The sequence below is a fragment of the Lynx rufus genome, unplaced genomic scaffold (genome assembly GCF_022079265.1).
Source record: "Lynx rufus isolate CCGP_SWC_20201006 ecotype Redwood Valley unplaced genomic scaffold, mLynRuf1.p SCAF_2, whole genome shotgun sequence".
NCBI lineage: Eukaryota > Metazoa > Chordata > Mammalia > Carnivora > Felidae > Lynx > Lynx rufus.
The window spans coordinates 147,750,898-147,822,986 of record NW_025814834.1 but is presented as its reverse complement, the minus strand read 5'-3'; positions in this window follow the sequence as shown (position 1 = coordinate 147,822,986).

The following is a 72,089-nucleotide window of genomic DNA, read 5'->3' as shown; positions in this document are numbered from 1 at the left end:
CTCTTGCCATTTGAGCTCTATTGGACTTTATGGGTAGGCCTGGAAAAGAAGGTCAAAGGCCTTCTTTTCTTTGTAGTACTATTCTGTAGTACTATGGGGTGAACTTCAATGTAGCAAGGCCACAGCTTGACCCTTGAGAAATCCATTAAGTTGAAATGCGTACATTCAAGATAGCACACAGCTAAAATTACCATACTCATAGCAAATAAAAAGTCAATCTGAACCATCAACCTTGTCTCATGTTTCCTTGAAACAAGATTAATAATAACAAACCAGAGACTTTCTACTAGGCTTTCATTACTCTCTGTAAAAGAATGACAATAACCAGTCAAGGTGCCGGATGTCTGCCTGTCACATGCACTAGTGCGCACATGCACTCATACACACACACACACACACACACACACACACACACACATTGTGGTTTTCTCTGGATGATAAGGACTCTAATATTATTAGGCATACAGAATTGACTCAACAGTTGGTTTTATTATTCTACTGCAAATACTCCTTCAACAGAAATGATTCCACAAAACTTCCAAAGAGTTTGAATTTTCATACTTAGGTTTATACTAAAGATCATAGCCTGCTATAAATCTGATTCTCCACATTGAAACTGTTCACTCCAGCACACACACACACATACTCAACATAGATTTTTGCTTACAAGAGACTTACAAAATACCTGAGTTGATGGTTATATCACTAGGGTGACCACAAGGCTCACTCAGGGCTACAGTTTGCCTGAAATGAGGTGAGACAGGCAAAGCTAGAGCTCTGAGACTTGTGGTCACTTTAGTGATATACTAGGGTGCACTACCCTTGGTATTGAGAGAAAAAATCTAGTGCTGCACTTGGTATTGAGAGAAAAAAAATCACAGTTACTCAGAATTCTGATCGGTGAGAATACAGGATAAAAGGTTTATTCTGGTTACCAGTCAGGATGCAGCAACTCAATGACTGTACAGAGTGAGCAAGGCCATTGTCTAGTATATCAGATCCATCAAGAAAAATAATTACATCCATATCAATTATTGGTCTATTAGAAATAAAGACCTGGTAGAAGGACACTGTCCAAAGGTGATTGTCTAGTGCTTTAAAAATAAATGTCTTATCTCTGCCTTGGTATTTTCTGTACCATCAAAAGGCCATTATCCCATGACAGTTCCATTCCACAGACATTAACATTAGATACCTATTCTTTCTAAAGGCTCTTCACAATGCTTTGTCTCATTTGGTGGGTTTGCCAAATGTTCTTCACATTTCATTAATAAATTGACCCACACAAATCCCTTAGGACTCTAGGGGAAATTAAGCTTAATTCTTTTTTCTTCTTCTATTCTAATTAATACTGTTAAGAATGAAAAGATGCTATCAATAGATCAATCAAGTCTAGTAAATTAGGCAGCACACTTTAAATGAAATAACAGTGAGTGGAAAAACTCTATTAATAAATATAACATATATAACAACTATCTACCAATAGTTATGCTAAGAGCGTTGTATTTATTTTACACACTAATCCCACAAGACAGGCACTATTTTTCCAGGTTATAGCTGAGGAAACTAAGGCATAGGGGGTTACTAGGTGCTAACATCACAATCTGGCTCTGACTTTAAAGCCTAGGCTTGAAAACATTCTGCTCTATTGCCTTTAGGTAGTATGTTCTAGGAGTGTCTTAAACCCCTGACCTCAAGCAAATTATGTAAGTACCCCATGCCTCAGTTTCCTACTAGTACAAGTGAAAAATAGATCATCTGAACTTCCTAGGTAGTTGGCAAGACTAGAAGTTATATCTTCAGGCTATGATTAACCGTAGTGGGAAAAAGTACAATTATGTCATAAGGAGGAGTAATAGCCCTAAAATTGTACTAGATCATGTTATTTTCTAGCTTTGAGCCTTTCAATTGCTCCAGGTGAATGTCAACTTTACCATTTATAAAAACACAATACAACTCTCATCCTCTGCAGAGTCCTAGGCAGGTCTGTCCCAACAAAGCACCAAAGCCCTGTGGGGAAAGGTCGCTGTGAGCCCTGGCTCCCAAGTTCATTAAACATTCTGCTTCCTCCTAACTTGATCCTTCACTTACTTTCACTTTTTTTCTTAGGAAAATGCAGCTTCATTTTCTGAAGTATATGGGCCTGCAATAACTGGCCCATTGTCTGTGACAACCTCTGCACTGTTCAAACGAGAGAATGGTGTAATTATATACCCCAGAGGGCCTCCACAAATGAGTGTTTGTCAGTAGACCCCAACCAAGAAGAAAGGCAGCTGCTGGTTCATCTCCTCCTTGATTCCGCAAGCACACTCAACAGTCTGAGGGTAAAGGAAAGATTGCCAGACGGTTTACCTTGGGTGGAGGAAGATCCTTTCCTTAAGGCTTTACAAACCAATACAAATCAGTTTTTCCCAGTTTACAGGTAACAAGGACAGACCAAGGAAGATTAGGAATCAACAGCACACAGGGGCACCTGGGTGGCTCAGTCGGTTAAGCGTTCAGCTCAGGTCATGATCTCATGGTTTGTGAGATGGAACCCTGCCTCACGGAGCTCTGTACTGATGGCCAGAAGCCTGCTTGGGATTCTCTCTCTCTCCTTTTCTCTCTGCTTCTCTCTCTCTCTCAATCTCTCTCTCTCTCTCTCTCTCTCTCTCTCTCTGCTTCTCTCTCTCTCTCCCTCCCTCCCTCCCTCCCTCTCTCTCTGAAAATAAACAAACTAACTTAGGAGCTGGAAGGAACCATGAGAACCTATTTGGCCTAATACTGCCTTCTGGAAAGTGAGCGCCAAAACCTTTCAAGACAAGCTAGGGAATATAATCTTTTCAAAATGTAGTATTTTATAGAGTTGTTGTCCAACCATGGGGAAAGGGAAGCAAGAGATTAGACTTTATTGAGAAGCTCAGAGGCAGACCAACCTTCCCTTCTCCATTCCCTGCTCCTCTCCAGATAACAGCCTGTGACAGCAAAATGGTCCTTCCCAGGCTGAGGTAGATAGCCATCATGCCAACCTCCCCATGTCCCAGCCACACGTCCTTGAGTGTTGGGTTCAGGTATTTTTTGCAATTCTGTTTAAATGTGGTGCAAATACTATTCCCTTTCTCTTTTAAAATGTATAATATGAAGATATTTGGTCCACTTTTCAGTATGATTGTATTAAATCTTTTGGACCCAAAAATCTGTTTGTAGAAATACTTAAAATACATACTTTCGGTTATGATGTCAGCAGGAAATTATGTCTTGATTCTGAGGGATGGATTTGCAGGTAGCTCCCGAACTCGCTTGTTGCTCAGCTTGAGGAATCGTACATGATCTGGGTGTGCGTAGAGTGTTGTGAGTATAACGCAATGATGGCAAGAAGGAAACAGGGAATCATTTTTAAATAAGATCCATAAAACGCGAGGGTAAATTCCCTCCGTGTGAAGAGTTAATCCCAAATAAAGGGGAGTGAGAAAAGCCTTAGGTTGAGTACTTCCCATGGATGGGAAGAAAAGACAATGAAAAGAGGGAGGAAATCAGGTGGGGAGTGAGGAAGAAACTATTTACTTGTTCATACTTTAACTCCAAGTCCCTTATCCCTGGCTACTTTGCAGGTGAAGTTTTATACAAATTATTTTTGGCATGTGCCCATAAAACTTAAGTGGAAGAAAACTAAACCGTCAAATTGCATTAAAACTCTGATCTGACAATTTAAGACAAAGATATTCAGAGTGAAGGTTGCTTCTCAATCCTTTAATCATCTGTTGTGTCCTGACATTCTAGGGGTCTCAGAAGAGTGCATGACAAATAGTGTTCCATATGTGCAGTTAAAGCTATCCGCGGCAAGGCTGAGTGACAACTGACGCACGCTGGCTCTGAGTGATTAGTATCAACACACCGGAGCCACCTCTTCCATGACCGACATGATGGATAAAGTCATACACAAAAAATGCATCAGCTGGTTTGCCTGTGTGACCCTAAGGTGTCGCGCTGATCACCCTCCTGAGGAAAATGCTCACAGTTCACTCATGGTACAAGTTTATCTGGAGATTTGTGCTCACAATCATTGATTATCTGCCTATAAGTTCTCCAAGCCAGAAGCCAGAGCATTTCCCTTTCCTCCCAACCCCGTCTGTACTGGGGCACAATTACTGAACTAATACAAATTAACTATCATTTTTTTTAATTGAAGAGAAAAATGAGCTTCTCAAGGCACCTTACAGGGTCACCCAAAACCAGACACAAATGAGTTTTCTGTGCTTCTGGATTATCTGTGCCCTTCCAAATGCAGAGATATTTGGGAAAGGATACTCCTCAGACAGCTATTGGCACACGTATTATATTGTGCTTGGCTTCCCATAAGACACAAGCAAGTACTCAAATAGACATTATTTTTATCTAGCCTATACCTGTGCATACCATATACAGCTGAATGATTATGCAGAATACACCATAGATGCTCTGAGAACATTTTGATATTAACAATAAAAGAACGTTGTAAATTGCCCGTCACTCTACGTGAAAATAAGTGCATTTTGGTGCTTGTGAATGGATTCCTATCCTCACAATCTGAGTAATTTATGGATATCTTTTGGTTAAAAGCACTACCACTTTGCTACTGCCGGAGATCTATAAGCACAATGTGTGTATAGTATGCTTGCTCTCTTGAGTTTTGTTTTGAACATTGTGTCATGAAAGGGTAAATTCTTTCCTAGATCAGTACTGGAAATTTATGTGTGTGTGTGTGTGTGTGTGTGTGTGTGCGCGCGCGCGCGCGCACGCGTACACCCTACTGGAGTTTCTACAATATTCTCAAGTGACATGATAAAAATTTTTAAGATATAAATGCATCCACAATCAGTATAAAAAATTATTCCAAACAAGTTAAAATAGATTCAAGTCCTTACGGGAAAATGTTTTAAAAGAAAGTTGTGCTTTAGTTAATGAGAGCAATGTTTTGCTACAAAAGGAATCATTTTTATGCTTCAACAACCAAATATTTTCTGTTATATGCACATGTGACATGAATGTACAATTTGGGGCGGTTTTTCAGAGTCAAGTTCCTAATATTCAGCATTGTTCTGTATCCTACCACACCGCACCCTTTCTTAATCATACTATATGTAGTTGCTCATATAAATTCTGTAACTGAAAAAGGGAAGGAGGAAATCTAACAGAAAATTTCTTGCCAGATGGAGAAAACTGAAACATTACCCTGTTTCTTTGCCAGCACAGATCCATTTTGACAAGCTGGAAATGATTTATGGGGAAAAAAACGTATTTACACTGGCAGAGATGTTATTAATTGCCATACAATGTTCACATTTTTGCATTGTTTTGTATATGATTACTTACAAGGCTTAAATATACAGTCCAAATATGTGGCTTTTTTTGCATGCTGATTATTATATGACAGACAAACTTACAATACATGGTGCATGCTATAAATTTCGTTTAAACCTCACAGACAACATCACAGCAAAGACATGACAAAACAGCAAACCCACAAGCAGCAATCAGAGAAAACAGGTCATTGTGTGTGTGCGTACACAAACACCATACACACATGGAGGCAAAAGATCTAAAGGGTTTGATGCACAGTACATAGGAGCTGATGAATAATATAACACTCTCAACACACAAAAATATTACTTTTATTACTTTTCAGAGTAACTGTTGCTACATGAAACTACTGCTAAAGGAAGGCTCCAAAATGTTTGAAAATGAAAATATTAAAGCAATATATAATTCCCAAGTTAGAGAATTTTGCATCATAAAGGGCTACTAGGTGTGCTAACTTCCATAACAGAAGTTTAGAAGGTTTTTTTTTAGCTATTTTATTTCAGATGGTTTAAAAATAATAATATCATTAAAGGGGTATTTTTTCTTCATATACATATGCGGTAATAGGAAAAAGAAAAATTAGGCTATTTAGTGAGAATCAAAGTGACTACAATAAAGACAAGGCAATTTATCATAGGCACTGACCATTAGCTGTCTACCTGCTCATTGCTCTTAAAATACTGTCACTTTTTTGCGCTAATATAGATGGATATATTTATTACCACTTGCAATTCCAGATTTTAATCTCATATTAGAAAGATGTTCTCATATAACAGCTACTTTGTCTGGAATCGTTTACAATATATCTGTGTCCACTGAGGACATTTTAAGATACCCTTATTTCCAGTCGTGGAAATGAATTCCGAAGGTCTCAATTTCAAGGAGTCATATCAGCATTCTTACATAGCTGTCTCCTAGGTTTAATGTTTTAGTAGCACAGCTTCTCCGCAATTAGTTTTATGCTCTTTAAATGTAAATCAGATGTAAGTCTCTATAAACGCTCATTCTCTATAGCGTTTTGCAGAGTGTTCCCATTGTATTAGGTTCCTCTAGTAGGCAAATAATTCCAAATATGAAAAAAAATAATGGTGTGCATGTGCCAAAACTATAATTTAGCTGTTTGTGATTTATCCAACTTCATTTTTGCCTGGGAAAATGGATTCAATGTGTCTACTTGAAATTAGTTCATAAATAAGAGCTTATTGTGAATGATTAATGAGTGTGGTCCTACTTACATAAGATTAATTCCATCCAAGGTCACTCTATCTCACTGAGAATTTGGGCACTTGCCCAGTGACCCTTTGTGGGTGGTCCTCACTTCTCCAAAATGGGACACCCAACGGGAAGCAGGATCATCCAGCTGCCAAGCATCACGTTCAAACTACTTTCACTTCATCCTTCTCACAACTTCTGTAAGTTTCAATCCCAGAGGAGCTGAGGAGAGACCTGGCTTCAGAGAATTTATTAGCTGCATATCCCTGCATATATAATCACTGGCTCAAAAAGCTTTTATTCAGCATCTACTTCATATCCAGCACTTTGCTAAGCATGATGGGGAGGCAGGAATCATACTACAGATCATTGTTGTTGTTCTAATGAGGCCAATTGCTGATTGCACAGCAGACCCTCATCCTTTTCCTTAGAGACTTTTTGGCATAGGTCAATTCAAATGAATAGATCTACAAAGTAATTTTTAAATATGTAGCAAATTTTTAAATATGCGTGCTGGTTAATAGAAGATTTAGAAAATGAGGGAATGAGGCTGAAGGGGTGAGAAAGAACAACTAGAGTATTGGGGGTTTTTTTCCTACCAATAGAAAGAACACAGTTTTCAGATGGATGACATTAGAGGGATAGATAATGTAGCATAAAATTAGGAATGACGATGTTGGAGCTTAAAACCTAGCTATACCACTACCAGGAGTGAATTATTTAACACATTCCTTAATCTCTCTAGGCTTTAGCTTCCTCATCTGCAAGATGGGGATGATGATATCTCAAAAAGTTGTCGCAGTGGTTGTCAGTTAAATGAAAAGCATTTAGAACACTGGCTGACGTAGAATAGGCACTCATTAATATGTGCCACTACAATTATCCAGAACACATTTGCTTTCTGGGGAGAAGCTTTTAACCAAGAGAGACTTCAGAGGTAACAAGCTTGCTTAGTAAAGATATCTATATCAAAAGTCTATATGTGTTTGTTTTCATAACTCAACTCCTAAGTCCCTGACATTAGGAACTGTATCTCTTCCTCTCTATATCCCCAGTTACTGACAAAGTGCTGGAACTTACAAGGTGCTTTATCAATTATTTATTGAACTGAATTGAATTGGTTAAACTTTTAAATACTTTCAAAGTTGAGAGTGATCCCTCAAATGTTCTCTTTCCGATACCTGAGCCAAAGGAGATGTAAAGCCTAACCATCTAAGATTGAGCAAACATAATTCCCAGGAAGGAAAAACTTTCTCTCACCATGAGATGCCTCTTGCAACAGGAGCGGGATCAGTGGAACTCCTGCAGGTGCCCAGTGTCAGAGCAAGGGCACAGGCAAGGTTCTGTGAACACCGATGCAGAAGATGGAAACCAGCAACAGTCACCGCGAAGCAGGAAATATCAGCGTCAGGGGCTGTGGACGGGGATGGGTGTGGGCATTCCAGTAGCATACAGTCACACGATGGGGAGACCTGAAGTGGGCATGGGTCAGGCATGTGTCCACTGGCCTGCCCAGCACGGGAACATTTGAGGGCAACTCCAAAGGAGGGGAAATTGAGGTGAAGAGTAATAGGTAATTCCTTTCTCTCCTCCCAGATGCTGCTATAGGCATGTGACCCAGGCTTGACCTGGAGACAAAGAGGCCAAGGTGGCTGTTGCCAGTAGTTGTGGGTGGATTGTCCACAGATCCAGGAGCAAGTGGCCACTGGCAGCAGCTTCAATAGTAGCTTCCCAAATTGATGATTGTGTGGCATTTTCTATAGAATTTGCTGCCAAGTATCCTTTGGCTTCTGCCTAGTTTTTGAGCCTCATTCTCAAGACTCCCTGGCTATTCTATGAAATCCCTGATATCCTTTCCAATGCTTTCCTTTTTCTGCTTCAGTTAACTGGAGTCAGTTTTCCTTGTTTGCAACCAACAACTCTGATTAGCACAAGAACAGGGCCAGATGCCTATGTGACTGTCACCCAAACTCTTGATTATCCCAGGTCTGGCGCCCTGTCAGACTTCCTGGCTGTGTGACCTTGAGCATTCTACTTGATCCCAGGTCCTGGGAATAGTGACAGCAACCATCTCAGAGGGTTTTAATGGGATTAAATTAGATAATGAACATGAAGTACTTAGAAGAATGCACAGCACATAGTACTCAACACAGGTTGCCTATTATCATCACCTGTCAGTAATGAAGCAAGGGTACCAAACGAGACTCAGAAACCTCGTGGCAGTAATTTCATCCTGCTTGTTAACATGTCTCTCTACTATACTTCTCATTAATGGAAATCATATTCGATCATATTTTAATAGCGTCTCTGTAATTTTCTCATGTACCACATGTAAAGGAAAGATTTTTGAAGCATACTTTTATAAACACAAGCATCATGTTCACCCATGTTACACAGCTTCATGGAAATGGAAATAGAAGTTGACTTTTGTTTTCTTTCTGCTCTCTCTCTCTTCTATCTCATAATTAGACCGCAGACTCAAATGATACAAGAAACTGGTCTTATGTGTCCTATGTATTCTCACAATGTTAAGCACATAATAGGTGCTAAATATACACTCACTGATTGATAGCCCAGCAATTAATTTGATTGCAAGAGCCATATGGGCCACTACATGGTATAGTTTGTACCCAACCATCTGAAATTCCTTCTGACCTCAGTCTGGTCCCTGTTAGCTAGGACCAGTGACACAAACCACGAAGTCACCCAGAGATAGAAAGATATGGCTCCTAATGATTGCCTGACTCAGGAGGAGAGATCTAATTCAGCTTTCTCCCATGAGTCCCTCGTGCTACCTTACCCTGTTAAATAAACCAGAACTAAACTGGCTTTTCCAAGACAGAAGTAGCCAGGGATCATAAGAGTTTTCCTAGGCAGGTTCCCATCCAGTGCTCCACTCATCCATGTTGTGGGCAGCTGTGAGATTTGCTCTTCTGAGCCCCTCAAGAAACACCGGAATGATGAGCTTCAGTATCATTTTTTCTCCTTCGGGAGAACACTGTCACTGATTCCTCTCAGCATACACTTTATTATCGTCCAAGTTCCCAAAGGCACTTGAGAATATGTGATTAAAGGAATTCCCTAATGTCATATATACAATAAATCTAACTCGCTTTATTATCTAGCAAGGTTTTTTTTTTCCCTCCCTCAATCTAATGCTTCCTGGCTAGAGATGAAGTCACTCAGCAAATATCCCTAACTTGACCTTAGTTTTGATGTTGAATTGAGTGTTTGCAGGTCAAATGCCAAATTGCACACTGGCTACTCCTAGATAACAGTTTGGATAAAAAATCTCTTGTATCTTTTGACTATTCTAGTGTCATCCACGTAAACCGAATTCAGAATTCCCAAGCCTTTAAAGCAGAGCTAGAGTTGAAGGTACTGGTAGTTAAAAAAAGACCTCCCCCTCATTGCTATTCAATGCTTCAATTTCCTGTACCCACTTGTAAGTGGGTAAAGAGCATTTAAAGACCCTCCCTCTCTCCTCCACTGGCCTCCATCTTGCATTCTTCATCAGTTTGGACTGCTATAACAAACTACCATAGGCTGGGGGGCTTATAAACAACAGACACTTATTTGTCACATTGTGAAGGCTCGAAGTCTGAGATCAGAATGCCAGCACGATCAGAGTCTGCTGGGGCCCTCTTCCAAATTGCTGACTGCCAACTTGTTGTATCCTCTCCTTGTGGAGAGCATGGAAAGGAAGCAAGCTCTCTCCTGACTATTGTGAGAGCACTAATCCCATTCATAAGAGCTCTACCCTCCTCACCTCATCTCATCTAATCCTTACTACTTCCCAAAGGCTGAAGCTGCTACTAGCTTCTCATTGACAGGCTGGATAGGGTTTCCACATGTGAATGTTGAGGGGTGGGGGGAGACATAAATATTTATCCCATAATACCTTCTCATTCTCTGACCAATTCACCCTCAAAGCTCTAAGTGGTGGAGGGAGGAAATGATCAGGACAAAAAAACCATTCCCAGGGCCTGCACATCTCACCCCTGAGCTTTGCATAAGATGATAAACATGATGAAAAAAAGCTCTCAGGCTCAGAGGACCACTTCTCTGGTAGTAATTTGACATTTTGAGTTAGTTAATTCTATTCCCATGCTTCCACAAGGCCATATGCACCTTTGTGTCAAAGGTGTACCTTCCATTATAATTGTTGTCTCCTTGCTTACCTCTCCCATGCAAATGAGTGCTCATTATCAATTGTCATGTCTTCACTGCCTAGGATAGGATTTGAGGAATAATGATTAAGACAGATTGCAAAAACCAATAATAAATTCCCTCAATCTGTATATGCACCACTCACCTCTTTGCAAGGGTATTTTGTTGCTCCTACAATCAAGAGGTGGAATTGCTTTCCCTACTCCTTTGATCGAGGTTGACCTTATAATTTGTCCTGACCAATAGAATGAGGCTAGAATGAGGCTCGAATGTGCTAGTTCAGAGCCAAGGACTCCTGAGGCCATGGAGTGGCTGCTTTTGTTCTCATGAAGTGATGCTGCCACCTTGTGAAGAATCCTGGGCTAGCGTCTTTGAGGTTAAGAAGCCACATGCAGCAATGATGATGAACCATTATTCCAGCTGTGGCTCCTTTCACCAACCACTTGACAGTGAGAACCAGTTGCTAGATAAGTGAGAGAGGCTCTCTGAGGCTATCCAGCCCCTCCTGGGCCGCCATTTATGAAAGCAGCCATATGGGTGGGCCCAAGTGAGACCAATAGACAAACCACCCAGCTGAGCCCAGTCAAACTGCATACCCACAGAACCATGAGTAAGTAAAACCTTTGTTGTTTTAAGACATTGATTTTTGGCACCTTTTATTACACAGCAATAGATAAATTATTCTGTGAGTATTCAATATAGGTCTGTTAGACAAATGAATAAATGAATCACTTAATTAGGAAAAGAGTGGGAAGTCTCATCTTACTATTGCAATCCCTTGTCCTCATGGCTGGCCCAGCACATTAGCAGAGTGGTTTAGCACCTGCTTGATGTACCAGCTTTATCTGTACTTGTTCATGGTGACGATCACACAGACCTGAAGGAGCTAATTTCCTACATCACGCCATTCCTGAGAAATTCTAGTAGAGTCTTACGTAGAGGAGTCATTAGAACACTTGCCTTCCAAAATCTGTCACTTTTCAAGCTAGGTGGCTTTGGAGCAATTGTAAATTCCCTGATTAAGGTGAACAAGCATCCTGGTTTGCCTGGGACATTACCAGTTTAGTGCCTATCACTCCCAAAGCAACCCAGTTTAAACAAGGAAGTATATGATCACTCTCTTTGAGCCTCAGCTCATTGTAAATGACAAATAATGTTAAACAGGAATACTCACAGGATTGTTTTCAGAACTAAAGAAAATAACACATGTGTAAGTAAAAAGCTCTGTGCTGACAGCATGGAGCCTGCTTGGGATTCTCTCTCTCCCTCTCTCTCTGCCCCTCTCTCATTCATTCTCTCTCTCTCTCAAAATAAATAAATAAACATTTTAAAATGTTACTTTTTGTGGTAGATGACAAATATTGGGTCAGTACAAAAAGTTATTTTTCTAGTGTTTTATTTACTTTTGAGAGAGAGGTGGGGGAGCAGGAGAGAGAGAGAGAGGGAGAGAGAGAATCCCAAGCAGGCTTCACACTTAGTGTGAAGCCCAGCATAGGGCTCAATCCCACAAACTGCAAGATCATAACCTGAGCTAAAATCAAGAGTTGGATGTTTAACCAACTGAGCCACCCAGGAGCCCAAAATAATTATTTTTAAAAATTGTTTTAAAAATGTTATTAGAAATAAGAGAATCATGTTGAAGTGTAGCACATTACAGCCCTGAGGTTTTAAGGTATAAAAAAGTAAATTTTAGGGGAATGTTGCATGAGGGGCAAGGAGACCATTGGCGTGTTCACGAAAGAAGTGAAGGTGGCACGAAAGAAGTAGCTAAAAGGAGGGGGTGTGCAGAGGCAGGACAGAGGCAGGAAAAGAGTGGTCTCTAAATTATATGCAAGATGATCTCTAAATTATATGCAAGTCCTTACTTAAGGAAGTCATGTAGGCACTGGGTCAATGAAGGGAGGCCCACAGCAATGAGACCTCTCAAGTAGCTGTTAGTTTAGAACAAGGCCTGAAAACAAAAGGGAAAAGAGCCTCAAAAATTGACTTTTTTCTTATGCTGACAGGGCTAGCCCAGCCTTCTCCATTTTCATCTGGAAGAAGCTATGTTTTAGGTCTAATTCATGAGCAAAAACACTAATGTCCTCCCATTATCCATTGATGGGTACTTTATACTTGTTTTACTGTTGCTTAATAAATAAATTAGAACATAGCTAAACTTGTTCAACAGCCAGTCATTAGTGCAGTTAGATCTACTGTTCAGAAAACTGAAGGGCTATTGACTCTGCTCAGTTTAATGAAGGAAAATGAGTCACTGGAGATCTGGGCAGGAATGACTCATAGCTACACCAGCAGCCTTCTCTCCATTGTAAACTACTTTCCATCATTGGTAGTCAGCAAGAAGCTAAAAGAATGTTGATGTTTCTTTCCTGAATGGTTAACTGCCTGAGTTCAGACAGACAGAAACTGTGAATAACAGGAAGTCAACATTTCTATCGTAAGGGACCAATTACATAAAAAGTTAAAGGCAGTCAGATTTCTCATTAGCCTTTCAGAAATTAAGTGTGGTGCTGTCTTTAGAGGAGTCAGGAGACCATGTCATAGGAGAATCTCCGGATAACAGGAGTCTATCTAATATAGTAATGATCAGAAAGGAGGAATCCTCTCAAAAATCAACCCACCATATACTGAATTCTACTCTAGCATAATGCTACAACAAAGTTCTAAAGTAGTTTTTTGGCTTGTCACGAGAGCAGCTTCTCTTTTCTGTGCCTCAGTCTTAGAAGAGAGATGGTATTGATTCAGTTATATATGTTATTAATTGGAAAATGAGGAAATTTGTCATTCTTCACACATAGAAGCAATGATCAGTTATAAACAGTGGGATTCTATAAGCTAAAGCTATGGGAAGAGGTGGATTCCTATGAAGAAGGATGGTGGCCTCCAGAGGTACAGGATGATCTCTAAATTACATGCAAGTCCTTACTTAAGGAAACAACAACAACAAAAAATTCTGCTTAGAAACACTCAGACCCCAGACTGTTCTCAGAGTGTGGATATTTATAGGCTTGGAAATGGAATTAAGATAAGTTTCCTTGGGCAATACCACATCTCTATTACTCTTGGCTTCCTGCTGATCTCCATGTTACTGACACCATCTTGGGAAATGTTTGGAACTCAGATTAGAATTTAATGTTCAAAGAATGATGTATAACCAAATGATAGATAAATGCAGTAAAACTATCTCAAACTTTTCCTGAAGAGAGAACCTTCTATAACATACCTTAAACTTCAGAAATGTGGAGCTGATACGATGGTAAGCAAGACAGACGTGGCCCTTGTACTCAAGATGCTCATGGTGTAGGAGGGTTACCAGCACACAGACAGCTATTACACACCAAAGTGAGAATTTGGATAGAAATTGCACAAGGTGCTGTGGGAGTACATAGCAAGAGCCCTTACCCAGATTTCAGGAGTCAGGTGAATCTTCCTGTGTAAGTCAGGGTTCTCCAGAGAAACAAAGCCAACAAGATGTATGTATATGTACACCAAAAAGAAAGACCAAGAGACACTTTGTAAAGATTGACTCATATGATTTTGTAGGCTTGAAGAGTCCAAAATCTGATGGGGTAAGCCCACAGTGGGGAGACTCAGGTAAGAGTTGCCTTCTCCTGGCAGAATTGCTTCTCCCTCGGGGGAGATCAGTCTTTGTTCTAGTAAGGACTTCAGTTGACTGAATGAGGAATATACACATAGGGTCATTTGCTTTGCTCAGAATCCGCTACTTTAAAAGTGTATCTCCTCTAAAGAAACACCTTCACAGTAACATCCAGAAAAATGCTTGACCAAATATCTGGATGCCTTAGCCCAACCAGGTTGGCACATGAAATTATTTATTTATACAATAATTTAATTAATATGTATTAATATTTGTCTCCTCACTAAACCCATCAAGAAGCTGCTCCCCATCCCCCCTCCCCCCAGCCCCTGGCAACTATTAGTCTACATTCTATCTCTATGGGTTTATCTCTTTGAGATATTTCATGTAAATGGAACTATAAAATATGTGGCCTTTTACATCTGGCTTCTTTCACTTAATATAATGTTTTCAAAGTTCATCCATGTTGAAACACGTATTAGTACTTCATTACTTTTTCTTATTGAATACTATTCCACTGTATGAATATACCACATTTTTCTTAGTCATTCATCACTTGATGAGCATTTGGGTTGTTCCCACCTCTTAGATATTGTGAAGAGTCCTTATATTGACATTTGTGTACAGGTATTTGTCTGGGTCCCACTTTTAATTCTTTTGGGTCTATTTCTAGAAGGTGAATTGATGGGTAATATGGTAATCCTGTATTTAACCTTCTCAGGAACAACCAAACTGTTTTCCATAATTGTTGTACCTTTTCACATTCCTACCAGCAAGATATGAACATTCTAATTATTCTTTATCTTCATCAGCACTTGATATCTTCCATTTTTATTTATTTATTTATTTATTTATTTACTTACTTATTTTTATTTTGGAGAGAGACAGAGACAGCATGAGTGGGGGAGGGACAGAGAGAAAGGGAGTCAGAGAATCCCAAGGAGACTCCACACTGTCAGCACAGAGCCTGATGCAGGGCTTGAACTCATGAAACCGTGAGATCATGACCTGAGCTGAAACCAAGAGTTGGACGCTTAACCGACTGACCCACCCAGGTACCCCAATCCGTTTTTAAAAATTATACCCATCCTAGTGGGTATGAAGTATTACCTCATTGTGGCTTCGGTTTACATTTCCCTAATGACTAATGGTGTTGAGTATCTTTTCATGTGTTTGCTGGCCATTTTTATATTTTCTTTGGAGAAATGTCTATTTAAGTCTTCTGCACATTTTTTAACCAGGTTGTTTATCTTTTTGTTGTTGAGTTGTAAGAGTTCCTTTTATATTGTGAATGATGGGCTCTTATCAGATATATGGCCACAAATACTTTCTCCCATTCTGTCACATTTGTTTTTGCCAAATGTCTCCAGGACCTACCACAAGACTGGGCAACAAATATGTGTTGAATGAATAGAAGGAAGGCTAAAAGATGTGAGGAGTCTGTGGAAGGTTTAAAATAACAAACTCAAAGGTATTATCAAGTGCTAATCATAGCCTGAGACTGTGTTTATCTGAAAGTTACAACAAAGGAACTGAGCTTAATAGGCCAGACATAGGTTGAATTTACTAGTGTGCTCTGTTTGACTTTAAATGTTTCTAGGAATAACCTTGTGATAATGTAGAATTATAACAGAGATATGTGAACATTATAATACATTAAGACTGGAACCTCAGGTAGAATTGATACGGACCAGCATGCCATAATGGAGGTTTTTTCTTTGGTTTAGTTTAGTTTTGCTGGCATGACAGTCGTAATATTGCCTTGCTCTTGATCACAGAATGCTTTTTCATTTTCAAAGTGCTTTTCAATCATTAATTAATATTCACAATGTAACTTTTTTAGATCTTTCATTGCATTCCGATTCATACTGGCATAAAATTGTTAAGATTCAGGAAATAGACACACAGAATAGTTCCTTCTTTTCTGTAAGTAGTAGGAAACAAATACATTTGATTTTATCACCAGTTAATATCTATTTTTAATCTTTTCATTTCCTAAGAGCTATTCCATCTAGACTCAAACTACTGAGGTCAACAAGAGAAATTGTAGAGAAAAGTGAAAATAGATCAGAGAATTAAATGTTCTCTTTATCCAAACTCTACTTTTGGAAGACACATGGACTTAGGAAAGACTTTTTAATAATATGGAGAAAAAGGTAATAAAGATCAGTAGTTAAGAGGAAAAGAACAACCTGAAAGACATATCTATAAGAGAAAAAGACAGTTAAACTGGTTTAGGGTTCTAAGAGATATCCCCATATTTTTAAAGCGAAAGCAGAAACTTTGTGTTATGGGGCACCTAGGTGGCTCAGTTAAGTGTCTGACTTCGGCTCAAGTCATGATCTCACAGTTCGTGAGTTCCAAGCCCTGAGTTGGGCTCTGTGCTGACAGCTTCAGATTCTGCGTTTCCCTCTCCCTCTCTCTCTCTCTCTCTCTCTCTCTCTGCCCGTCCCCAGCTCATGCTCAGTCTCTGTCTCTCTTAAAAATATACATAATGAATGAATGAATGAATGAATGAACGAATGAAACTTTGTGTTATGGACTGAATTCTGTTCCCCAAAACTCATATGTTGAAGTCCTAGTACTTCATATGTTCATATGAACATATGAAATTCATATATTGAATGCCCCTAGTACTTCAAAATGTAACTACATTTGGAGGTAGAGCCTTTAAATAGGTAATTAGGTAAAACGAGGTCATATGGGCCCTAGTCCAACATGACTGGTGTTCTTTTAGGAAGAGGAAATTAGGACACAGGCATAGAGGGAAAACCATGTGAAGACACAGAGAGAGATTCAAGGAGAGAGGCTTGCAGTGGAACCAACCTTGCTGATGCCTTGATTTTGGATTTCTAGCCTCCAGAATTGTGAGGAAGTAAGTTTCTATTATCTAAGTCTATGGTGCTTTGTGATGGTAGCCCTAGCAAACTAGTATACTTTTCACATAGCATTAAAATTCCTTTATTATTACAACAAGAATCCTTTCCAAAGATATCCCAGTGACATCCACAACAAGTCCTCCAAATAAAAGTTTTTTCCAGGTTGGCTGATGTAATCAACCGTTGATTTATTTTTCTGACTTCACTAAACCCTCAAATTAGATCCAAGCTAGGATATTCATAGAAAGAATAAATCAAGAATTGGATTAGTTTAAGCCCATTGGATTTTCAGAAACAATTTTAACTAATATTCAAGTGCCTTAAAAAAAATAATAGTGTTTCCCTCATTTTGTTCCCATTTATGAAGGTTCTCATGACTATGAGAAGCAGAAGGTCACAGATGTCTTTAATGGGCATTTCTGTACATTGTTAAAAGAATACATATGTATGTTGTCTTATACTATACAAAGTACTAATAATCCATTCTCGCTTTGATCTTCACAACAATACTGAGATAAATCAAGGCAGGTGATGTACCTTTTTTTTTTGTACTCATTAAAAAAAAGTAAAACTCACAGAAAGAAAATTACTTCCCCCAAAGTCACACAGCTAGTAGGATCACTGTAGAAGAGACTCAGCTATGTGCTGACCAAACCACTTTTATTTTCATAAAGTTGGCAAACCATGGCTCACTGGTCAAATGACCACCACCTCTTTTGGGAAATAAATTTTGTTAGAAGACAGTCACATCCATTCATTTGCATATTGTTAGGAATTGCTTTTATCCTACACTGGCAGAAATGAGTAATTAAAACAGAGATTATATGGTCCACAAAGCCTAAAATATTTACTATCTGGCCCTTCCACAGAAAAAGTGTGCTGATCCATGTCCTAGACATACAACTAAACTACATTTCCCTACAACTTCTGTGGCAATTCAGGAATTCTCTCTTCCTTCCTCTGGAGTTGAATGCAAAGGATCTAATTGAGGTTTCCAAGGCTTTAGGGAAAGACACAGTCCCTAGATAAGAGAGAGAACAGAGTGGCATAGAACAGATCCGCACTACAACACAACATTGTTCTAGGACCTGCGTGAGAAACAGAATTTAACTGTATTAAGCCACTAAGGGTTTAAGAGTTTCCACAGCATGTAATTTACCACGTCTAAGAGAATAGAACTTGGTTTGTTTTATTCTAAATCCAGAACTGTTTCTCTTCTTGAACTGTGAAGATGGTAAGGAATAAAAAGGAAGAATGAGCCAAGAACAAGGTTCAGAGCTCAGGATGACATCGCCCGGACTCCTGCACACAGTTGCCCGAGAGCAGAAGTGGCTGGTGGGTTTCATCTCTTGCCCATTCCGACAGTGGACTGCACTTACTGACAAAGATTTTGAGGCCACCTCCAGGCTCCGAGGAAGCAGTGGTACACAATGCCTACCATGCAAAGAGTGCAAAGAGATGAGACAATCAGGGATTTTGCCATGCACACCTCTGAGAGATACCTGAATGATCAGGAAGCATTTGTTACGTGTAAGAATATGAAAGGGACAGATTTCAATCTGAGCCACATAGTCTAATATGCCGCTATTAATTAACACAAATAGAAGCCTATGCTAAACACCAATTTTAAATGATTTGGTATGGGGGCAGGAGGAGGGAAGGGGAGCTGTTTAACTCAGCGAATTAAAAAATAAAAATTGGAAAAGATCACATAAAGTGATTTTCACCATTTAAGATGTAGTGGGCCTCATACTGGAGGTTTGGCTACACTACGTCTTTCTTTCGTGGAAAATAACAAAGTACATTTCAGGTCACATGGTTCACCCAAGTCACTTATTTGCCACATAGACAGAGACTTCTCTCAGTCATCTTCCCTCATAAAAAAGGAGGGATGACGATGGGGGAGAAGAGAAGAGGGGGCTTATTTACTTTCCCAAGCTTTTCTGCATTTAGTTGGCAGAGTCTTGGAAGGGAGATTCTCGTGGAAAAAAAAATCCATTTGATCTGGAACGAAACAATTAAGAAAAAGAAAAACAAATTATCTTTATGTCTTCTGCAACTTGGAATTATTGCTCAAACAAACCACGGATCTCAGAACTCTTGCTCATCTTCTGTGTTTTCTCCAGCTTCCTTCCCCAGTGAATGCGGAAATCCTCAGAAATATGGTCTTCTCTGAAGTTTCATTATGTGTCTTTCATGAGTGTTTACTTTTAAGGCAATTATAGTAAATAGAAATGAGGTGGCAATATGCTATTTTCACCCGACCCTCTTTTCCCTTATTTTGGTAACACCATTGTGGGTCATTCTCTCCTTGATGAAAAATTTTCCATCCTGTTTTCCAGCGTATTATTTTTATGTATTTGCCAGGTTGCTTACAGGCACTGCAGCACCAGCGAAAGGTTTGTGAACCATTCGGTAAGTGGTTCCTGCTCGAATGAATTACCTAGCTTTCATGAACAGCCAGGCAGAAGCAAAGCAGGCAGGAAAATAATGAATACATTTGTACCATGGCACTCTCCCCAGCTATGAGCTTCTCACAACCATACAATTTCCCCATGAGGAAAGACAAGATTGCACTGTCATTAGAATAGGTAATCATTAGATTTATCTTTGATATAATTTGTAGCATCTTAAACATTTCTATGTAGCCTCATTACTGCCAGGAGTCCTCTTTAACTGAGATGATAAGTAAATAAAGTAGAAATTACACACCAACAAGAACCTGGAATATGTTGTTTTAGTGTATGTCTGAGAGCTCCCTTCAGCAAACCTAATCTGCACAGCAGTTACCATTATTTCTACCTCAATGAGCATCTCCTAATTGCTGTGTTATTGCTTGTGAAGAAAATATATTATTAAAGTCCACAACTCATGACTTGTTGCACATCTACCCATGAAAAAACTTTCATTTCATCAGCTTTTAATCAGTTTCAAATGGGATGATCAGCAGAGGAGCTCCCCCCTCCTCCTGAATATCTGTTCATTACCATTTCCTAATGTCAATGTACCCTTCTCACAGTCAGGATGCATTCATAATTTATTCAGAGACCTGAAGATTTTATTAAACCAAATCTCTTTAACTCTCCATGAATTGGCTCAAGATGATTTTGGTGGCTTTTTGTAATGAACCGCAATTAAAAACTTAAAAGTCTCAGAACCCCCTTTTAGTTGTTCATGTTTTATGCTCTACTGTTGGTCTGCTGCCAGATAATGATCCACAGAGCATTAAAATTTTGTATTAATATTATCTTTACAAATACAATATTGCTCAGTGGAGGATGAGGTTTGCAAAGGGTTCTTGCTTCATAGGTATGTGTTAGGTGGTTGTTGGAAATTTTAGGTGATATTTGAAGCTGACATCTTTGTCTCTGGGTTAGTCACCTAAATTCTCAAGATCCATGTTCTTCCTTTCCTGGAGGATATTCTAGAATAAGTTTATCATACCAACTGGCTTTCAATCAATGTGAAATCACAACAGCCTTATGATCTCTGAATGAATTTAAGCAGAATAATAAATTTGAAAAATAGAATGGATTTCATTATTTAAGGACCAATTATGCCTTCCTTAATGATTCAAAATAATACAGATCAAGGGCCATAAGCATATATCAATCAATAATATGGCCAATAGCATATATCCTTGCAGAAGTAGTAAATTAGTGTGTTATTGTTCACTTATGTGGGGCGGGGGGGACTTGGAAGAATGATCATCAACAACTCAGTAAATTCCCCCCAACATACATAATTCCAATAAGTATTTGATTTTTCTAGGACCCTTAAGATATCAAAATGACAGGGGTCAGAATTCAGATAAGTTTTAAATATTTAGAAGAGTTGAGAAGCAGAGGTAAAGGGTTTATTGACTAAACACTCTGCTTTAGGAAGGACACACAAGAAGTGGTAAAAGATTAGGCTGGCATTCAGCTAGAGAACCATATTAGCTGAATCAACCAGTACAGTTATCCCAGTAAGTTATTAAATCTTATCTCAAAGGCCTCAAATGTACAGATTTGTTCTATTATCCTTAAGATTCCAGGTCAGTCTAGGGGCGCCTGGGTGGCTCAATTGGTTAAGCGTCCACCTCTTGATTTCAGCTCAGGTCATGATCTCACAGTTGTGAGATGGAGCCCACGTAGGACTTGGTGCTGCAAGTGCACCTGCATAAGATCCTGCATAAGATCTCTTTCTCGGGACGCCTGGGTGAGTGGTCAGCTGAGTGTCTGACTTCGGCTCAGGTCATGATCTCATGATTCATGGGTTCGAGTGCCGTGTCAGGCTCTGTGCTGACAATGTGGAGCCTGCTCTGGATTCTCTGTCTCCCTCTCTCTCTGCCTCTCCCCTGCTCATGCTCTCTATCTCTCTCAAAACACTAAATAAACATTTAGAAAATAATTTAAGAAAAGATTCTCTCTCTCTTTCCCCCACCACAACCACCTGTAACACTCCCATGTCCATTAAGAGTCTAGTCAACCCTGTAACTACAAATGTCAGATTGGCTCTATTCTTAAAAAAAGTAGGCTTTTTAAAAGTAATACCAGCCATTGGGGTGCCTGGGTGGCTCAGTTGGTAAGTGGCTGACTCTTGATTTTGGCTCAGGTCATGATCTCATGGTTCCTAAGTTCAAGTCCCATATCGAGCTCTTTATTGACAGCACAGAGCCTGCTTGGGATTCTCTCTCTCTCTCTCTCTCTCTCTCTCCCTCCCCCTCTTGGTCTGCCCCTCCCCCACTCGAGTGTGTGTGTGTGTGTGTGTGTGTGTGTGTGTGCGTGTGTGTGTGTCTGTGTGTGTCTGTGTGTGTGCGTGTGCGCATGCATGCTTTTTAAATAAATAAATAAACTTAAAAAACAAAAACACCATCCTGTTGGGAAGAAGACCACTCTAGGCCAGAGTGGAAGACCACTCTAGGCAAGGGAGGAAGATCCTATAGAATTTGTTTCATGAAGCTTTGCCTTCAGCTTTTTGCAAATTCCACGACAAGAAACAAACATAAGAGCTCTGCCTCTGAATTTTCCACAAAGACAGTATTAAATATATTATCTCTGCTAGTAGAGTATATGGTTAAGAGGATCAGATCTATAATCATACCACCCAGATTCAAATTCTGACTCCATCATGTACCATTTGGATGACTTCTTGCAATATTTTGCTTCAGGTTCCTTATCCGTAATGGACACAATCATACTTTCTATCTTCTGGACTTGTGGAAATTAACAGAATAATTGCATATGAAGGAAGCCCTTAGAACAATTAGTAAGGAGTGCTCAATAAATGTTAGTTATTATTCACCCAATGGACAGATACTTAATGGGTGCCCACTATATTTTAGATATTCTATAGGACTGGAGATTTAGCAGTGTAGTGAGCAAAACTGACTAAAATTTCTGCCTTTTGGGGGCCCATTTCAGTCAATAGACAAATAAGTAAAATATATAGTATGAAAATGATATTCTACCAAATGGTTTAAGTGCTATAGAAAAATATTAAGGCAGTAGGAATATAAGGAACACTGAAGTTATAATCTTACATGCAGAAAGAGGAGAACTCATTAAGAAGGTGACATCTGAGGGCAGACTTAAAGGAGATAAAGGAGTGGGCCAAGGAGATATCTGAGGGAAGACTGGTTTGTGCAGAAGAAATAGTCAGTAAAAAATCTCTGATGCAGAGCATGCCTGATGTGCTCTAGAAATAGCACAATAAATATTAGCTGCTAGTGTTTGGGATATATTTGCATTCCTAAACTTCTTTAAGAGTAGAGACCATATCTATTATTTCTTTTCATCTATCATGAGGCTTGGTTCAGTACTGGGTGGAAAGTAGAAGGGTGTTTCTTATAATAAGTTGCTGACTCTCTGCATCAGAATGACACCACTTGTCAAAAAACAAAAAACAAAAAAACAAAAAAAAATAAAATAAAATAAAGTAGCCCCCATCTCAGATCTACAGAATCTTTGACGTTGGATCCCTGGGATCTGCATTCAGATCTTACCAGTAAACGCATGCTGGTCTGATTGATTTCTTTTTATTTCTATACAGATCCACAGATCCATGCATCTGCATTACTCTAGCCCTGCCCTGCATCTGCCCTACAGATGGATGAACTTGGAATCTACTTTGGAGAGAGATGCAGTATTTGATAAAAGCCAGAAAGCATGCTGGCATACATTTACATTGGATGAAGTACCAATTCCACTTAGCTATAGCATGAAATGCTTCTTTTATTTGCATGGGAGATCAACCATATAAGGCATAATAACTTCTTTCAAAAGTTCATTGCTAGTCCCTTACTAGCTTCTCCCAGCAGGGATGGCTGGCAGCTCTTCTTGCAGTAAGTGGAAAGCCATAGTCTGTCAAAGCATCAAGCACTAATGAAATAAACAAAAACTTTCCTTACCTGAGGCAGGTGCGAAAGCCTGCTACTCTAAGTGCCCCCACTGGACACAATTTAGACTTGCTTTCAAATGCTAAAAAACAAATAGGTTCTCCTAAGTGCAATTAAAGCTCAGCCACATATTGAATCTATTGATACTGATGGAGTTATTTTGATTCCAAGGCTCTTAAGAGTTGTTCCTGAGAACATCCCATAATTTGGTAATTATTGTCTTATGCTAATATATGACAAGGAATGTTAAAACCATTCATGAGCTTCCTAGTCTTTTTTTAATAATCTTGAATCAATACTGACTATTTCTCCAAAGGACAAAGTAGTTGCGTGCCGTTATAGCGCAGTATGATTTGATCCAAATGATTAAATATACCGTTTTAATAAGATGTATTTCCATATTAAGAATACTTTATACCCCTCCTGTTCCACAGCTCCCCTTCCTTACTCTGGAATAAAAGCCAAATTCCCAGCCCATGCCAATTATTTTACTATTCCTTTTGACTTAAAGATTGTATTGAAGAGGTTTTGTTCTATTGTGTTATTTGAGCCATACTCACAAATAACTCCAGTTCTTACCATCAAAAATTTACACTGTGGGCAAATGAAATTTCTATGGCAGGATGACAGAGGATACTATTAATCAGTGTTCCAGGGCAACAGGCTTATCCCAGGGCCATCCCCAGCAAACCAGGAAGTATAGTCATCGTGTCTACAGGCATCCTTTTAGACTTAAAGAAATAAACATAAAAAATTGTGGGGTCAGGAACGTTCTTAACAACATTGCGCATAATATCTCTTCTAGAGGCCGATTAATATGCATCCCATGCCCACATAACTTAGATTATTAGCAGAGAGAACAAAAGGCCAGCAATCTTCAGCCAGGAAAGGAGAGTTGAGAATGTAGGACAGGAGGGGTGCCTGGGTGGCTCAATCGGTTAAACATCCAACTTCAGCTCAGGTCATGATTTCAGATGCTGGAGCCTGCTTCGGATTCTGTGTCTCCCTCTCTCTCTCTGTCCCTCCCGTTTGTGCGCTCTCTCTCTCTCTCTCTCTCAAAAATAAATCAACATTAAAAAAAAATTAGAATGTGTGACAGGACATCACCAACTAGGGCAATATGGTAGAAGAAAACTAACAACTGAGGAGCATATAGTCCCTAGGCTCCTAAGCCTAAAGAAGGATGTTTAAGAAGATGCTGAGAAACAATGGCCCATGAAAAAGATAGAAGAGGATATTTAAGATAGGCCTGACCTATTGTCTTTTCCCCTCATGTGGAAGAATTCAGGATGCTGTGCACAATATTCAAGCCCTTGAAGTTCCTCCCACCTAGCCCTTCACCTTTCCCCATCATCTCTCCCTACCTGAACTCTTCATTCTCTCTTGGGTCCCCAAAACCTAAGTGATTGCAACAGGCACATCGCTCAAACTGGAATATGGCAAATAGCTTTGCTCCCAGACCCATAAAAGGCCACTAAGCAGAACGCACCTCATAATCATTCTCGACAGCAACTAATGATTTATTATTATTGATCAATGTGATAAAAGCTACTTGTTTGTGATTTTTTTAATGTTTACTTATTTATTTTGAGAGAGGAAGAGAGCACGAGCGGTGGAGGGGCAGAGAAAAATAGAGAGGGAGAATCCTAAGCTGGCTCTGGGCTATCAGTGCAGAGCCCTTATGGCACTCGACCCCACAGACCATGAGATCATTACCTGAGCTGAAATCAGAAGTCGGATGCTCAACCAACTGACCCACCCAGGTGCCCCATTGGTGATTTCTGACCATGTCCCAAACCAGGGTCATGCCAACTTCCATTGTCCATGCCACTTAGTGGTAGAGATTGGAAATTACACTGTGTCATGGCAATGAATCATCATTTAGCAGATGAATTCTTTGTTACACATGGCTGCTTTGAGTTTGCTTAACATCAGAGGCAACTTTGATATGAAAACATTACTAAAATATACAAGAATGTAATCTGCATAAGTTAGATGAGCCTGTTGTGCTCATCTAACACAAAGCCTGGCACTTAGTAGATGCTTACTAAGTATTTGATGATTGATTGGTAGAGAGAAAGACTTTCAAGAAACCATACAACCCAATAAATTATAAATTTATGGGAACACAGATGAGGGAAAAGTAATTTTACTTATGAGGAATTAGAAGAAGATACAGAGAACTAACATTTGAGCTGTGTCATAAAGGATAACTAGAAATTTAATAGAATAGAAAAATAAAACAGGAGACAAACATCTTCAATAGAACAGGAGAAATAAGAATAAAGATGTGGAAGTGCATTGGCTTTTGATAAAACAGTCAGAATAGTGAACATTTTGGGTAATGATATAACTCTAGAAGAATAATAGGCTAAGATTAGGTTTTGCAAGATCTTGTAAACATGCTAAGAAATTAGGACTTAATCTTATAAGAAATGACAGTGCAGAAAGGAGAAGGGTCCCTCAGACACAGCTATTACACTTTTAAACATTTCTCCTTAAGATTAAATAGACAAGTGTGTAAAGACATTTGTTCAGGAATGTTTATCACAAAATTTATTACAATATTTGAAATTCTAAGTAACATAAATGGCCATTAAAGGGGGTTGAAAATTAAAGGAATGATAGCCCGCCCATAAAATGTAACCACTAAAAATGATGATGATGATCTTTATTTATTGATATGGAAAAAATAGCTACACTATATTAAGGGGAAAAAGGAGGCTACAAAATATGCAGAGCATGATCTCATTTTTGTTTTGTTCTATTTTGTGCTAGGTGATAAATGCATAGAAAAGATTCTGGAAGGATATATACCAAAATGTTAGCAATGGTTATTTCTGGGTAGTGTGATTATAGAAAATTTTTATTTCTTTGGTTTATATATGTAGAGTTTATATAGATGTATGCTATATACATATATCTATATTGTCTATTTTTTACAACGTGCATGTATTATTTTTATCATCAGAAAAAAATAATATATTTTTAAAGAAGTTCATTTTATTGATAACTTTATTTACCATATGAGATTACTTCATTTTTCTCTTTGTTCCTGTGTCTCTGATTCTCTCTGTTAGGTCATAAATATCTAAATCTATCTTTCATGGTCATCTTCACCCTGGCTGGGAACACTTGAGGGCAATTTACTTAATTGTTCCTAAGTGCCTGAATAGTGTTGCAAGAAGTTTGGCAAGAAAATAGTATTCAACTTTCAGAATAATAATCACATTATGAAATTACAGGTCCAACTGAAACCTGGTAAGAGTATTGAATGAAGAAAAGTAGTCACTAAAATCTATAAGACATTGTAAAGACACAGGAAGGAAAGCAGAAGGCAGTCCAAATGAGGGCATAATTGAGTTCAATGACCATGGTGGGAAAGAAACCTTCACATTTTAACAATGGTTGTATAAAACTGCGATAATTGCAGACTGCAGTCAGAAAATGAGGAGATCAGATCTGTCAGAGAGCATTAAACATCAACTCTTCAGGGACCAATTAGAATCTATACCAAGACAAAAGTAAATTCAAGCCATAAACTGAGTCTATCCTGGCTCTCCTAGAGCTCACATACAAAAGACCAAAGAGTTCTGATGGCATAGGTGAAATACATAGAGCAGGGCAAGAGATCACAAAAACATATCTTTCTCAAATTTAAAAAAACATGAATGATAAGCTGGGAAGATGAGTTTATGAAATTCTCACTCAGAAAGAAGCAGAAAAGAAAGCAAGATGTTTAGGGAATTCCTTACCCACACTTGAATTATTTTTAAATGAGATGGTGTATATAACACCTACTTTATTATGATTAACAATATTTACTTAATAAAAAGGCACTTGTAGTTCACTACTATATCCTTAGTGACTAGAATAATGCTGGGAACATAGTAGATGCTCAGTAGATGTTTATATTATGAATTTTCCATTAATGAATTTTAGAAGGAAAATATGTGATTGATTTAGACAAATAATAAATCTGAGAACTCAGGGTGCCTGGGTGGCTTAGTCGATTGAGCATCTCACTTAGGCTCAAGTCATGACCTCATGGTTCGTGGGTTTGAGCCGTGCATTGGGCTCTGAGGTGACAGCCCAGAGCCTAGAGCCTGCTTCAGATTCTGTATCTCTGTCTGTCTCTGCCCCTCGCCTGCTTGCACCCTGTCTCTCTCTCCCTCTCTCTCTCAAAAAATAAACACTTAAAATAATAATAATAATAATAAATCTGAGAACTTAAAAATAGTGATTCTGGTGAAATATATTAAATTCTTGATAATAAAGACATGAAGTATGAATAATTGAAAAGTCACTTACTTGTTGCTGAAACATAATGATCTCAAAGGCCACTTTAGTATTCTATAATGATAGGTAGAATGGAGTTGCAAAGTCTGGGACTGAAAATCAAGTGTTTGAATCCTGGGTCACCACTTAACTCTGTGACTTTGAATGAGTAAATTATTTACCTCATCTTTAAAATGAGGATGATAATATCTGCCCTACGCATATGGGCACTTTGATATTCAAACTAAATCACACATATTTATACTGTAAATTGTTAAAATTCTAAATAAGAGATCTTTTGGTATAGAAGAGGATTTGGGGGGCAACTTTTCCTCCATTATATTAGGTTCAACAAAGGCCTTGAAAATTGGGTGGTGGAAAAAAACAAACGGTTATCTTCCATTAAGAGCATTACAATCATTATCTCTTTACTCCAAAACATATACAGTATCCTAATTTTAGGGATGAAGAACTGATGTTTAGAGAGGGCTGTACAACCTGTAACTGGTGAAGTGATTAATTCAGTATTAAAATGCATTCCTTTGCTGTGTACTGCTGTGACAAATTACCACAGAGTTGCTTAAAACAGAAATTTATTCTCTCACAGTTTTGGAGGCTAGAAATCTAAAATCAGGGGTCAGCAGAGTTAGTTCCTTCTAGAAGCTCTGAGGCAGAATCTGTTCCAAGCTTCTCTCCTACTTTCTGGTAGTTACCAGAAATCTGTGGTATCCCTTGCCTTGTAGACACGTCACTCCAATCTCTGCCTCTATTTTCACATGGCATTTCTCCCATGTCTTTATCATCTTCTCATAAAGACACAAGTCATATTGGATTAAGTACACCTACACCAGTCTGACCTCGTCTTAATGAATTACATCTGCAACAACCTATTCCTAAATAAGATCACATTTTGAGGTACTGGGGGTTAGGACTTTAACATGCCTTTCTGAGGAGACACAATTCAACCCATAACAAATGGGTATCCTCAAAACTTCAGGTTATTGAAAATTAATCAAATTAACCAGTTATTAAATGGGTAATTTTATAGGTTGAGTCACAAGAAGAGGAAAATCTATAGCAGTCCAAACTTCTGTCAGTAGCCATCAGTCAGCAAAAGTATTTAAAATCTAATAGAGGCAAGGTTAGAAGAAAATTACAATTTTAAAAAGCACCCAGTACAGCTCCTAATTGTATTAATTCTATGTAAAAAGCACCTCAAAAAAAAAGCCTGTAAAGTTACTAGCCTACTGTTGTATTCAGATAAACAGTTTAATTACCATGTAAGATGGGACTCTAACCCCATACATCTACCCACATGCAAATCATCCTGAAGATTACTTTCCAGAGAATTGAAATCTGGAGGAGAGAAGCCCCTCATTCTGTCATCAATGTGTGTTGGTTTCAGTGAAGCATAAAGGCACCCAAGCACAGAAAGGTAGGTGGTAGGAGTAGAAGGCTTGTCATTACCCAGCAGTATAGATTGTGTTATTGTGTCTGACCCTGAGTTCTGCATGGTCAACCACCTCTGCATTGAGTACCCAGGGGATAATTCATCATAAATGAAAATGTTCTTGGTAAAGGTGGGGGAGGAGTCAGTGGTCATGGCGAGAGCCGGGATTTATGACATTATAATAAGTTAATTAACTGCTGCACTCATTGCTTCTTAAAGAATGAGAATAGCATCTAAATGAACATGCTTATTAGGAAAGATATCTTAAGGCATACCAAATGCTTGTTAGGGAAGATGTCTTAAGATGAATTAAAATACAGAGTTTTATGAGGTCTGGGCCTACACATTAGTCATAAGAACTAGAGAATTATAGGCTAATGATGTCATAAAGATCTGATTGGGTTACATTTGTGAGCATGTGCTGAAATGGCCAGTTCAGGAAGATCAAGGCAGCCCTACCAGGAATAAGTTAATTTTACTACAAAATAACCAGTATACATGGATATTTGGCAAGATTCTGAAACTCGTGAACACGAGGTTAATAAATGCGGAGAAAAATCTTGATGCACTGTTTTGAGTCATTTCAATACAGACATAAGAAATCATTTTAAAAAAGATTATTTAAAAATATTTTATAAGAACAATTATACACAAAAAAGCAAGGGGAAAATGTTCCGAGAATGTATGCTGCTGTAGGCCACTGAAAATCTAATCAAGAGAAAAGGATAAAAATTTCACAAAGTTTTTAAATGAAAAGTGGAACATAACAGAAGATTTAGAGTCTAATGTGGTTGTATATTCATAAATTTCAAAATATCAAGGAATTTAATGCATTATGTGAACTAAAATATATGAAAATTAACACAACGGTTAAAAATTAAAATGAGTTGAGAAAGTTATCCATAAGCCACATCTGAGCCTCTAGAAAAGGAATTCGGGCTCATAATAGATGTACTAGTAAATTCTCTCAAACTTTAAAGGAACAGATCTTTGCCACGTTATATTATCTGTTTCAGAGAATAGAAAAAGATTAAAAGTAATTCAGATAATTCTAAGAAGAAACATATCTTAATTTTTGCATTTCTAATATATTCCAGGAAAAAAAATGTAGCTGAATATCACTTAATAAAGATAACAAAAGACCCAAATAAAATGCTGGCAAATAGAAATTAATAATATAGTTAAAGAGTTTATTATAGAAATCTATTAATAGTCTAAAATTAGGAAATCTATTAATATATAACATTAATAGATTTAAATTCAAGCCAAAATATAAAAGATAACCATCTTAATAGTAGTATACTATCTTTAACATATCTTTAAGACATCTAATTCAAACCATCAGCCAACATTTTATTTGACAGTGAAAATAACAGAATAATTCTCAATGAGATATGATTAAAATACAGATATGTCAAATTGTTATTATTTAATATTAATATAACTAATGATAACACTATCTGACATTTATTGAGTTCTTATGTTATGCCAGTAACTGGTTAAAAGATATACATGTTATTTATTTAACATTATTTCAAAAGTTCTTAAGACACAAAACACAAAACTACAAGTGTTAGAAAGAGACAAAATGTGATTATATACAGTTGACTGGATTTTAGAGCATAAAAATAGAAAAAAATAAAATGAAACGCTATTAGAATTCATTAAAGTTTGTTATAACAGCCAGACAAGAGATAAATATTTTCATATACCAAATAACAATGTAATAGGAAAAAATGTAAATCAAAAAGAGAGCCCATTTATAATCACAAAGCAAAATTTAAATTAAGAAAAAATAATGTCTTATATGACAATAAATGCAATACTTCATTGAAAGATAAAAAAGGAAGAAAAAAAAAACTTAATAAAAGAAAAGCCTGATTCAGGAAGATGGCGGCGTAGGAGGACGCTGGGCTCACCGCGCATCCTGCTGATCACTTAGATTCCACCTACACCTGCCTAAATAACCCAGAAAACCGCCAGAGGATTAGCAGAACAGAGTCACCGGACCCAAGTGCAGAAGAGAGGCCCACGGAAGAGGGTAGGAAGGGCGGCGAGGCGGTGCGCGCTCCACGGACTGGCGGGAGGGAGCCGGGGCGGAGGGGCGGCTCGCCGGCCAAGCAGAGCCCCCGAGTCCGGCTTGCAAAAGCGGAGGGGCCTGACGGACTGTGTTCCGACAGCAAGCGCGACTTAGCGTCTGGGAGGTCATAAGTTAACAGCTCTGCTCGGAAAGCGGGAAGGCTGGAGGACAAAGGGAGGGTGAGCTGCGGAGCCCCCGGACGACAGAGCTCAGTTTGGCGGGGAACAAAGGCGCTCGCCAGCGCCATCTCCCCCGCCCATCCCCCAGCCAAAATCCCAAAGGGAACCGGCTCCGGCCAGGGAAATTGCTCGCTCCGCGCGAACACCCAACTCTGTGCTTCTGCGGAGCCAAACCTCCGGCAGCGATCTGACTCCCTCCGGCTGCCACAGGGCCCCTCCTGAAGTGGATCACCTAAGGAGAAGCGAGCTAAGCCTGCCCCCCCTGCCGCCGTGCACCTTGCCTTCCCACCCCAGCTAATACGCCAGATCCCCAGCATCACAAGCCTGGCAGTGTGCAAGTAGCCCAGACGGGCCACGCCACCCCACAGTGAATCCCGCCCCTAGGAGAGGGGAAGAGAAGGCACACACCAGTCTGACTGTGGCCCCAGCGGTGGGCTGGGGGCAGACATCAGGTCGGACTGCGGCCCCGCCCACCAACTCCAGTTATACACCACAGCACAGGGGAAGTGCCCTGCAGGCCCTCACCACACCAGGGACTATCCAAAATGACCAAGCGGAAGAATTCCCCTCAGAAGAATCTCCAGGAAATAACAACAGCTAATGAGCTGATCAAAAAGGATTTAAATAATATAACAGAAAGTGAATTTAGAATAATAGTCATAAAATTAATCGCTGGGCTGGAAAACAGCATACAGGACAGCAGAGAATCTCTTGCTACAGACATCAGGGGACTAAGGAACAGTCACGAGGAGCTGAAAAACGCTTTAAAGGAAATGGAAAACAAAATGCAAACCACCACGGCTCGGATGGAAGAGGCAGAGGAGAGAATAGGTGAACTAGAAGATAAAGTTATGGAAAAAGAGGAAGCTGAGAAAAAGAGAGATAAAAAAATCCAGGAGTATGAGGGGAAAATTAGAGAACTAAGTGATACACTAAAAAGAAATAATATACGCATAATTGGTATCCCAGAGGAGGAAGAGAGAGGGAAAGGTGCTGAAGGGGTACTTGAAGAAATCATAGCTGAGAACTTCCCTGAACTGGGGAAGGAAAAAGGCATTGAAATCCAAGAGGCACAGAGAACTCCCTTCAGACGTAACTTGAATCGATCTTCTGCACGACATATCATAGTGAAACTGGCAAAATACAAGGATAAAGAGAACATTCTGAAAGCAGCAAGGGGTAAACGTGCCCTCACATATAAAGGGAGACCTATAAGACTCGTGACTGATCTCTCTTTTGAAACTTGGCAGGCCAGAAAGAATTGGAACGAGATTTTCAGGGTGCTAGACAGCAAAAATATGCAGCCGAGAATCCTTTATCCAGCAAGTCTGTCATTTAGAATAGAAAGAGAGATAAAGGTCTTCCCAAACAAACAAAAACTGAAGGAATTTGTCACCACTAAACCAGCCCTACAAGAGATCCTAAGGGGGACCCTGTGAGACAAAGTACCAGTGACATCACTACAAGCATAAAACATACAGACATCACAATGACTCTAAACCCGTATCTTTCTATAATAACACTGAATGTAAATGGATTAAATGCGCCAACCAAAAGACATAGGGTATCAGAATGGATAAAAAAACAAGACCCATCTATTTGCTGTCTACAAGAGACTCATTTTAGACCTGAGGACACCTTTAGATTCAGAGTGAGGGGATGGAGAACTATTTATCATGCTACTGGAAGCCAGAAGAAAGCTGGAGTAGCCATACTTATATCAGACAAACTAGACTTTAAATTAAAGGCTGTAACAAGAGATGAAGAAGGACATTATATAATAGTTACAGGGTCTATCCATCAGGATGAGCTAACAATTATAAATGTCTATGCGCCGAATACCGGAGCCCCCAAATATATAAAACAATTACTCATAAACAGAAGCAACCTTATTGATAAGAATGTGGTAATTGCTGGGGATTTTAATACCCCACTTACAGAAATGGATAGATCATCTAGACACACAGTCAATAAAGAAACAAGGGCCCTGAATGAGACACTGGATCAGATGGACTTGACAGATATATTTAGAACTCTGCATCCCAAAGCAACAGAATATACTTTCTTCTCGAGTGCACATGGAACATTCTCCAAGATAGATCATATACTGGGTCACAAAACAGCCCTTCATAAGTTTACAAGAATTGAAATTATACCATGCATACTTTCAGACCACAATGCTATGAAGCTTGAAATCAACCACAGGAAAAAGTCTGGAAAACCTCCAAAAGCATGGAGGTTAAAGAACACCCTACTAACGAATGAGTGGGTCAACCAGGCAATTAGAGAAGAAATCAAAAAATATATGGAAACAAACGAAAATGAAAATACAACAATCCAAACGCTTTGGGACGCAGCGAAGGCAGTCCTGAGAGGAAAATACATTGCAATCCAGGCCTATCTCCAGAAACAAGAAAAATCCCAAATACAAAATCTAACAGCACACCTAAAGGAACTAGAAGCAGAACAGCAAAGGCAGCCTAAACCCAGCAGAAGAAGAGAAATAATAAAGATCAGAGCAGAAATAAACAATATAGAATCTAAAAAAACTGTAGAGCAGATCAACAAAACCAAGAGTTGGTTTTTTGAAAAAATAAACAAAATTGACAAACCTCTAGCCAGGCTTCTCAAAAAGAAAAGGGAGATGACCCAAATAGATAAAATCATGAATGAAAATGGAATTATTACAACCAATCCCTCAGAGATACAAACAATTATCAGGGAATACTATGAAAAATTATATGCCAACAAATTGGACAACCTGGAAGAAATGGACAAATTCCTGAACACCCACACTCTTCCAAAACTCAATCAGGAGGAAATAGAAAGCTTGAACAGACCCATAACCAGCGAAGAAATTGAATCGGTTATCAAAAATCTCCCAACAAATAAGAGTCCAGGACCAGATGGCTTCCCAGGGGAGTTCTACCAGACGTTTAAAGCAGAGATAATACCTATCCTTCTCAAGCTATTCCAAGAAATAGAAAGGGAAGGAAAACTTCCAGACTCATTCTATGAAGCCAGTATTACTTTCATTCCTAAACCAGACAGAGACCCAGTAAAAAAAGAGAACTACAGGCCAATATCCCTGATGAATATGGATGCCAAAATTCTCAATAAGATACTAGCAAATCGAATTCAACAGCATATAAAAAGAATTATTCACCATGATCAAGTGGGATTCATTCCTGGGATGCAGGGCTGGTTCAACATTCGCAAATCAATCAACGTGATACATCACATTAACAAAAAAAAAGAGAAGAACCATATGATCCTGTCAATCGATGCAGAAAAGGCCTTTGATAAAATCCAGCACCCTTTCTTAATAAAAACCCTTGAGAAAGTCGGGATAGAAGGAACATACTTAAAGATCATAAAAGCCATTTATGAAAAGCCCACAGCTAACATCATCCTCAACGGGAAAAAACTGAGAGCTTTTTCCCTGAGATCAGGAACACGACAGGGATGCCCACTCTCACCGTTGTTGTTTAACATAGTGCTGGAAGTTCTAGCATCAGCAATCAGACAACAAAAGGAAATCAAAGGCATCAAAATTGGCAAAGATGAAGTCAAGCTTTCGCTTTTTGCAGATGACATGATATTATACATGGAAAATCCGATAGACTCCACCAAAAGTCTGCTAGAACTGATACATGAATTCAGCAAAGTTGCAGGATACAAAATCAATGTACAGAAATCAGTTGCATTCTTATACACTAACAATGAAGCAACAGAAAGACAAATAAAGAAACTGATCCCATTCACAATTGCACCAAAAAGCATAAAATACCTAGGAATAAATCTAACCAAAGATGTAAAGGATCTGTATGCTGAAAACTATAGAAAGCTTATGAAGGTAATTGAAGAAGATTTAAAGAAATGGAAAGACATTCCCTGCTCATGGATTGGAAAAATAAATATTGTCAAAATGTCAATACTACCCAAAGCTATCTACACATTCAATGCAATCCCAATCAAAATTGCACCAGCATTCTTCTCAAAACTAGAACAAGCAATCCTAAAATTCATATGGAACCACAAAAGGCCCCGAATAGCCAAAGGAATTTTGAAGAAGAAGACCAAAGCAGGAGGCATCACAATCCCAGACTTCAGCCTCTACTACAAAGCTGTCATCATCAAGACAGCATGGTATTGGCACAAAAACAGACACACAGACCAATGGAATAGAATAGAAACCCCAGAACTAGACCCACAAACATATGGCCAACTCATCTTTGACAAAGCAGGAAAGAACATCCAATGGAAAAAAGACAGCCTCTTTAACAAATGGTGCTGGGAGAACTGGACAGCAACATGCAGAAGGTTGAAACTAGACCACTTTCTCACACCATTTACAAAAATAAACTCAAAATGGATAAAGGACCTAAATGTGAGACAGGAAACCATCAGAACCTTAGAGGAGAAAGCAGGAAAAGACCTCTCTGACCTCAGCCGTAGCAATCTCTTACTCGACACATCCCCAAAGGCAAGGGAATTAAAAGCAAAAGTGAATTACTGGGACCTTATGAAGATAAAAAGCTTCTGCACAGCAAAGGAAACAACCAACAAAACTAAAAGGCAACCAACGGAATGGGAAAAGATATTTGCAAATGACATATCGGACAAAGGGCTAGTATCTAAAATCTATAAAGAGCTCACCAAACTCCACACACGAAAAACAAATAACCCAGTGAAGAAATGGGCAGAAAACATGAATAGACACTTCTCTAAAGAAGACATCCAGATGGCCAACAGGCACATGAAAAGATGTTCAGCGTCGCTCCTTATCAGGGAAATACAAATCAAAACCACACTCAGGTATCACCTCACGCCAGTCAGAGTGGCCAAAATGAACAAATCAGGAGACTATAGATGCTGGAGAGGATGTGGAGAAACGGGAACCCTCTTGCACTGTTGGTGGGAATGCAAATTGGTGCAGCCGCTCTGGAAAGCAGTGTGGAGGTTCCTCAGAAAATTAAAAATAGACCTACCCTATGACCCAGCAATAGCACTGCTAGGAATCTACCCAAGGGATACAGGAGTACTGATGCATAGGGGCACTTGTACCCCAATGTTCATAGCAGCACTCTCAACAATAGCCAAATTATGGAAAGAGCCTAAATGTCCATCAACTGATGAATGGATAAAGAAATTGTGGTTTATATACACAATGGAATACTACGTGGCAATGAGAAAAAATGAAATATGGCCTTTTGTAGCAACGTGGATGGAACTGGAGAGTGTGATGCTAAGTGAAATAAGCCATACAGAGAAAGACAGATACCATATGGTTTCACTCTTATGTGGATCCTGAGAAACTTAACAGGAACCCATGGGGGAGGGGAGGGAAAAAAAAAAAAAAAAAAGGACGTTAGAGTGGGAGAGAGCCAAAGCATAAGAGACTGTTAAAAACTGAGAACAAACTGAGGGTTGATGGGGGGTGGGAGGGAGGGGCGGGTGGGTGATGGGTATTGAGGAGGGCACCTTTTGGGATGAGCACTGGGTGTTGTATGGAAACCAATTTGTCAATAAACTTCATAAAAAAAAAATAAAAAAAAAAAAAAGAAAAGAAAAGCCTAACATATTCCTAAGCGGGAAACCTTAATTTTTATGAAATAAAAGTTTTGCTCAAAATGTTTAGTTCATTTATTAAAATTTTATTTCCAATCCAAATGGAGTTTTTCTTCTGGAGTTTAACCAACTGATTCTAAAATCAATTTGAAAATATGGATAGAAGAGTCATAATTGTTGTAAAGACAGATCAATGTTGTTTATTTTATTTTGACTTCAAGTTTTTATTTAAATTCTAGTTAGTTAATGTATATGGTAAAATTGGTTTCAGGTGAAGAATTTAGTGATTCATCACTTACATATAACATCTAGTGCTCATTACAATAAGTGCCCTCCTTAATACCCATCATCCATTTGACCCATTCCCCCACCAACCTCCCTTCATCAACCCTGTCTCTTCTCTATAGTTAAGAGTCTCTTACGGTTTGCTGCCCTTTCTCTCTTTTTTTTCCCCTCTTCCCTTATGTTCACATGTTTTGTTTAAATTTCACATATAAGTGAAATCATATGGTATTTGTTTTTCTCTGACTGACTTATTTCACTTAGAATGATATACTCTAGCTTCATCGACATCATTGCAAATGGAAAGATATCACTCATTTTGATAGCTGAGTAATATTCATATATATATTCATATATATATAATATTATATATATAATTATATATATAATAATATATATATATATCCATAATCTGGCTATTGTCGAAATGCTCCAATAAGGATCCACATTAGGATGCATGTGCCCCTTTGAATCAGTATTTTTTTATCCTTTGCGTAAATACCTAGTAATGTAATTGCTGGACCATAGAGTAGTTCTATTTTTTACATTTTGAGGAACCTCTATGTTGTTTTCCAGAGTGGCTGCACCAGTTTGCATTCCCAACAACAGTATAAGAGGGTTCCCCTTACTTTACATCCTCGCCAATATCTGTTATTTTCTGTGTTGTTAATTTTAGCCATGACAGGTGTGATGTGGTATCTCATTGTGGTTTTGACTTATATGAGTGATTATGAGTGATGTTGAGCATTTTTCTGGAGGACAGAGATTAATTTTAACAAAATATTAAAACATATAAACCTAAAGAAATTAGAACGTATCAGTAAGTATAAGAAAATACAGATCAGTAGGAAAGAATAGGTCAGTAAAAATACACCTCATTATACATACACATTCAGTATTTGAGTAGACCTGTATGACATAGCAGAGGAAAGGTAAAATTTTAACCAAAAATAATCATAACTTATCTACAAGAGGAATATAACATTTAATTTATTTTAAGCCTATAATGAGAGAAGGAATTTGTAAACTGAAAGTCAATTGGAAGACAGAAAAGTAGAGGGGAGGGAAGGAAAAGGCAATGGAAGACTTTTATAAATTAAAATAATTGTTTAAAAAAACATTTGTTAATGTCTTAATGGGGGTCATGAGATCCAGCCCCGAGTCTGGCTCCACAATGGGTGTTAAGCCTGCTTAAGATTCTCATTTTCCCTCTGCCCTTTCCCCACTCATGCTTAATCTCACTCTCACTCTCTCTCTTTCTCTCTCTCTCTCTCTTGGAAGAAAGAAAGAAAGAAAGAAAGAAAGAAAGAAAGAAAGAAAGAAAGAAAGAAAGAAAGAAAGAAAGAAAATTAGAACTAGAACAAAGTGAAAGAACAAACTACCTAAAAACTGTACCAGAAAAATACAGAGCAGGATTAAAAGATAAGTTAAGGAAAATACTTGTGGAGAATGCACAAAGAGATGATGTCTTGGGGGTTCCAGTTCAAGATGGTGATGTAGGAAAACTCTGAACTCATCTCCTCCACGGAAGACACCAAATCACACTTATTAATAAAACAATTGCTCCTGAAGAAGAACTGAGGGCTGACTGAACAGCTACAGAACTACCCAAGACAGAGAGAGTGGCAAGAGAACAGCAAGAGAGAGACAGACAAAGTACCAGGGAAGCCCCACCCTCAAGAATGTCAGTGGAGAGGGGACAGATCCCTCTGTCCTTGGGCACAGAAGAAAGCTGTGGTTTAAAAGAGCAACTAGCATATAAAAGAAACAGCAGAACTCTGACAAATGGCAGAGGAGATACAGGTAAGTTCTCCTGGTCAGGATTGGAGAATGACACAGTTTACATTGCCACCACCTCAAAAGCATAGACTGGAACAGTGTTCAGACACCATGGCAGGCAGGTCAGATTGTCACAGAGGGCTTGCAACCTCAGCAAGACCACACCAGCCACCCTGTGGTACTGGGGCACAGAAAACGAGCCATGGTTTTATGTTTGTTTGTTTTTTAAATTTTTACTGTCTTATTTTATTTTATTTTTTTACTTTTTAAAATTTGTCTTGTCTTTTTTATTTTTATTTTTCTCTTTTCTCTTTCTTCATTTTCCTTTTGTCTCTTTTTCTTTTTTTATTTTTTCTTTCTCCTTTTATTTTACTATTTTTTTTCTTTTTTTTCTTTTGTTATTATTAGCTTTTAAAAATTCTCTCTGTAAAATGCCATGGCTTAAAGGACTAGCATATACGGCTACTTCTCCAGTCAAGCAGCAAAACTCACCAAGCACACACAGTCTGCATAGGGGTAACCATACACAGGGCCCCTCCTTCAACTTTAGAAGTAGTCATTTTGCCTAATCCATAGAAACAAACAGAGAAAGTCAAGCAAAACGAGGAGACAGAGGAATGTGCTCCAAAAGAAAGAGCAAGAAAAAAGCACAGTAAAATAATGAAATGAGAGAGATAAACAATATACTTGATAAAGAACTTAAAATCATGATCATAAAGATACTCACAGCATTGGAAAAAAGAATGAAGAACTTAGTGAGAACTTTAACAAAGAGATAGACAATATTAAAAGAACCAAGGGTGAAGAATACAATAACTGAAATTAAAAAAAAAAAAACACTAGAAGGAATCCACGGTATTAGAGAACGCAGAAAAATGTATCAGCAATCTTGAAGATAGTAATAGAAAACACACAAGCTAAACAGCAAAAAGAGAAAATAACTTTTAAAAATGGGGATACATTAGGAGGTCTCTTGGACAACATCAAGGAAACAAACATTTGCATTATAGGGGTCCCAGAAAAAGAGAAAATAGAAAACTTATTTGAAAAAATAATAACTGAAAACCTCTCTAACCTAGGGAGGGAAATAGACCTCCAAGTCCAAGAAGCACAGACAGTTCCAAACAACATGAACCCAAAGAGGTCCACACCATGGCACGTGATAATTAAAATGTCAAAGGTTAAAGATAAAGAGAGGATCGTAAAGGCAGTAAGAGAGAAAGAAAAGTTACCTACAAATTGAGAACCTATAGGACTATGAGTTGATTTTTCACAGAAACTTTATAGGCCAGAAGGGAGTGGCATGATATATACAAAGTGCTGAAAGGAAAAAAGCTTCAACAAAGAATACTTTACCTGGCAAGGTTGCCATTGAGATTTGGAGGAGAGATAAAGAGCTTTCGAGAGAAATAAAAGATAAAAGAGTTTATTACCACTAAAACAGCTTTACAAGAAATGTTAAAGGAACTTATTTCAATGGAAAAGAAATGGCCATAATTAGACACAAGAAAAATATGACTAAATATATAAAATATGAGAACATATACATAAAATGTGGAGAAGGGAGTAAAAAGGGAAGAGAAGAGGAAAAAGTCTTTTTTCTTTTTCTGTTTTTTTTTTAAGAATGTGTTTGAACTTAAATGACCATCAAATTTATATGTGCTGCTATTTACTTAAAATGTTATATATGAACCTCATGGTAACCACAGATCCAAAATCTATGACAGATACACAAAAAAGAAAAAGAAAAAAAGCAAAAAAAAAATCCACTATAGATACTCATCAATCACAAATACAGACAATAAGAGAAGAAGAAAGGAACAAGCAAGAACTACAAAACCAGAAAACAAATTATATACACTATAAAACCAGAAATAAATCACACACACACACACACACACACACACACACACACACACAAACTGGAAAAAAAACACATACACATGAGGACTAAAGAACATGATATTAAACAACCAATGGGTCAATGAGTCAATCAAAGAAAAAATAAAAAAAATACATGGAGACAAATGAAAATGAAAACACAATGATCCCAAATCTCTGGGACATAGTGAAAGCAGTTCTAAAAGGGAAGTATATAGCAATACAGGCCCACCTCAAGAAACAAGAAAAAAATTAAGTAGACAATCCAACCTTATTCTTAAAATAAGAAGAAAAAGAGCAAACAAAACCCAAGGTGAGTAGAGAAATGAAATAATAAAAATAAGCGGAGAAATAAATGACATAGAGACTAAAAAGACAATAGAAAAAAAAAACAGTGAAACAAAGAGCTAGTTCTTTGGAAAGATAAACAAAATTGACAAAGCCTTAGCCAGTCTCAACAAGAAAAATAAGAGAGAGGACAAAAAAAATCAGAAATGAAAGAAAAGTAACAATTTGGTGTCACAGAAATACAAAAAAATTTAAGAGTATACTATGAAAAACTATATGCCAACAAACTGGGCAACCAAGAAGAAATGGATACATTCCTAGAAACATACAATCTTTCAAAACAGAACCAGAAGAAATAGATAATCTGAAGAGACTTATTACAAGTAACAAAATTGAATTGGTAATCAAAAAACTGCCAAAAAATGAAAGTTCTGGACCAGATGGATTCACAAATGAATTCTACCAGACATTTAAAGAAGAGTTAATATCTATTCTCCTCAAACTATTCCAAAAAGTAAAAGAGGAAAGAAAGCTTCCAAATATATTCTATGAGGCCAGCATTACCCTGATACCAGACAAAGATATCAGGAAAGAGAGAGAGAGAGAGAGAGAGAGAGAGAGAGAGAGAGAACTACAGGCCAATATTCCTGAAGAACATAGATGCAAAAATCCTCAACAAAATATTAGCAAACCACATGAAACAACACATTAAAAAGATCATTCACCATGATCAGGTGGAAGTTATTCCTGGGATGCAAGTATGGTTCAATATTCACAAATCAAAGTCACATACCACATCAACAAAATGAAGGATAAAATCATATAATCATCCTAATAGGTGCAGAAAAAACATTCAACAAATTTCAACATGCACTCATGGTGAAAACTCTCAATATAATGGGGTTAGAGGGAACATGCCTCAATGTAATGAAGTACATATATAAAAAAACCTACAGCTAACATCACCCTCAATGATGAAAAACTGAGAACTTGCCCTCTAAGGTCAGGAATAAGACAAGGATGCCTACTCTTGGCATTTTTATTCAACATAGTACTAGAAGTCCTAGCCACAGCAATCAGACAAGAAAAAGGAATGAGACATCCATTTTGGTAAAGCAGAAGTTAAACTGTCACTATTCACAGCACAATACTACACATAGAAAATCCTGAAAATTCCACCAAAAAAGTACTAAAAGTAATAAAATAATTCAGTAAAGGGATAGGATACAAAATTAATATCTCTAAATTGACAGCATTCTTATATACTACCAAAAAGGTCATAGAAAGAAAAATTTTTAAAAAATAACATCATCTAAAATTGCACCAAAAAATGAATAAATAAAATACCTAAGAATAAACTTAACCAAAGAAGTGAAAGACCTGTACTCTGAAAACTATGAAACACTGATGAAAGAAATTGAAGATGACACAAACAGAATGGAAAAATATTCTATGTTCATGGATTAAATAATTAATATTATAAAAATGTTCATATTACTCAAAGCAATCTACTAATTCAGCACAATCCTGATCAACACACCAACAGCATTTTTCATAAAACTAGAACAAATAATACTAAAATTTGTATGGAACCACAAAAGACCCCAAAAAGCTAAAGCAATCCTGAAAAAGAAGAACTAAGCTGGAGGTATTGCAATTCCAAATTTCAAAATATATTACAAAGCTCTAGTGACCAAAACTGTTCCATACAACTGGCACAAAAATAGATACATAGATCAACAGAACAGGGTAGAGGCTCCATAAATAAACCCACACTTATATCATCAATTAATCTATGACAAAGGAGGCAAGAATATACAATGGGAAAAAGGCAGTTTTTTTCAATAAATGGTATTACATGTAAACAAATGAAACTGGACTCCTTTCTAACACCATACACAAAAATAAGTTCAAAATCAATTAAAGATTAAAGACCTAAGTGTGAGTCCAGAAACCATAAAAATCCCAGAAGACAACACAGGCAGTAATTTCTCTGACATTAGCCATTCATCATGATGTCTCATGACATCAACATTTTTATAGACACATCTTCCAAGTCAAGGAAAACAAAAGCAAAAATAAACTATTGGGACCATGTCAAAATAAAAACTTTTGCACAGCAAAGAAAACCATTAATGTAACAAAAAGACAACCTACTGAATGGGAGAATATATTTGCAAATGACACATTTGATAAGGGATTAATATCTAAAATATGTAAAAAAAAAAAAAAACTCATACAACTCAGCACCAAAAAAAAGTACAAAACAATCCAATTAAAAAATGGACAGAGGATCTTAATAGACATTTTTCCAAAGAAGACATACAGATGCCAAACAGACACATGAAAAGATGCTCAACATCACTAATCATCAGGGAAGTGCAAATAAAAACCACAATGAGATATCCTTTCTCACCTGTCAGAATGGCTGAAATCAAGAAGACAAAAAACAAGTGTTGGCCAGGACATAGAGAAAAAGGAACCCTTGTGCAGTGTTGGTGGAAATGTAAATTGTGCAGCTACTGTGGAAAATAGTATGGAGGTTCTTCAAAAAATTAAAACTAGAAATACCATATGATTCAATAGTTCCATTATTGGGTATTTATCCATGGAAAATGAAAACACTAACTGAAAAAGATATATGCTCCCCATGTTTATTGCAGCATTATTTACAATAGCCAAGACATGAAAGCAACCTAAGTGTCCATCAACAGAGAATGGATAAGGGAAATCTGGTATATACACACAATGGAATATCACAGAGCCATAAAAAGGGATGAGATCATGACATTTGAGATAACATGGATGGACCTAGAAGGTATTTTGCTATGTGAAATAAGTCAGAATGAGAAAGGCAAATACCATATGATTCCACTCATAAATGAAATCTTTAAAAAATGAATAAACAAATAAAAAACAGAATCAGAACTATAAATACAGAGAACAAACTGATGGTTGCCAGAGGGGAGAGGCATGGGGCGGGGGTGGGAAAAAATGGATAAAAAAGGGAGGGAGACACGGGCCTCCAGTTTTGAATGAGTAAAGGAATAAAAAAGCAGGAATAAAAAGCAGAGCATAAGGAATATATTCGATGGTACTACAATAGCAATGCAATGGGACAGATGGTGGCTGCACTTGTGGGGAACATAGCGGAATGTATAAACTTGTCAAATCACTAAGTTGTACACCTGAAACCAATGTAACATTGTGTGTCAACTATGCTCAAAAACAAAACCAAAGCAGAGATTGATACACATCCCCTATGTTAGATAGGAGCCATACTGATGAGGTTAAACTCAAAAGCTGAAAGGGCCCAGGTAGAGAGTAATGGAGACAGGTAAAGGGGTCAAGCATGCATAAAGACCACATCTACAGCCAATGGGAGATGGCAGCCCAGGTTTTGGGGGGTAGGGGAGCATTCTAGTAGAGAGCTCTCATGCTGGCATGTGGGCCAGTATTGCTAGATCTGCTCTATGTAGGAGAAACTGAAAATTCACATCTTTTTTTAATGCTGGCCAATTCGTTCCATAATGTGCTGACAATACAAAGCAAGCACAATGCCATATAATCTACCAGTTTACAGTCCTAACTGGCATGAACAGTTAGTTAATGAGGAAATATTATTAGTAAAAATACATAAAAAATGTGTTGAGGATCAACTACTTGTTTGAGAGTTAGCTTGTGAGTTATCACATCTTGTTTGTGAGTCATATGAGCCATATGACTATATGCAAGACTCTTTATGATGTAAGAAATTTCCAACAAGCAAGAAGTAGTAAAGGTAGTATCTAGCTGTTACCCCTTTCTAATACCCACTTTCTAATGCCCATGATGAGCTCAGCATCTCACCATGGGGACTGTCCCATGCTCTGCCATGAACATCCCTGCACTAGTTACCCTGTATTACATGCAGCTACCTGAAACTCACATTCTTTAGTTTTTGCTGTGTTCTTTCCTGGAACGTTGCCTATTCTTCATAAAGAAAATCTTATTTACTCTTTGAAGCTTAGTTCAAATGTTACTTCACTGTAAAACCCAAGGCAGAATTAACCATAAAATCAACTCATCTATTAAGTATATGCTTTGTGCCAGAGAGTGGCTGCTTACAGCATCAAACAAGATAAAACTGCTGCCTTCATGGGACTTACACTCTGCTTTCCCACAGCACTTCACTCCTGTCTTACGGCCCTTAGAATGTTCATAGTTATGATCATTACAATTCCTGGAAATTGCTTATTTCCCCCACCAGACTGTGAGCTGCCTGAGAGAAAGACTGTGTCTCCCCATAAAACCAGCGCCTCCAGTAATTCATATCTTGTATTCCTTACTATTTCAGGGTTTGTAAATAGTTTGTGGATATAGCACACATTGAATATATGCAATATATTCCATATAGAGAGAAGCTATCCTATTATAAAAGACCACCATGACACTGAAATTTTAAACTTTCTGTGGAAAAGAAATTCAAACTAGGATACACTTTTTAAAGTAATTTAGAAGTCAAAACTATTCATCACAATTTCCCAGTACTCTGCTACATTGCTACATTCTGGTTTCCCTAAAACAGTGACAAAAACACTGAAACATTAATCAATCCAGATATCTGCTAATCACTCCTACAAGTTAATTTGAGCAACAGAGAAAGGAGTCAGTATTCTTAAATTAACCCTGCAGAGACATATTAGCATAGAAGCACAAGACAAATTCATTTTGACATCTGGAGTTCTGTGCAGTAACTATGCCCAAAACACCAAGTATATTGGTTATGTCCTCTTACAGCAACTGCAAAATCATTTCTTCTCAAGCCACAAAAGGTTTATGTAACAGTACTGTCTTGGGTCACAATGGCTAAGATCTACAGTTTCCATCAGAAAAAAAAAAGTATTCATTGTCAAGATAGGAAGTGACAGTGCAGAATCTAACACTACATTCAATGCTGTTCTGACTCTGAGCTCCCAGAATGCTTTGTAGGGCATATTGTGTGACTTATCAAGCTCTCTCTATGTCTATCTTCATCTGTGGACCGAAAGTTCTCTGAAAGTGAAAAGACACAGAACATGTACCTTGTAGCACTTTGAACAGTGAATTGAATTGGGTAGGTGCACAGTGGAGGTTTTCTCACTATTGGAATATATATTATATTTTATCATACGACATGAATTACAAACATTTTGCATTGGAGAGTAAACTATGACATTACAATGTTTTCAATGTTTGACGTTTAAATCATCTGGCATCCTATTTATAATTCTCAACATAAAATATAGAAGATGATCAGATGAGAGAAGTCAAAGGACCTAATTGAACAGTAAGAAAGCCAGTATATAGACTCCTCTTTCAGGCTAGGGCCTTTTTATTTATGAGCTGCAATTAAAATATTAAAGCTGATATGCCTAAGGCATCTCATATTGAAAACTAGAATCATCCAAAGCCACAAAATTCCAAGTTATTTATTCCGAGATATTGATTGAATGCAATAAATTATCCTTAAATACAATCATTCAAAGATAGGATTATTGGGAGCAATAATCATTCATAATAGATATCATTCAATTATCCATCTATAAAACATTTTTGAGGGTCGATATTATAGAAAGATGAAGAGTCATCAGTAAGAACATACATAAGACATTGTCCCTGTCGCCATAGAACCTTATAGCCTAAAGGAAGACAAAAGATAAACATAGTTGGAGGAGCAGCTCCTGTTTGCCAGAGTTGTATTTAAGTCATTGACTTGGAGGTATTTACAAGGTTCCACATTTGTTTCTCTACTTATCTGTGTTAGAAGGTCGTGTCAGAGAAATGAAGAACACTCCATATAGTCATAGGATTAGAGTTTGAAGAATCCATAGAAATCATCTGGTTCCTCTTTTTTTTTTTAACATATTCAAAAAGAAATGCATAAAAGTTAAGTGCCTTGTTCAAAATCACACACAATAGAGAAACAAATCTGAGACAAGAACGTAAGTTTTCAGTTCCTTCATTTTTCTACTTACATTGAGATAACTTTTAGGAAGAATAAGGTATTACCCACGTTTATAGAAAAGCTACAAATTGCTTCTAACATTAACATGCCCAACTATGTAGGCTCTCGTCTTTCAATTGACTTTTAGCAATTCTATCTCAGCTATAGTCTAGTGACCCCCCACAACAAAATGCACATCTCTTTATACATATTTTATAATTTGTTTTAAGATGTACTTTACAAGGTGTCTAAGTTTTCTCTGGTATCCTGATTTTAGTTAATAGCAGAAAACAACAAGACCAAAAATATAAAATAACAGTCCTTGATCTAGACCTGTTTAGCGTTCCAAAGAAAAAAAATGCACAGGGCTGCAGGCACATGAAAACATGTCAATCAGATGTAATTGCTCTCCAAGAGAAACACTTTTCAGGCAAGTAAAAAAGAACTCATCCTGAACACAAGGCTTTGTAGCGACAACTAATCTACTAATGACAAGCTCAGTTTGTTATTCTCAAACTCGTGGTTCAACAGTCAACATCTGAATTATGACAGAAAAGGACAACCTGGCCAAGTCATAGCTTTTAAACAATTGCAAAAATGATATGTGCAGGCATTTATAGCTGATATATATATATATATATATATATATATATATATATATATAATGTGTGCATATGTATATGTATGTTATAATGATATTTCATTATATCATTAATAGTTGCTAAGAATAAAAGCTTTTAAGTACTTCATGGTTACTAATACCAATGCAGAAAAATATCAGAGCTCTATCACATTAAGAAAAAAAAAAAGGCCCTCTGCTTTTTTGCACAATAACTCTTAAGGACACTCAATAGGCCAGATTCTGCCTGAAGACAGTGAAGCCCACATCCCAGGGGGTACTATTTGAAGGCTATATTTGGCCGGATGCATATAAAGACAGCTTTAAAATTCTTTCAATATCTTTTTCCATTATTGCAGACTACTTAAATGGAAACTTAATAATCCCTGCTACAGAGGACAACTGCTAACTTCAAAAAGAAGGTCTTGGCCTCTATTTTTGCTGCTTACATTCATTACCTGAAAACTGAGATGTCATATTTTTTGTAGCACAAAACTTGGGGTATTCAGTAACTAGAAAGTATAAAAGTTAAACAAATAGAGCAACAAAAGAAAGGAACAAGAAAGAAAGAAAGAAAGAAAGAAAGAAAGGTCACAAAAAATCCTATAACAAGCCTTAGCCAAGAAGTCCATAATAATCTCCTCTTTAATTTACTAAAGTTGGATGCCATCCATTAAGACATTCATCCCCTGAAATGTCATACCAAGGAAAGCTTACAAACTGTGTATAAATGACGTTTTAAGTTCCAAAATAGTTGATATTTAGTTTTAATAAAGCCATTCAAGGAAGAAGTATACAAAGTCATAATCTAATAGGGATTGGGGAGACAAGATTGTTAGATCTTCTTCTTCTGTGCTTTCTTCTCTCTGGTTGTTAGGTTGCCCCAATTCTTAGGAAAAGGCATAAGAGGCTAACCACTTCTGGCTAATCTGTTTACTCCCTAAAATCTTTTCCCTAGGGTACAAGAATGGCTAATCACAATTGCTCATAATTTGGAGTATAGATTGGCTGCATTTTACTAGAGGTCAAAGTTGTGGTGATTTAAAGATAGAGCCAGTCTCCATCCCTTCTTTTCTCCTCTTCCTGTGCTCAGGCAATGGGATGTCCCTGCATGTGACTTCCAGATTGTAAGTGCAGAGCCTATAATAGAAAAACAGTAGCTTTGTCTACGTGGACTGTTGGTAAGAATATTTTGTTGGTGTGGTAGACACTGTGATGCACAACCCAGATCCTCCTTCAAGGAAGGATTTATTACACCAACTGCTGCGATCACTGTCAGCTCTTCTGGGAACAACTTTAGTCATAGAGAGTCATTCCCATCCTTCCCAAGGTCACTCATCTTCCCAAGGCAACCCACACCCAAAAACTGATTGATACAAGAGTGGTCATCTTGGCCCACATCAGGAAGACTTGAAGGTCTATTCTATCTCTGGAACTCCCAAGGAGACAACATAGGCTGTCACTGGGCCTGTATAATAGCTCAACTTCTTCCTCTGTCCACACCTGCCTCCTTGCCGTCCCTTCAACAAGCATAGATCCATGGGCGCTCATTAACAAACATCCTGTACACTAAACTTCAACGTAGAGTCTGCTTCCTTGGGGAACCCAACCTGAGGTAGTAGGATTCAGATCTCCATTCTTAGTGCTCTGGATTCTATAGAGTGGGAATATCTGTTTAGGTTTCTAGGTCAAAGGCTTCTGCTGCAGCTTCATTTAGCAGAGAAGTCTTACACTTAAATGTTATGAGCACATGATAGCTATTAATAAAATTGTATTTCACTTCCCTTTTGAATATCACCATCATGTCATGGCCCCACATGCCACTGGAGCAAATTAGGAGTGGGCGAGAATTTAACCATCGAAATCCCACTCCATACCTGTAATAAAGCCTACTCTTGAAGTCAAATGGAAAGGAAACAGTATGTGAATCCAAAAATGTCAAGCCTTCTTCAAATCATCTAAATTTACCCTTTTGAGATTCCTCATTTCCATGACAACTATAAGAAGGAAGAGTTAGTGAATAGTTTGCAAAATGCAAAGAAGTTTTGGAGACTGAGGAATTTAAGGAATTAAATTTAATTAGTTTGATTAAATTGAGGTGAACTTCTCTTTGTTGCTTAATAAATGGAATGAATATGGAACTGCAAGAATCTTTCCTACCCATTCCCAAAAAAGAGCAATAGATGCCCTGTTTTCAAAGGACCAGTCCTCAGGGAAATCTTAATTCAACTAGTTGGAACATTAAGAGAGCATTAACATTTCAATGCACACTACATGGCCAGCATTTGTAGGCAGAGGGAAGATTCAAAATTAATGTGTACTCAAAATGGGTGGTACCATTGTCTGATATTTATTTAAGTAAACTTACTACCTTTGTGCTGCTGAAGAAAGCTTAACACTTAGATTTCTGAATTCTACCTACATGAAAATATAAAGATTATATTCCTTTTTCTAATGCTATTATGTTATGAATCAGCAAATACTTTATGCACAAAAAATGAAAGAGAAAAGTATCTTGTAAACCCTCAGGGATAGTAGTCAGGATCCCTTGCATTTTGATCTAGATACCTAATCTAGTCACCTGGACATTTTCCTTCATTGAACTATACAAATATCAGAATGTGTTTGCGAGGCAGATCAGTAATGCTAGCCAATTTTACAGAAGAGAAAACCTAAATGGAATTCAAGTTACTTACCCAATAAACATCAACTATAGACTAATGTTTGAGTCCTTCCAAAATTCGTATGTTGAAACCTAATCCCCATTGTGATGATACTTGGAGGTAGGGCCTTTGGGAGATGATTAGACTGTAAGGGCAGAGCCATCACGAATGGGATTAGTACCCTTACAAAAGAGACCCCAGAGAGTTCCATCACTTCTTTCATCAGGTGAGGACACAGCAAGAAGATGACTGTTTATGAACCAAGAAGTGAGTTCTCAGCAGACACTGAATCTGCCAGACCATTGACCTTGAACTTCCCAGACTCCAGAACTGTGAGAAATAAATATTTGATGTTTAAGCCACCCAATATACGATATTTTTGTTACAGCAGTCCAAACTGACTAGGACAACAACCAACTAGAATTACCATAAAGCCTCAGAATCAAACTCCCATCAGTTCACAAGACAACTCACTAGGCTTCTTCCTTTTCTAGAGTTAAATTTAAGAAACTGATGTTTTTGGCATCAAAGATACTAGTCCAGTTCAAAATCCAGCAAACATTTTTAATATAACTTGACAACTGACATTTCTGTTCCTTAAAAAAGAATTGATGTTTTGGGAAAATACTAGAGAGGTATTTTAATTGTTCCCAGCATCTCCACCCTGGCCTCTGGCAACCACCGCCTCATTTGGACCATCAAGCAAGTGAGGATAACTTTCCAGCCCAGTTTTTACCTAAGCCAGTGCTCACCCTAGCCAAACTGGCCTAGAACAATTTGTGCTTTCCTATGACTATGCTTTTGCTCACTCTATTGCCCTCACTGACAAAATTAGCTTACATTTCAATAGCAATTTACAAATACAAATATTGTATTTTACAAATACTATGTAGAGCCTGTCCTCTCTGCTGATCTGAAATTTTTAATAACAAAAAAATATGTATACATTTCTTATATGTGCCATAAACATTTATTAAGTAAGTATATCTTTTTTATCACATGTGTGTTCACAAGTAGATCAATAAGTACCTTGAGGGTCAAATGCCATATACTTCATTTTATACCCTGAGTTTAGAACAATGCCTAAAAAATTCATATCTTAAAATATATCTGCCCTTTTTATCTAATTGATATGAAATTCTAATATATAGCATTCTTATGTTTTTATGAAATATAAATTAAAATGTTTGTTTGAATAAAAATTAACTAGACATTCCTGTTAAAGCCATAAACTGAAAGTGTTTTACTAAACAGACTTAAATACCAAGGGCTTGCCTTGCTATAAACATAAATTATTATGAACCTCTTTAGGTCATTTGTACACCTTCTTTTAGTTTATAACCACTTATATAATGATCAATTGTCAAGTTTGGATTCAAGATGGCAGATTAGGCAATTGAATTTGCTTCCCATCCCTCCCAAGATTCCACTCTTAAAGCACTAAAAATTACATAAAGGGTATAAATATGTAATAGAATATAGACTTGGGGATGAATGGGCACCTGTAAGTGATGTACTTTCACTAACTTCTGGAATAAGGAGAAGAGATATGGATGAAGCAAGCAGAGAAAGCCTCAGTCTTAAAAATAATAAAAGGAAGCTTCTGTAAAGGTAGAAGCCAACTTTTCTAACAGAATAGTTACCGAGTCCTGGACTCAGAGTCAGAAGGTATGGCAAGACAGGAACTAAGAAGGTGGCTGAAATTGGGATATTAGTTGAACATCTACATGAGGGACATCCGTAGTCATGCAATTCTCCTCCCCAGTCCCCAACACTGAACTCCAGCCAAAACACCAAAGGGTTTCAAATTTCCTCGACTGAAAACAGTCTCTGAGAAAGTAGACTACAAATACAAAAAGAAAAAAGAATATTAGACAAAAGGTAAGAGGGATAGAAAACAAATTTTTGATTACAGTATTTACTATAATTCCAGAAGAAACAATGGAGAAAAAACGGGGGGGGGGGGGGGGAACACAATTATCAAAGATACAAGAGAATTTTCTAGCACTAAAGAAAAAAAATCATGAGACTGAAAAGGTCCACTGAATGGGTACAAAAAACAAATTCTGAGGAAAAGTCTTTGCAACTTTGAATTCTATACTCAACTAGCCTATCTTCAATCTTGAAAGAAAAATAAAGACACTTCTTGATATATAAGCATCAAGAAAATTTATCTCTTACATATGGTCTTCTTCAAAAAAGTTACTTAAGGATATGTGTCAGGAAAAAAATGAAGGAATTGTAAAGAAAACATCCATAAAACGCAGGTCCAACGAAGGAAAACAAACAAAAGAAGTTTTAGGATGATGGCTGCATATGAACACATCCAGCTTAAAATAGATTCTACAAAGTATCCTAAGGAAAGAAAAGAGCATAATAGAAGAGAAAGTGTAACTGAAATGGAGAGGGGAAAAGCAAATCAAATAAATTATGAATAGAAAAAAGTAATTTAAAAATTCACAATATGTGCCAACTAGTAATCTTCCAAATATGAAACAAAGTTAGGCAAAAATTAAAGCAACTGATGGCATTCAAGAAAAAAAAATATTTAATTTATAATTATTGCGAGAAAGGGTTTTCTTCTTGTGGCCCAGGTACTCCTTCTTATATCTACTTGGTACTTTAGAGAAGTGAATGTAACACCCTACTTGGACCAATGTTAAACAATAGCCATAATCACACAAATACTGTTTATTGCTTTTCCACTTTTCTGTTTATTCTACAAAGAATGAAATACTTGATTGTGATTGTAGGACAGAGTATGTTGCTAACAGTCTTAATAATGTAAAAATAAAAGTGAAGTTGACAGAAAATGGTATGTGAAAGTGGGAAGAGAGGAGAAAGAATAGGAAATATGGAATATTTCCTAAGAATAGGAAAAATGATAATATCTTCTTAAAATTTGGGAGCCAAGAGATAACAGAGGAAATTGGTGAAGCAAAAAACAATATGTAATGATTGATATTACTTAAAGTAACAAAAATAATGTAAGAACTAAACATTATAGAAATGTCATCCATTTGGGGAAGGAGACCTGGTGCAAATGAGTCAGATCCTCACCTTTTGTTTCAAAGAGCTAATACATATTGCCAGACATGTATGACTCCTGAAACAAATATGTTATCTAGTTTTTTGAAAGGATGCACCAAAAGAAAAGGTGAACAGTTGAAAGAGATGGACGCTTGGCTTTGGGACTTACTAAGAAGGGAGAGAATTGATGGAAGACTGACATATTTGTATTATTTATTGCCACATGTATAGATTTGATGCATTTAACCAAAAAAATTTTAATTTTTTTTTCAACGTTTATTATTCATTTTTGGGACAGAGAGAGACAGAGCATGAACGGGGGAGGGGCAGAGAGAGAGGGAGACACAGATTCGGAAACAGGCTCCAGGCTCTGAGCCATCAGCCCAGAGCCCGACGCGGGGCTCGAACTCACGGACCGCGAGATCGTGACCTGGCTGAAGTCGGACGCCTAACCGACTGCGCCACCCAGGCGCCCCTAACCAAAAAAATTTTAAGTGAATATAGTGTTACATTCCAAAGAGAGAGAGGTATGTATCTGAAAGCAGAACTCATTCTCCGGAAACATAACCTGTCTCTGTAGCCCCTTTCCTTTAGTCACCCTGTACACCATCCAGCCCTCATGGCTCTTCAGTGTCTGCTCTCAGTCCTCTTTCTTCTTTGACTCAGAAATCACTTCTACTTGGGAAACTTATCATGTCATTGTGACTTCCCTTTTTCAGTAGATTATGAATATGAATGTGATAGAATGACACATGCAATTTTGAAAGAGGCAGAATGTCTTAGTAATTTAAGTGATGAAAGGAGAATATCTTCTCACTCATTCTGAACTCTTTTGAGTGCAAGCAACAGAAACCAAATTCAAACTAGTTAGTAAGACAAAAGAAAGTATTGACTCCAGGACTCTAAGGACTAAATGACCAAATTGCAGGAGTAGGGATACAGTACAGGTAGACTTCAAAGATATGCAACCAGGAACGTCAGCACTGCCAGGATCCCCTATCTCCACCATCATCTGATTTTTCTCTCATGCCAATTTTATCTCTCTCATCGAAGACCAGAGTCTTCCACCTGGTGGCAAATGTGAGGCAAGTGTGGTAGCAGGCAGCTATCAATCCTCACAGCACCCAACTTTGCCATCTGAGACATACCTCCTCAGATCAAGTAAAAAAAAAATTAGAGGTAGGGGCACCTGGATGACTTCGTCGGTATAGCATCAGACTTCAGCTCAGGTCATGATCTCACTGTTCATGAGTTCGAGCCCTGTGTCAGGCTCTGTGTTGACAGCTCAGAGTCTGGAGCCTGCTTTAGATTCTGTGTCTCATTCTCTCTGTCCCTCCTCTGCTCATACACACATACTCTCTCTCTCTCTCTCTCAAAAATAAAAATTAATTTATTTTTTAATTTTAGGGGGCCCCTGGGTGTCTCAGTTGGTTGAGCATTGGACTCTTGATTGGATTTTGGCTCAGGTCATGATCCCAGGCCCTGAGTCAGGCTCTCCACTGATCATGGAGCCTACTTAAATTTCTCTCCTTCTCTACTTCTATCCCTTTCCCCCACTTGCACTCTCTCTCTCTTAAAAAAAAACCAATTAGGGAAGAATTCTAAATGACCCAACTTGGGTCAGGTACCCAACTCTAGATGAATTAGCTATGATCGGGAAACACTATCATCGGGCGGGCAGGCTGCGTTATGTGTCACGTTCTCTCACCCCCACAGATGAATTAACTGTTGTCAGGGGCAAAAGGTCATGTAAAAACAAGGCAGCTCGTACCAAAACTCTAGTTGAAACAGAGGAAAAATAAACTCTTGAAAGAAAAGAGAGATGCTACTCCAGTGAGTGGGATTGGGAGATGGGACATATTAGATAAAACAGTAAGTGTTTGCTATTCAGGAAATGAAACTATTTCAAAGAAATTACCTAGTGCATGATAATTGCAGCGGAAAAAAACAGTTTCACAACATTCAGGCTTTACAATAGTAAGGAGAAACAATAAAGTATTAATTCAACTTCATCTTTCAAAAAAGGCCCATAAATGGAAGAATTATTTATAGCCTTAAAGATTAACCAACTTTTGCCTAAAATAATTTCATTCAAATATCCTCAAAGCTGACAAAACTTTGTCCTTTGGATGTATATGTAGGTTTAAAACAACTAAAACTCAATTGTATGTATGGAATAAGGAAGGCAATCGGGCTAAAGGTTTTTATTTAAAAACAATGTTTCAGGTTTCAAAGAAGAAAACAAATGTAAATAATACAACTAATTTTTTTGTGTGACTATAGAGGCAATTCCAAAGATACCAAAAAAATTTTTAAAATAAAAAAACATATTTGGAGCAATTAGTATTTTTTGAACATCTGGTAGCCACCTAGAATGAGTTCTTTGAAGTGAACAGATCATTCAGAGACATGTGTCTATCATCAGTCTTGCTGTTCTATGCCAGGGGTTGAGAAACTTTTTCTAGAAAGGACCCGATAAATAATTTAGGCTTAACAGACTGTACTGTCTCTATATGGACTGCTCCATGCTGATGTTGCTGCTTAAAAACAGCCACAGACAACAGGCAAATAAATAAGTATGAATTTGCTGCAACAAAACATCATTTACAAGACCAGGTTGTTGGATTTGGTCTGCAGGCCATAATTCACTGACCTGTGCTCTTTACTAAACAAATATTCAGCACCTCCATTCTCCCTGTTCTTCCATATACACTTCTTGCTACTTTCACTCGGCTTTAAAGCACAAATGTGATCATGTCACAGTCTTACTTAGAAATTTTACTGACAAATTTCAGTTCTCGTCATGACAAAGCAGATAGTGTCAGACCATCCTCCCTACTGAGATTATCTATAAAAGCAAACTAAGACATAGAACACAGTTGTTTGAAGTTAACAGACAGAAACCAAGGCATCCAGGACTAGAGGGGCCAATGTCCTAGAGAGAAGGGAAGCACACTGAGGGGGCTGCCCTGCTCCTTCAAGTTTTGCTCTCCATGCATTCTCCAATTCACAGCACAGTGCATAAAGGCCGAACTTGAAGAAGCAGCATAGAGTTTTGGCATTCTCACAGTCCTAGAGAGGCACGATTTGAGGGACCAGAATCCCAAAGGAAAGGAAACTTTCTGCACAACAGTATGCATAGCTTTTCTTCTTGTAAAGTTCATAGGTTCCTAGGCTGTGGAAGATTTAGAGTCTTAGAAACCAAATTCTTGGCTTAAATACAGCACCTTGTTTTGTCCTTTGCATACCACAAATATTTACAAAGCAAATATTTACTCAAGAACCAAAAGACATAGTCTTCAACTTCAACATACTTACTATGTAATTAGAGAGTCAGTATCAGCAAAGGAAATGGCATTAAAACTAAAAGCCACAAAGAAATTAATATCGAGTAATGAAACATAGACACTGATCATACATCAAAATCTTAAGATTCTTCAGCCTGCTATGCTTTAAGCCCCTATGATTTCAGTTCCATGAAATCTTCTGTTACTTCCTAGATAGGCCCAATTAATCTTGTTAAGTCTTTTTTCTTACAGATCAAGTTCAACTTTCTTGCCTATTTCCAAGAATAAATAAATAAATAATTCAAGGGCAGTCTTGTCTTCCAAATCTTCACAACTATGACAGTCATTTATAAACTGAGATAACAAGTTTGAGACCCTACTCACACTTGTGTTTATAATCTCACACAAGAAAGCATCAAGATACTTTTTGACATTCCAGATATCAGAGTTCTTCTAAAATTGTCTGTTAGTCCAATATTCCCATTTGTTACTTGATTTAAATGTCTTCTCAGGTAATATATTTAAAGAATAAGTGCATTGTTTATTTTAAAGTAATACAAACTCGTTATTTTTAACATGGAATTTTATTTAAAACTCACTTGATGCCTGCCACTCAGTAATAATTATCCTTAATATTTCTAAAAAATGTTGAAATACATGGATTGATGTAATGTGATAGTAGAATAATCATGTTCCCAAGATGTCCACATCCCAATCCCCATTTTGCCATGTTATCTTACATGGCAAAAGGGATTTGGGAAATGTGATTAAATTCATGGATCTGGATCTAGGCGATGACCCTAGATTATCTGCATGAGCCCAATCTAATCACCAGTCTTTGACAGCAGAGAACTTTTCCAAGTTGACACAAGGGTGGAAGAAGGATCAGAAAGATGTAGCCCAAGGGGTCCACCTGCCTATTGGGCTCTAAAGATGAAGGAAGGAGGACATGAGCCAAGGAATGTGAGTGGCCTTTAGAAGCTGAGAATGGCCTTTGGTCTATAGCTAGAAAGGATACCAGGACCTCAATCCTATAAGCTCAAGGATCTAATTCTATCAGTAGCTCAAAACAGAAAAAACAAAAACAAAAAAACATTCTCCCCTAATGCATACAGAAAGGAACACAGTCCTGTCAACAGCTTGATTTTAGCCCGTAAGATCTATGTTAGACTTCTGACCTACAGAACTATAGTTTTGGTAGTCTGTTATGGCAACAATAGGAAATTAATACACATAGGTGAATACATTAATAGATATAGGTGACTTGTGGATGTGGGATTTGCCCAAAATCAATCATTCTATATACCCTATTTTAGAATAAAAAATACTTTATTAAATTTTATATTAATGTAATAGAAACAAAAAATTAAAATTAAGGTGTTTCTTTACCATAAGAGATGTATTTTGAAAAAGAAATTCATCTGGGGCACCTGGGTGGTTCAGTGGGTTAAGTGTCCTACTCTTGATTTTTGGCTCAGGTCATAATCTCACAGTTCATGGGCTTGAGCTCCACATTGGGCTCTTCAGTGGGATGTCCTGAAGCCTGCTTGGGATTTTCTGTCTCCCTCTCTCTCTGCCCTTCCCTGACTTGCACTCTAAATAAGTAAGTAAGTAAATAAATAAATAAATAAATAAATAAGCAAGCAACATTTTTTAAAATAATAAAACAAAAAGAAATTCATCTAATTGTTTTTCTTCTTTTTTGCTTAATTTGATTATAGTTGATACACAATGTTACAATAGTTTCAGGTAAAAAACATAATGATTCAACAACTCTCTATGCTATACTATGCTCATCACAAGTGAGGCTACCATCTGCCCCCATGCAACACTATTACAGTATCATTGACTATATTCCTTATGTTCTACCTTTTATTCCTATGATTTATTCATTCCATTACTGGGAGCCTGTATCTCCCATTTTCTTTCACCCATTTTTCCCATTCCCTCATCCCCCTCCCCTCTGGAAACCATCAATTTGTTCTATTTATAGTTCTGGCTGCTTTTGGTTTGTTTATTCATTTGTTTTATTTTTTAGATTCCACACATATGTGAACTCATGGTATTTGTCTTCTCTGTTTGTCCTCACTTAGCATAATACACTCTAGGTTCTTCCATGTTGTTGCAAAGCACAAGATATCATTCCTTTCTATGGCTGAGTAATATTCCATTGTATAGATATACAACACATCTCCTTCATCCATTCATGTATCAGGGACATTTGGGTTGCTTCCTTGTCTTGGCTATTGTAAATAATGCTGCAATAAACATAGGGATGCATGCATCTTATTGAGTTAGTATTTTCATTTTCCTTGGGTAAATACCCAGTGATGGAATTACTAAATCATATGGCATTTCTATTTTAATTTTTTGAGGAATCTCCATACTATTTTCTGAAATGGTTGTGCTAGTTTGCATTCCCACCAACAGTGCACAAGGGTTCCTTTTCCTCCACATCTTCACCAATTACTTGTTATTTCTTGTCTTCTTGATTTTAGCCATTCTGACTGATGTAAGGGAATGTCTCATTATGGTTTTGACTTGCGTTTCTCTGATGATTAGTGATGTTGAGCTTCTTTTCAGGTGTTCATTGAGCATGAGTATATCTTTCTCAGAAAAATGTCTACTCAGGTCCTCTGTCCATTTTTTAATTGGATTACTTGGGTTTTTTTGGTGTGGAATTGTATAAATTCTTTGTATATTTTGAATATTAACTTCTTATTGGATATATCATTTGCAAATATCTTCTCCCATCCAGTAGGTTGCCCTTGTGTTTTGTTGATGGTTTCCTTTTCTATAGAGTAGCTTTTTATTTTGGTGTAGTCACAATAGTTTAATTTTGCTTTTGTTTACTTTGCCTCAGGAGATATATCTAGAAAAATATTTCTATAACCAGTGTCAAAAAATTACTGCCTATGTTTTTTCCTAAGGTTTTTGATTTCAGGACTCACATTTAGGTCTTTAATCCATTGTGAGTTTATTTTTGTGTATGGTGTAAGAAAGTGGTCCAGTTTCATTCTTTTGCATGTACCTGTCCAATTTTTCCAGCACCATTCATTGAAGAGAACATGAAAAATATTGAAATGCTGGAGTCAGTTGTTTTTAAAGCTGTGCTTTTGATTAGGTAGTCTTTCTTGTCCTTGCTACAAAAATGAAGAAACAAGTATATTGCCACTTCTTCTAATTCCTCCCCCCATATCACCAAATTTTATTGATTATATTATTCATTTTACTATTTCATAGTTTATAACATTTACATTTTGTTCTCTAGTCAATATTCCCCCAAATTTTTCAGTTATTCTTTCTTACTTTTTAATGCTTAACAGCAGTCTTTTTCACTACGGCTTCTTTATTCATGAGTTTTTAATTTTGATTTATGTTTTGGTTGGCTGCAATTACCTTTGTTTCAAGAAAGACTCATGAGTGTTTTGTTCCCTGAGTTCTTGCATATGATGAATGCTTTAACTTTAATCTTGGAGGATAAGATGGTTGGGTATAAAATTCTTTGATTATATTTTATTTCCTTCAGAAAATTTTTTTAATGTTTATTTATTTTTTGAGAGATAGAGAGACAGAGAGTGAGCAGGGGAAGGGTAGACAGAGAGGGGGACACAGAATCCAAAGCAGGCTCCAGGCTCCGAGCTACCAGAACAGAGCCTGACATGGGGCTCGAACTCAGGAATTGTGAGATTGTGACCTGAGTTAAAGTTGGACACTTAACTGAAGAGCCACCCAGGTGCCCCTATTTCATTCAGAAATTTATAGATATTTTCCACTCCCTTCTGGCACTCAATGTTGCTGTGGAAAGACTGAGGCTAGCTTAATATCATATTTCTGTACATTTTTGTTCTTTAAATTTTCCTCTCCTGATAGAAAAAATTCTTCCTCTACCCCTGAAGTGTTTTACAATATATCTTTATGTGGATAGTTTTATGTCAATTGTTCTCTAGGACAGAATAAATCCTGTTTACCTATATACCCAGGTATTTATTTCAGGGAATTTACCCACTATTATATTATTTCATGTATTATTTTATATATATGAATATATTTTAAATGTATATTTTACATATTATATATTTTATATATTTAAAATATTTTTTATATATTTTATACATTTTTTTCTGCCTCATTTTTTATAGTCTTTACTTCAATAACCAGAGTTGTATTTTCAGTCATGTTTATTCATTTTTTTTTCTTTTTATATGGCTTTTATCCTCACAGTGTTTTTATTTTCTCACCCATTTCTTTCCTGAACACTCCAAGCTCTCTTTTCACATTAATAGTTTTTATTTTTCTTTGAGTTCTTTTCAAAGAATAATCAATGGCCTGCATTTTCTTAAGCCTGAAATTTTTGCCTTTTCATATTTAATTATTCCTGCAGTATATTTTTCCTTTGTCCACTGATTACATTATTTTTCTCTCTTATTCTGTAGTTTATATTTGTAGGTCCTATACTAGTTCTTCTATGATTATTATTCATCTTAAATAATAATCTATAAATAGCTGGCTATTTATAGAAGAATGTGTGAAGGCATAAAAAGAGGGTTAAGTCAAAGCAGTCAGCAGCTTCCAGGGGATATATGTCTCAAACACTCCTCTTAACAAGTCTATTATTACCTAGGGAAAACAGTATGGCTGGGGAGAAGCAAAGGGAATTCTTGCTACACTTGAACACACTTTGCAAAAAAGTAGCACCTTTTCAGCAATATTTTTAGGATTATGTTGAAGTGATGCCTAAAATGAAAAGACATTAGGGCCGGTCTGCTCATTGTTCAATTGAAATGTCAATGTTCAGAATGTGCTGGTTTCTTAAACTACAGAACATCCCCTTTACCACAACTTATACCACCTCTCCTTCACCTGTAGCACCACCTCTTTAGGACATATGATTTAAAAATAAAAAATAAGATGGTTTGTTGACATGTTGTCTCTTTCAGTACCAACTTGAAGTTCTGTGGTATTAAACTAAATCCCTCTTCTTTCTTGGCCTCTTCTTCTTGGCCCTTACTTCCCTCTTCTTTCTTGGCCCACCTACATCTTTATATTTCATCTCCAATGAACAACAATCCTTAGATATGATCCTTTCAGATCAAAGACACTTACTTTTAGGAAATGTAGGTTCTGCTCCAGGCTCAAGATGGCATTCATGGGTTCTCAGCCTCCTCACCATCTCCCATTCAGACCACACTAGCTAGATATGTTTGTTTATGCAAGAGGTCAGTTGAAGTTGATACTTTGCTTTTTTTATACAGAGTGTTTCTTTTTCTAGCAACATTCTTATGATTTTTATTGGTGGATTTTGAGGGAAAGAAGTTTAAAAAATGCCTTAACTTAGTCATTTTTAATTATGACTCTCAGGTCATCTTTCTTAAATCAAAAGAAAATGAAACCCTGGGAGGCCAGGGTGTCTCAGTCTGTTGAGCATCCAACTCTTGATCTCAGCTCAGGTCTTCATCTCAGGGTCATGAGTTCAAGCCCTGAATTGAGCTCTGTGCTGGGTATGAAGACTAGTTTAAATAAACAAATTAATTAAGTAATTAATTAATACCACCCTAGCCCATTGGTTATAGAATTAAGATAGAAGTTGGTCATCAATAAACAACTGAGACATTAGAATGATGATCATTAAATGAAAAATGGGGGGGAAAAGTCAATGTCCATGAGCATTACTAAAATAAAGAGGTTTTTAAATAGGTAGCATATTTAGGTTACAGTGGTTTTTAATCTCAGGAATGATATTGTGGGAAAAAAAATCTTCAAAAGTAGTAAGTATAACTTAGACCCTTGGCTTAGCTTTTTAAACAACAGCTAAATCTTCAGCAATATTCTGAAGGGAACTTGTATAGCTTGCATAAAAAGCATGAGGGGTTTGAACTGCAGTTTCATACCTTTTCCATCAAATAGGAGAGTGAGTTCGTCCATCACAGCTTAAAACTTTGTTTACATCATCTTATCAGGTATCTTTTTCTAAAATAGATGAATTTCATCTACACTGAAGATCCATTGAAGCAAATAACCTTCTTTGTGATAATCACAGCAAGGGTAATAGGGAACTCTCCTTGGCAGTTACAGTTCCATCTTCAACAGACTGACCACTCACTTTGATGTTGTGCAGATTGGAGTAAGTCCATCGGGGGCTTGATGAAAGTTTCATCAGTGGTACCTTGGCTTTTAGCCTGTTAAATTCTTAACCTTCCACTGAATTTACATTAAGCTAATGTGCACTTAGTATTTACTTTGATCTTCTCCAAAATTTTTCCATCAATCACATTTTTTCCTCTCTTATTAGTGGAATATACACATGCTGCACTTTTCACATTATGACTGACTCACTCTGCATTTCAGATTTTTCTTGCTGTCAAATGACTAATTCACAATGAATTATGATACTTATCATTGTCTTATACCTTCCCTTTTTTTAATTGTCTCAACTGTATTTGCATCATAACCTATACCTCTCCTGACTAGAATTTGCAACATAGCTGTTACTATTACATTAGGATTCATAATACTTATAAAACTCCTCAAAGTAAACAAGAACAATCAACATGTAAGCTTACACAAATGACAATGGCTAAGAGTATGTTAGCTGCTTGTAGCCAATACCACACCTGTTGGTTTAGTCTTTGAGATTTGAAATGCAAATTTTCTAATGCTGCTAAATGACTAGCTAAATTAGTAATGCTGCTTTTCTGGGTCAGTGATCCTGATTAGAAATATGGGCAAATATTGCTGAGTACACTTGACTTTTGCATTACAAGATTTGGCTAAAAAGTAGAGATAGTTGGCATTACAAAGATCCTCTTTGTATCTCCATTTTCACATCAGAAAAATCTTGACCCCTATTCTGAGGACACAAAACTTGTTTTAATGATTATTAAATTCTCTTCCATATGGTAGCATTTTCACCTTTAAAAGTTTAGAGATTTGCTGCTTAATGCTGTTAAAGCTACGCAGTGGATTGTTATATTTTTACTTCTAGCTGCATAAATGTGAAGGTTACCCATGGGAACCAAAGGAAACCCTGTTGGCATCACTGACATTTAGATGGAAAGCCTACACTATTCATTCACTTCCAATTTGCTGAACTATTACACTCATAGATTTAAAACATATACTTCCCACTTTTCCCCTTCTTAGCCTGGCACTTTATACAGGGCATAGAGGCACATAATCAAATATTTTTACGATAAGAGAGAGGTCATTATTTGATATTTACAGCTACCATGCAATAAAATGCATTAAAATCTTCTAATTCTCTGCTTGGGCTTGAATATGTTTCCAGCAGTCTCAAACCCAGGCCAAAATGTTAGTTAAGAATTGATAAGAATATATTTATCACCAGCATTTATCCACAAAGTCCTTAACAATCCCACAGAACTGCTTTAGTTTCCTCTGGTGCCAGATGGGGGGCCCACCCTAGCTCCTTTGCAGGTCCACAGGCTGGGCAGGCTGAGGGGTAGCTCTCACTAGTGACTTCATGTTCCCAGAGGGGTTTATCTGTGTTCATTGCATTGCAGGTGGAAGAAGTCCGTCCCACCTTGAACTGGGATACTCATAGCCAATATTCTCTGCCTCTGACTGGGCCTCAGGGCAGGAATGGGACAGAGGGATTCCAGCAGCATTTTAGCTTGGTTTGGAGAAAGCCAGCACCAGGACCATCAGAGGGTGCCAACAACTTGCAGGCTCTGGCAACACCCTTGGCTTTTCCTGGCCCTCTATGTTCTCACCTACACATTTAGGCAGAGCTCAGATGCCCAGCAGGCCATGGGCATGGCCACTAACATTTGTATTCAATTACCATACTTGAGCTCTACTGTACCATAACTGTTTTTAAAGCTATATAGGACATTTACCACCATGCCAATCAGGTGTGCCTGCCACGTTCTGTGAATCTTGAGATTAGTGCCTTCCCATCCCCCATAGCTCGGCCACCTGCCCTGACGTCCAGGGATGCCCCAAACCTGCACAGGGCGTAACCAAATGTGTGAGCTCAGTATTGATGTGGTGAAGACGCTGCCAGGCTGGCCTCCGCATCTCTCTCCAGGGCCATGCGAGAGCTGGGGTGGTAAAGCTATAGGACCCTGTTTAATAAATAGAGAATTAACAACAAGAAAAATCCCACAGAACTAGTTTCTGATGGCTCCATCACAGCCATTAAAGATGAAAAGGCACAAATCATGATTTCCAGTTATTCCTTCTCAAAAAAACACTTTTCCAAATGGAATTCTATGGTTTTCCTAGAAGGAAAAAAGAATGTGATCTTTGGTACGAATGCTGTTATTCAGGGTACCACTGAAATACATTTAACTAGGCATCTACTGTTTGGGGAATTTGCAGTGATTGAGTTCCAGTTCATTACTTTCAGGGCTGTGATGCTATTGCCAGGGCCTCAAAATCAGTGAGATGACCTAAACCCAGGTCAGAGAGGCTACAATAGCACAAAGGCAATTATGCTGCAAGAAAAATGTTGTCCACTAATCAGCTGGCAATCAATTACTAAGAAGAGAAGATAACCCTCTCCCCACTCAAGCTCTTCAGTATTAATAGTGCCATCGTGTAATTACTTTCGGCTTGGGCAGGTGCATGAAAGGACAGACTCTATAGCACACTGCATCGAAGATTAATGAGTTCTGTCAATTTGCCCAGCAGACATCTGATTCTCCAGCTTTCTGTAGCTACTGGTTTTACACTTGCCTCAGGGTTTTTACCCCTGAAAAAATTAGCTAGTAATTTAAATACATTCAATAAGCATACATCTTTAAGGAAGGAAAAAAACCCTAATTTTGCAATGAAGTATGAACCAAAAAGACTCTTCATTTGAATATTAACATAGCAAGTGGTTCATAATGGCAGTATTCTTTTAGTCACACTTTATTTTTAGTTATCGCAATTAGTGATGTACAGGATTCAGAGACTATATAAACCTCTTGAAGCGGGATCATGTAAACTCAGCATCCCTGATATTCCCCCTTCTTCTTGCTGGCCTAGAAGCTATAAAGGCAAAAGCTGTGAGAGCTCCAGTAAATAATGGAACTATTTTAAAGCCTCCTACAATACAAATGGCTTGACTAAAGAGGAGAATTCTAGCCCTCTGATTTTCTGGGTAAAAGCCATCGAGACTTCCCCCAAGCCCCCTCCCCAAAGGAAAATGCAGCACTGTCCCAGAGAACCTGGTCACCCAAGCCCATACATTTGTGTCAGAACAGGAATTGCCTATAAACTGAAATGAATATCAGGAAATTTGCTGTTGCTCTAAATTGATATTTTATAACCCAACTACTGTAAAATCTCATAATCTTTAAATACACGAAGTCAATGTACTAAATGGCTATTTTATGATGCTACCTAAAGCCTCCGATTTGTTTCTCATGAGGACCTAAGTCTTCCTAGCTCATGGCTCTCCTTCGATTGCTCTTTGAATGAGTGTATGAATAAAAGCAGAAAAAAAACTGACTCAACAACATTATTTGTTCCTCTATTTTTCTGCTTCCATTTAATGTTATAATCAGCTACCCATGAAATTTTTCTCCAAACTACATTCATTAGATATTAGATTTTGCTAATTAATTCTTTGTATTAATTTCTTTCAAAGCAATGTTATCAATTGTTCCCAGTAAAAGGGAGAAAGAAAGAAAGAAAGAAAGAAAGAAAGAAAGAAAGAAAGAAAGGAAGACCCAGCCATAACTTGATTTTCACATAAACAAATTTAACCTTACCCAAACATTATGGTCGTGTTTATCACTGATCCATGTTCATTGGTTGGTGTTATTTAAATTATTATTTTCTACAGTAAGAGACAACGGAGTAGGAAGTACTTTTAATATGGAGAAACTATTCCTAAGAAGATAACAATACCTGTGCTCCCTTGAAAAACACAAAGTCTCATGCCTCCAAAGCTAGTAATCTTCAAAGGTGGAACTATTTTGAAGCCCACATTAGACATAGAATCCACATTAAAATGAGATTAGTGACACATTATCAAAGTCATGACCTCATATAGGTCAATAAGAACTAACACCACCTTACCTCCATGATAAAATGATCTTACCTGTTTGAATTTTCCTCCTTATAAGATTTCTACCTAAGCTGATACCTTTTTATTCATCCAGGGGTTTCAAAAGAAATCATTTTTCTCAATGATCTGTTATCTTCTGATGAAGCCCTTGGTAGCAACATGAATGGGTCAATTATGAGAGTGTCCAGCCCATAGCTGAGAGCTATTCTGCCTGCAAACATAGTTCTGGGAGCCTAACTTTGATGTATGACAAGTTAGGCCACCATCTCTGGGGCTACAAATGGTGTCAAAGGCAGAGCTAATTGCTTTTTTTTTTTAATTTTTTAGTGTTTATTTTTGAGAGATAGAGAGAAACAGAGCATGAGTTGGGGAGGGGCAGAGAAAGATGGAGACACAGAATCCAAAGCAGGCTCCAGGCTCTGAGCTGTCAGCACAGAGGCTGATACGAGGCTCAAACTCACAAACCCTGAGATCATGACCTGAGCTGAAGTCAGATGCTCAACTGACTGAGCCACCCAGGCACCCAAGGCAGAGCTAATCTCAATCACATGCATTCAAATATGCTCACATGTACTTATGTATATTTAATTAGTACTTAAATATCACTCTGATGACTAATTCCTGGTCAACACTAGCTGAATACTTTAAAGGCTAATATTTAAGATATATTTAGATATTCTGCCCAAAAAAGAATATCTAAACAGTGTGAACTGAATGGATAGGCAAAGAAAATAGACAATACTATAGGCAATAAAAGCACTGTGGAAACAAGAGTTTCATTAATCACTCAATATCACTGCTCTATGATTGGATGTGTTAGTGACTAATCCTAATGGATGTATTATTATTATCATTGGATGACAAAAGACAACACCTAGCAGAGAAATAAAATGTCTGGACTCCCCCCAGCCCAGCCTACACAGGGCAAAAGAAAAAACTGAGCTTGATTTCAATGTATCTTGAAGGGGGAAGAAATAAGAAAACTGAAGGGACTACAGAAGAAGAAAGGTTATAGGAGAACAGGGTGATTCTCCATCACTGACCTTCATCAGTCCTGAATTGTGTTTCATCCAGGTGGTTTTCTGTAGGGTAGCGTGCTTCTCAAGTAAGAACTGCCCTTAACTGGAAAGGGCCATTATGAAAGCCAAGGTCAGAAATTTCCTCCAGTGCACACCCTGCAGGGCTGCATAGAGAGAGATGCTTGCATACCTGCTTGCATATAGAGGTAAGCACAGATACAAGATGGAGGGGCATTTCCTGCAGACCCCAAAGCTCCCAGCTTCTTTCATCCAGGAAACAAATTTTATTAGCATGCCCTGAAATATAACAGCCAAAAGAAATAAATACTGTCTCTCTGTGTTTTCCTCTATGTGAAACCTATCACCTCTCCCTAAGCTCCTATATAGAACTAACCTAGGACACATGAGGGGATAAATCCTAAAAGCAAAACACAGGCAATTTAGGCCCTCAGAACAATTTTTTTGGCCTACCATCTCAAGAAACACCCTCATCAGGTACTCCAAATATGAAACCATATTACTTTGTAAAATACAATTTTACATTTTAAACTCAAAGTGAAGTCTAAAAACTTTTTCAACTATTATAATACTAAAAAATAGAATAATAATAGCTGATATTTAGTACTAAAGTTAGGCACATGCTAAGTGCTTGATACGTGTTAACACTTTCAACCCTCATAACAACTTCATGTAGCAGGTACAATTATTAACCCCATTTAGATGAGGAAACTCAAGCACAAAGAGTTAGAAATTTGTCCAAGATCAAATATGCCAATGAATGGCAATGCTGGGATTCAAAGTCAAGGAGTTTCCCTTCAGAGTCTCTGCTTTTTTACCACTGCATTTTGAATAGAATTTTTTTGAAAAAATCATACTATGAAAATAGGACAAAAAGAACAGAAATAATTTTTTAATTGTATAAAATAGTAGACTCAATAATGAGCATGACATACAATTATGCAACAAGGTGATAGAGCTATTTAATCAACCTAACATATCAAAACACCCCTCATTTGCAAGCCCAAGTCTGAGTCAATTAAATTCCTGAATCCATCAAAGTTTGTTTTCAGTGCTCACCCTAAATGCCCATCCTTTCATCCAACTAATTTTTGTGCTGGGCTGGCACTGTACTAACTGAACCATTGGATTTGATCTACAAGATACATAATTATCTGACTTTCTCTGGTCAGAGTGTCTAGGACCAGCGTGGATTGAAGCTAATGTCTTTTTTAGAGGACTTACTAAAGACTGCAAGAAGTCATTAACCACCTCCAGTACGGCAACATCGTCTACACGTCCTTCCTCCAGTGCCCCAGGCATGGTAGGCTTTCAATGTCCCAAGAGAGATTGGCAATATTTAAGTAGCTTCCTTGCTGTATCATTTCCAAAGCAAGTTCAGCTACACATAACAGAAAACTAAAGCTTAAGGTGGATTAACTGGTAGAGGTTTGTTTGTTTGTTTGTTTGTTTGTTTGTTTGTTTGTTTTTTGTTTCCATACAATAAGAGGTCAGAAGGTTAAAAATCCTGGGCCAGTGTGGCAGTGCCATGATGTCATCGGTACAATGCCTTGTATCACTACTTCATTACAAGCTTGGAGTATAGATCCAGTCTGTGTAGTCTCAGACACTATGATGCTGGCAAAGAAGGGAGGAATGGGGAAGGGCAAGACAAAGGGCACATGCCAGCAGAGCCTGGCTCTCACCTAAGGAATTTCCCTGAGTGTCCAACGCTAAGACTTCAGTTTATATCTCATTGTCCCAAACTGCATCGTGTTGCCACCCCCAAATAGCAAAGGAGAGAAGTGTGTTTTTGAACTGGTGCTTTGTTAACTGGAAAAATAATTTGGATTATGACAGTAGTAAAAGAGTAGAATTGGGTTGTTAACTCTCAGCCTGCGACACTCACATTAGTCATGTGTGGGAGAATCCTCACACTGCTTGCTGTATCTTGCCTCGGCTTCACCAATTTCATAATTTGGAATCTGTTGACTATAATTCTGATATATAAGGACACTTTTGGTTATAATTAAAAAAACTCAATTCAAGTGTAAAAAACTCAGTTTAAGTGTAAAAAGATATTTAATAAGTTCACATAAATTAAAAGTCTGGAGTATATTGGCTTCAGGTACAGCTAACTCCAGGAACTGAAACAGTGTCATCTACCTCCTTTTCCTCTTCTTCTTCCTCTTAGACAAGCTTATTCTACGTAGCAGAGAAAATAAAATGGCTACTGGCCATCCACATTCTACAAACTTAGCATTCCCAGTGGAAAGAGTGACTATGAGTGATATTGAGGCTACAAAGGTGAATGATAAATAATCCCACATTTAAGGAATTCACAAGTCTACTGGAAATACTTTATTTTCTTGGGTGAATCAAGCTATGTAAAAGTAAAGTATTATACTCCCACTAATTTGAAATAATTTTAAAATATATTATTCATCTCTAGAATGTATTGGCCTCCATCATTGTTAAGTAAATACCCCTTCAACTCTAAGATGATAAGACTGAGCATCATATCCCAAAGGGTATTCTAAAAAGCAGAAGTTCTGGGTGTTACATAGAAAAGGGGTTCCACACCAAATAAGTATCAGAAACCATGCATACAACATCGTGTTCTTACAGATTTAAAAGGCTCATTGACATACTAAGAACTCCAATAGATCCTAAAGTTAGGAAACCTGTATAATTTTATACGATCCAGCACTAAATTTTACCACACAATAGTTTTTTGGGTTAAATGAGAAGAATGAACAAAACTCGGCTCTACAAAGCCAGCTCCCGGATTTGAAAGAAATTATGAAAGGCAGGAAAGAAACGAGAATGATAATTTACACTTTATAATGTGCCACATGATCTGCCTCTTACCTGTGAAGACATAATTCCATATTTATGCCGTAATACAAGTCATAACTATGGTAAGGGTAAGCAGGGACCAAAACAGTGAAAAGATGAGAGAATGGTTCACTTTGGTATTTACTGGGAGATTGAGTTATTTCTTTTAGAAGCAGCTCTGTCTTCCAACAGGAATCTAAGTGCATTTTGACAGGAGGTTGCTGAATGGTTCATGTTGTTTACGATACAGTGTTTCAGTTACTTAATTATACACTGAAGTACCTAGAAATGAAATATCTCTTTTATGTACAACATACCTAATACAGAATTGTTTAGGTTGAAACTACAGGCTCTCTTTGTATTCGGGCATGTTGCTCAGTGGCTTATACATTAATAGGCTATCTGTGTACTTGATGTTGACAATAACTATGAGCCTTCAGTAAAAACTAAACTGGTATAGTGGCCCTCTCTCAGTAGTACACTTTCTGCTTCCCTACATTCACACCATTGTGCAAGCTATTCCTGGTATGTGAATGCCCAAATCTGAGAGTGATGAAATGCTATCCCTTAGCCCACATAATTTATTTTGATACCCAAATGCCTTAAAGTCATATGGGGGTTAGTTTAATAATTATCTCCATTTTATGAGAGTTCTAGACATCATGTTCTGATCACATTTTGGAAAATTTCCAATGATGTGTGGCTTTATAGATAGAACAGGAATTGTCCCCATCTCTTGACCACTTTGACACAGTGCTAGTTATAGGTGTTTTGTGTCAGATTGCAAACATAAAAGGTTAAACAGAATGTCTGAACTAAGGCTGTCTGTTGAGGGACGTGGTAGGTTGTCAAAATCAAGTAAACAAGAGCTTACTGGGGCACATGGAACTTGAAAATCATCGTCACCTAATTACACCCTAAGCTGTCCAGTCTGGATCAGACGCTATATATATAAAGTCTGTTACATCAAAAGAAAGATGCAGGAATCCACTCACTGAAACTGATATTGTGCCTTTAAAAAGTATTTGATTTCAGCATTTAAAATACTGTGCTCCACTGGTTTAATTTTTATAAATGTTCCCTCTCTTATAGATCTTCTCAATAGCCACATCAGAGGAAAGTGAAGCAAGAATAAGCTCCTCATTCAGGCACTCAGTACACTCCTGCTTGATTGGAATGGATATTGTACATAATATGTCCCTACAGATGTTTCCTCCAGTGGGGCACATTGAATTTCATTTAAATGCCAAGGCACAAAATCTAAAACAATGTGACTTTAACAAAAAATCTGATGAGGAATTTGAT